Source organism: Euleptes europaea, chromosome 4 (genome assembly GCF_029931775.1).
Source record: "Euleptes europaea isolate rEulEur1 chromosome 4, rEulEur1.hap1, whole genome shotgun sequence".
NCBI lineage: Eukaryota > Metazoa > Chordata > Lepidosauria > Squamata > Sphaerodactylidae > Euleptes > Euleptes europaea.
In genome coordinates, this window is record NC_079315.1 from 114,161,549 (window position 1) to 114,233,251 (window position 71,703).

At 45.5% G+C, this 71,703-nt stretch overlaps 1 protein-coding gene across 2 annotated transcripts; it reads left to right on the plus strand.

Moving 5' to 3' along the window:
- Positions 1-17,578: 17,578 nt before the first annotated feature.
- On the plus strand, positions 17,579-51,640 carry SMAD2 (SMAD family member 2). 2 transcript variants are annotated; one of them, XM_056848237.1, is made up of 10 exons: positions 17,579-17,859; positions 33,832-33,921; positions 34,948-35,141; positions 36,413-36,547; positions 38,964-39,038; positions 43,106-43,159; positions 44,142-44,354; positions 44,963-45,100; positions 45,598-45,742; positions 51,500-51,640. In XM_056848237.1, exons 1-10 carry the CDS (start codon positions 17,624-17,626, stop codon positions 51,621-51,623), a joined length of 1,404 nt encoding a protein of 467 aa, XP_056704215.1. In that variant the 5' UTR covers positions 17,579-17,623; the 3' UTR covers positions 51,624-51,640. The 2 variants fall into 2 exon arrangements, with proteins under 2 accessions (XP_056704215.1, XP_056704216.1); XM_056848238.1 differs by lacking the exon at positions 33,832-33,921.
- The last annotated feature ends 20,063 nt before the right edge of the window (positions 51,641-71,703 follow it).

Sequence of the window (71,703 nt, forward strand, 5' to 3'; positions counted from 1 at the left end):
GGCTGACCTTTCAGAAGCGGCGAAAAAAATCCGTGGGATGGGTTTTTTTTGGGGGGGGGGTGGGGAGGGTTTGCTGCTGACTCAACGGCTGTAACACCGTACCTCGTGCAGCTAGGACCCCCCCCCCCAATACGTTTATTCTGCAGGTTTCTCCCCTTTCTAATAAACGTTTGCTCTGTTCAGTGTAGGAAAGTTAATGGGATTTACTCCTATGTAAGCATGCAAAGGACACCAATCTTAGTTGTTCAGTATCTCTTCCCCCCCCCCTCCCAAGTTATTGCTTTGGGTGTAGTGGAGTACAAAGCAAGTTATAGAATGCAAATAATATTATTAGAGTGTCACTATTTATCTAATGCAGCTCGATCCCCCCCTTAACACGTTTATTCTGGAGGTTTCTCCCCTTTCTAATAAACGTTTGCTCTGTCCCGTGTAGGAAAGTTAATGGGATTTACTCCCGTGTAAGAATGCATAGGACTCTAACCTTGTTTTTTCAGTGTAAGCCCCAGTTATTACTTTAGGTGTAGTGGAACAGGAAGCACTTTATAGAATGCTAATAATATTATTAGAATGTCACTCTTTGTCTCCCCCAATCGCTTTGAGCTAACAATAATACTGAACAAGTAACGATACTTTAAAAACATGCTAGTAGTAGAAAAGAGCAGGCGTCCAGTAGCACCTTAAAGACTAACAAAATTTCTGGCAGGGTCTGAGCTTTCCTGAGCCACAGCTCACTTCTTCAAATACCTCATACCCTGCCAGAAATTTTGTTAGACTTTTAAGTTGCAACTGGACTCCTGCTCTTTCCTACTGCTAGTGACAGACTAAGACTTCTATCCATCGTGATTTATCTTAAAGAAACACTGTAATTCTAGTAATGTTTATTACAGGGAGTAAGCCCAGTTGGATTTGATAGGACCTCTGAGGGAAAAAAATGTGGTTAGGGTTATTCTGCCTATGTGGAGCTCCTGTGTTGTGCCTATGTGGAGCTCCTGTGCTTAAGCTCCAGGGTCGGAGGAAGGATGTTATAGTTATCTTCCCTCCAGATACAACAGGGAGGGAACCAGATAAGGTTCTCCCTCACCACTGTCACCATAATAATGGGAAAGGAGGTTTTGGCTGAAACTTTTTTTAACCGTCCTCTTTTCTGCAGTGAAGCAGATAGAAGTAAAGAAGGGACTTCAGTAGGAAAACTGCCAAAAGCAGAAATTCTGGAGGATGGGAAAGGCCCAAACAAAATGCTTCTGGTCATTTCTTTCTTCTGTCTTTTCCTTCTCTCTTCTCCCTCCCCCCCCCAAAAAAAAACCCTTTCAAAAACAAGATGGTGAATGTATTTTTAGTTTTTTTATTTTTATTTTTTGCCTGAAGTGAAAAATAGATTTAAGGATTTACCGTATCTCTGTGGTCCCACCAAAGTTATGCTTAGAACAAAGTGGCTTTTAGTAAACCTGTTCTTCTAACAAGCCTGCTTCAGAGTAAAACATAATTCCAGGGTGGGTTTTTCTTTGTAAACAATACTCCAAGGAAAGATGGTTGATAGTTTTTTGTGTTCTTCTTGTATCCATTTTCCTGATCCTCAGAGTGAATTTTTTGTGTACCTTATGTGGGAAATCCATTACCCTCTCCCTGAAAGGTAGGTTTATGTATCAGCTGAAGAATTTGAATCTTTTGTTTTTGAGAGAGAAGATCTTTAAATGTATAGGTTGTATAAGTGCAATCGACAAGCTTTCTACCTACAGGAGTTGAGCACTTACGCAACTTTTCATAAGTACCAATTCTTGATGTATAACTGGGTGCCAAAGTTTTCTTACACAAGCCAGTGAAAAGCAGGCAATATGGTGTTGGACACAGATTCTTGTCACATCTCTTGATTCAATGTGTGCTAGATCATGTCCAGCAGTCGCTGCAGCTTAGTTCTTGATAGCAATGAATGGCGTCTTGAGAATTACTGGGTTTTTTATTTAGGATACATGGTCCTGCACATTTGCATTTCTTCAGGCTAACTTACAGTTGAGTGGGTAGAGTTGTTCTAGTGATCCAGGAGAGGTTTATTGTAAAAGGTTTCATACTCAGGAAGTGCTTTTCTGGTGAATTAGGCCTGCTCCAGATTAATGCATATTGGATGCTCTGTACAGTAGAAGGTCACGGTTGCTGTATCTGTGGGCATCACAGAATTCATTCATGAGCATCTTCTGTGATTAGGGCTGTGAACGTGTAACATAAGCTGGCAGATAAGTGCATCTGTGCTGGCAGACTGGACTCTGCAAATCATCAGTTGGCTTCTGGAGTGACTAATAACACCTTTACAATGGCAGTAGAAAAGAGCAAGAGTCCAGCAGCACCTTAAAGACTAACAAAATTTCTAACAGGGTATGAGCTTTCGTGAGCTACAGCTCACTTCTTCAGGTACAGCTAGAATTTGGGTCCCTCCTAAAGTAAGGAAGAGTGAATTTGACACACAATGGCAATGTAAATGTCAAAAGCAAGTAAACAACATTTGCAGGCACTGTTGGATTAGGTGTGATATGCAAAGGGGTAGTAGGCGTAGAGAAATTAGCATTGGTAATGAGACAGGAATCCCAGATCTCTGTTCAGTCCAGGAGAATGCATTGTCTTGAGTTTCATTATTAGTTATTAGCTAATTCTTTATTATCATATGTCTGTTAATGGACAATGACATTCAATGACACATAACATGCTTGTGAGGCAAACAGATGTTAGCGTGAAAGAACTGCCTCTGAACAGGCAGAAGAACTAGGGAGAGGTGTTCAGTGACCCTGCAGTAACTGAGTGGAAGGTATAAAAGTACTGGTGATTTCATGACAGTATCTGATCTAATGCTTTCTCCTGCAACTGCATTTCTACCAGGAGTGGGGCTGCGGCTCAGCGAAAGAGCATCTGGTTTGCATGCATAAGGTCTTGAGTTCAACCCCCAGCATCAGCAGTTAAAAATGATTACATATAAGAAGACTGTTGCCCGATACCCTGGAGAGCCACTCCAGTCTGGAATAGGTCTTGATAGCCCAATGGTTTGACTCAGAATAAGGCACCTGTGGGTGTGGATGCATGTTATCTGTATTGAGAGCAGAGAGCTACAGATGTGTTGTGGTTATAGAGAAGAATTCAGGTAGCCTTTTGTTAGCCTTGATACTTGTGGCAAGCAGAAATTTGCCCCCAGGCAGGAAAGCTTTACAAAAGTTAGCCTCCTCAGACATGCGTTAATGGCAATGAATTTCACTGAGTTCTCATACTTCTGAGAGCACATGTCCCCAGGATTGGGGTGGAAATGGGCAGCAAGGCTGGTAAACAAACACTTCTGTGAGTTTGTATCTCTTTTAGGCTTCTTTTTGAAGCAGGTCTGGGGTTCAATCCCTGGCATCTCCAGTTAAAAGGACCAGGTAAGTAGGTGATGTGAAAGACCTCTGCCTGAAACCCTGGAGAGCTGCTGCCCGTCTGAGTAGACAATTCTGACTTGGATGGACCAAGGGTCTCATTCAGTATAAGGCAGCTAATGTGTTCATGAAGGGGGCTACCTTGGGTGGGGCTGTGGCTCAGTGGCAGAGCACCTGCTTGGCAATCAGAAGGTCCCCAGTTGAATCCCCGGCATCTCCAGGTAAACGGACTAGGCAGGTAGGTGATGTGAAAGACCTCTGCCTGAGACCCTGGAGAGCAGCTGCCGGTCTGAGTAGACAATACTGACTTTGATTCAGTATAGGGCAGCTACATGTGATCATGTGAAGCTGCAGTGTCTGCAGATGAGGAAATCCCTGTTCCCTCCCAGTGCATGATGGTAGGTTTTGCAAGAGAACCTCTTGCATCCCTTCTTCTAGGTAAGAGCAAGCTGTCTAGCCATCAGGGGACAACTCTGTGTGTTAAATGTGACTGACAGTTTTTTTTTCTTGTTCTTGTAATCTGAAAGTGAATTGCTGCTGTTCCCTTTAAACTTACAGGGTTTGAAGCTTTAGTTGTTTTGCCCTAGGCCCTTTGGTGGTTCCATGGCTGATCTGGGTGTTGGGGGCCCCACCACACCTCCTCCCAAGCTGCAACAGCAGGGGACCTGTTAAGACTTTGTTCTTAATCAGGCTTTAATGTGCCAAAGATTTTAGTGACAAGCTACAGTGTGTCTACACCCACATGCACATTCGCCTACTGAGCAAGACCGACAGAGTTCTGGAAAGGGACTACTTTTGCACAGTTTTGTTTGACCTGCAAACGAGGATTTCTTCCTCAGATTTTGAATCTGGTGCAAGTAAGCCTACTACTTAGCTCAGTGTGATAATTGACTCACAATGCAATCCTAGGCAGAGTTGCACCATTTTAAGGCCATTGGCTTCGGGGGCTGTAAGTCTGTTGAGGATTGCAGTGTCAAAATCTCTTGCAAATGGCCAATCGTATTTGCCCAAATAGTGTGATGTGAAAGGAGGCGACTTTGAGATTGTACCACTTCTGTGACCTAGAGGGGAAAATTCATGTTGTGCTCGTACAAACAGTTTAGCTGGCTTGGTATAGTTTGACTAGACTTTGTCTTTGAGTTTTAAAATACGAATTCAAAGATACTGTGTTAACTGGAAATTTCTGGCCACATATATAATAGATTTATCATCTTAAGCATTAAAATACAAGTTCAAAGATACTGTATTAACTGGAAATTTCTGGCCATGCATATAATTTCTCCTTTTCAGCAATGATATCATCATACTCTTAAGTTGAGATTTTACTTGTGTCCCCCTCGATTGTTATTGAGAGCCAGCGTGGTGTAGTAGTTAAGAGAGGTGGTTTGGAGCGGTGGATTCTGATCTGGGTTTGATTCCCCACCCCTCCACATGAGCGGCGGAGGTTAATCTGGTGAACTGGATTTGTTTCCCCACTCCTACATACGAAGCCAGCTGGGTGACCTTGATCAACTCACATTCTCTCAGCCTCACCTACCTCACAGGGTGTCTGTTGTGGGGAAGGTGATTGTAAGCCAGTTTGGGGGTCTCGTAAATGGGAGAGAAAGCCAGCATATAAAAATCAACTCTTCTTCTTCTAATTCTTGGTGTTCAGTATAAAAACAAAAAACTGGCACTGCACATGCAGTTATTTGGGAACAATGAATGTGGTTAAATGTCTTTAAACGAGTTGCACCACGGGGTCATAAAATCGGGTAATTCAGGATTGGTGGCGATGTGTCCAGTGCTTCTAAGCCCCACACAGAACCACTTTTGATTATGGCGATTACGTTGGTTATTTGCTACTGAGCCTGGTATTTAGTTCTGCTAATGGTTCTATTAACGAAGTGATTCCTGAGAGAATGTAGGCATTTTTGTTATGTGTATTCTCAGTCAATGCAGCCAGATGCTACAGGCGGTGAGCAAGTGGTGAGAGAGCCAGCGTGGTATAGTGGTTAAGAGCAGTGGTTTGGAGCGGTGGATTCTGATCTGGAGAACCGGGTTCGATTCCCCACTCCTCCACATGAAGCTGGCTGGGTGACCTTGGGCTAGTCACAGTTCTCTCTGAACTCTCTCAGCCCCACCTGCCTCTCAGGTTTTGGGGAGAGGAAGGGAAGGTGACTGTAAGCCGGTTTGATTCTGCCTTAAGTGGTAGAGAAAGTTGACATATAAAAAACAACTCTTCTTGATGGAGGGTTTCCCCCCCTTATGGTTTTATATGCAGTTTCTGAGTAAATGGGGAAATATGACTGACATTCAGGCATAAGGCATTGGTTGGAGAGGTAACCTGGATGGGGAGGTGGAGAAGGGGAATTGAAGTTGGTGATGGCCAAAAAATTCCCCTGCAACGAGGTCGTTGTCACCTAGTCTTAGCAGCTGTAATGGAGATCCCTCTGGAGCCCCAGGCTGAAAAGCTTAAGTCCTTTCGGATAGGTGACCCTGCTGTTAATTAATTGCCCCAGAAGGTTCCACTGCATTGCTGAGCTGACCAGGCTAGTCTCTTCACAGGATACTTGGTAGCAGAGAGTAAAGCTGGGCTTCACATTCTGGGATTCAGCTCGCTAGTGCCGCTTTCTTGAGCTTGTGATGAGATTTTGTTTAAGAGGGAGATTTTGTTTCAGGAGGGGCTGTGGCTCAGTGGTAGAGCATCTGCTTGGCGTGCAGAAAGTCCCAGGTTCAATACCGGCATCTCCAGTTAAAGGGACCAGGCAAGTGGATGACGTGAAAGACCTTTGCCTGAGACCCTGGAGAGCCGCTGCCGGTCTGAGTAGACAATACTGACTTTGATGGACCAAGGGTCTGATTCAGTATAAGTCAGCATCATGTTTTCGAGACATTTATATGCTGCCTTTATATCCCTCTTAAGAGTCCCTAAATAGAGGCGTAAAATTTCCAGAAATTTTGAAGCTACATAATAATTATTAATATTTTACTTCAGGTCACAGTCGACTTATGGTGATTCGGTAGGGTTTTCAAGGCATGAGATGTTTGGGGTGATTTGCCTTTGCCTGCCTCTGTGTAGTGGCCCTGATATGTATGTCTCTCCCCCCCTCCCCCATCCAAATACTAACCAGAGCCCAACCTTGCTTAGCTTTCGAGATTGGGTTAGCCTGGGTTATCAAGGTCAGGTACAGGGAAAAATACCCCCTTCCCTTTTCCCCAGGAAGAAACAACCTTTTTGTGGGGGTGTGAAATGAAAGATATTCGATATTTACTTTCTTAGCAAAGCTGAACTGTTTTACTGATTTCACAGTGTAAAATCCATAATTTGTAACATAGGCTGTTACCGCACTAGGTATTCCCAGCGATGTATCAAGAGTTTGGAAATGTTATAAATAACATCGCTTTAAAAGGGGTTTTGGATAACACGGTTAAAAAATGGTTGGAAGGCATCTTCACAGCTAAAGGGGCCAAACAAAGTGCGAACAGTATTTTTTATAAGTTTAAAACTCTTAATACATCGGTGGGAATACATAGAAAGTGCGAACAGTATTTTTTATAACATTTCCAAACTCTTAATACATCGCTGGGAATACCTAGTGCGGTAACAGCCTTAGTTAACATATAAAGAGGTATTATTTGAAATGCTTATGGAATTTCAAAGCATAAATATCTTCATTTTCTTTGAGAAAATTGCAAGTGTATCAGTATGTGAGAAAGAGTTGCAAACTGCTGCACTCTGCTGCTGTAGCACATATCTTTAATTTTTGCCACCTGAGAAGTAGGAAAAATTAGTAGTTGATAGTAGGAAACAAAACCTGTAGTAAAGTATGAGAGGGTCTCTGCTCAAACAGTAGTCACAGTAGGTAGGATGTTGGATATTAAGCTAAAGTTAAAAATACATTGGAAGTACTGAAGTCTTTAATGCACTAACTTTAAACACCTTATAGCTTATTAATTGTTGCCAAAGTTACTTACATTTAAACCAAAAAAATCTCAAAAAAGAATTGTATATGTCAATAACTTCTCTCAAAAATGAATGAAGTCTCCAGATTCTTTCATGATATGGACTGAGTGTGAAAAAACCATGCCTTGAAGCATGTTACTTATTCTAATAGATAAACTTCCATGAAATATTTTATTTGTGTGCCCCAAATTTTCCAATTTTTCTGTCAGAAAAAAGCCTTGAGGGGGGGGAGCTGGGAAAAAGTGATGGTTGTCTCCAAAACATCACAAAAGGCTTCTTTCTCTTGATATTTTTCTCAACTGCCAGAGGCAGTTACCACAGGCTTCTTGTTGTGGTGTTCTGGTCCACTTCCTCCCCTGCTTCTACCCATGCTATTGGGAAAGCAACAGATTGCTCCAGAACACTTTTATTCTCATGTTGGCCTAGCCAGCAGCGTACTTTCAGCAAAATTGCTTGAGGAACCTCTCCAGTCTTGCAAAAACAGCGAGCAGAGAACCACTTTTGATAGGAATTGAAAGCTTATATTTTGTTTTCTGTTTGGAGGGGTGGCTGTCCAGTAAGGGGGCCCCTTGAAGTGTGATGTCCCTCAGAGATGGAAGCCAGGAGGGCAGCAGAAGATGTGGTGAGGCTGGACGAAGCTCACAGGTTGGCAGTTGCACCATAGGCGAGGGATGGCTAAAAATGGTTACATGAGTGGAAATTTTGAAGCCATGGAAAACTGTTTTTGAGAAAAATGGATATTTAGGGGAAATGAAATGTAATGCTTTCCGGTCACATGTAAACCATTCCGCTACTTTAATAACAGAAATGCATTATTTATAACTTTTTTTGTGTAAAGTGTTGTCAAGTCACAGGTGACTTGTGGCAACCCCATAGGGTTTTCACGTCAAGGGACATTCAGAGGTTGTTTGCCATTGCCTTCCTCCATGTGGGCTGAGAGCGATCTGAGAGAACTGTGAGTGGCCCAAGGTCACCCAGCAGGCTTCATGTGGAGGAGTGAGGAATCGAACCCGGTTGTCCGGAATAGAGTCCACCACACCATGCTGGCTGCCTCTTGATTTGTAACTTAGTTACACGCAAAATCGTATTTAATTGCACTCCCATGATCTTTAAAGGTATAAATGCCTTTGTTTTCTACAAGCAATATTGCAAATATACCCACCCAGTGCTAAAGGAGTGATACAGATTGTTGCACCCTATGCTATCTTAGCACATTCTACTCATTCCAAAAATAAAAAAATGTTACTTCACAGGAGTTTTTTCAGGCCTCCCCCCAAACTTGCCAGTTTTTCCATCAGAAAAGCGGAATGCTGTACATTTTGAATGAATATAACATGGTGTTTCGAAGTATTTCATTCTGAAAAGGGGAAAACATTATACAGGCATTTTTCAGTGCTCCGTTTAAAACTGGTCTCTTCCCACCCCCCAGGCCAATAGCTCTCTAGATCTGGCAAACATACAGCAATCATTTGTGTAACTGATCACATTTGTGCACTTGCAGTGATAGATGTTACCCTTTTTGCTTCTGGAACGGTTTGAAACTTCAGCAGTATATCCCAAGTATAACTTCCATTGAAAGTATATAAAATGCACTATACATAAACCAAAATTATGACATCAGTGGTATTCCATTAATGTTGTAACTCCTGCCTGGAATGTAGCCACAGTCCTGGCCTGACTGTTCAGGGACTTGATCTGCTGGAGGGTTCATACCCGAAAGAAGGGGAAGCTCTTACACAGGATCATACTGAATAAATTCTGTGTTCATGTACACTGGTGATTGATATGAATATTTTCCTCTTCTGTTTTTGTTAGGGTAGGGGGGGTCAAAGTATCATCGAAGTCCATGTACTACAAAACTAGGAGGGGGTGGTGGGTCATTTCTTTCTTGTGAAAGAAGCCTTTTCTTTTAACTGCAGTTACTGAAAAGATGTGTGTCTGTGAGTCCCAAGAATGGAAACCGCTTTGATCTGTATGGTTAACTCAATGCTGTCTGACTATCATTAGTGTATGCATGTCTCTTCAGATTTCGGAACCTAAGCAGGGTCGGCCATGGCTAGTGCTTAAATGGGAGACCTCTAAGGACTACCAGGGTTGTGACGCAGAAGCAGGCAATGGCAAACCACCTCTGAATGTCTCTTGGCTTGAAAACCCCACGGGGTCACCATGAGTCAGCTGTGACTTGACGGCACTTTCCACCACCAACAAATCTTGCATTAACTTCATCAGAGAGTAGCTTGGAAAGGCATCCCCCTCCCCTGTATTGTAACTTGGAGTTATCTGGGGAAACTGACTTGCAGTAGTAGAGAACAGACAAGGGAAGGGTTTCTTCATCCCGTGGACACTTAGCTTGTGGAATTCACTATTCCGAGATGCAGTGACGACTACTAGTCTAAATAGCTTTAACACAGGATTAAGATTCATGGACTGTCAGCAGCTATTAGACATGAAAGCTAAATGGTACCTCCATAGAGCAGGTTGGTTTACTTCTAAATGCCAGATGCTGGTAGCAGACAGTGCGGATGGTAATAACTTTCATGGTTACGCAGTGATGTGGGTTTTCCAGGAACATTAGAACCGGAAAGTTTTCTAGTAAATTATTATATGCCCTAAATAATGATCTCACTTACCATGTTAATTTAGATTTAATATGTAGACAAATTTTTGGAAGTACCTCACTGGTTTTTGCTCCAGTAGTAATAAAAATTTGAACTGGAATATGTAATTAGGGGAAAAAATCAAACCGAGCATGGTTTAAGTGTCGAAAAAAATAAAAGTTTTATGTGGAATTATTTTTTCATTTGGAATATTTGTGGATTTATCACCTCTACCCTCCACTTAAAGATCAATAAAATGCACTTGTGCAATTCTCAGGGATGATCACCTGAAAAAAAAATTAGATATCACTTTTAAACTGCCAAGCTTACCTATACAGTGTTGGCAATGTGTGTGTAAAGTGCCATCAAGTCGCAGCCGAAGTATGGTAAACCACAATCAATACTCCACCCAGGAGCAATCATAGACTCTCAATAGGGCAGACTATTCTTACCTCCGAAAAGGGCACAGAAAATAGTGAAGTCGATAAAAAGAATTCAGATGTTAAAAAAATCAGACTTCATGATGCTAATCCAGTTACAGGTTTCGAAGATTGCAGCAATTGATTCTGTGCCATGGACAAGGGCCCTCTCTTGAGAATTGGAGTAGCCAATATTACCATATCGGAGACAAATTGTTCTCAAACACCATGTCATTCTGAAAAGGACCTCACCTGTTGGATGATCAAGTACGGTACCTTCTCCAGAGGAAAAGCATTTTGCTGGTGAGCAGCCATACAGATTACTACAGTTGCGAGCCTGGTGGGTTGGGGAGCCCATTGCCCCCTGGGACATGCGGAGGGCACATGGATCAAAATGTAGTCCACACACAGCATAAACTTCATGGAGCTGAGAGCTGGCTGCCTAGCCCTACACATTCTCAAGAGAAAATGAACATGTATGTCTACATAAGAACAGACAACAATGCAGCCAAGTGCATATAAATTGCCAAGGAGGGACCAAATTGAGATCATTCTAGCAGGAAGCAGTACGCGTAATGGAATGGGCTGAAATCCACGTAGTGTCGATAAGAGCCAAACACATTCAAAGCTCACTAAACATCCAAGTGGGCTAGCTAAGCAGAAGCCAGTAGATCCAGGAGAATGGGCACTCAACGCAAACCTATTTCCACAGAGAGTGAATTTCTTTGGTTGTCCACAAGTAGATCTGTTTGCAACAGGAGACAATGCCAAGGTAGCAAGATTCTTCTGATTCCCGTGTCCTCAAGCAGAACAAGTAGGTGTCCTGATGCCGCCATGGCAGACTGGTCTCAATTATGCCTTCCCTGTGAGTCCAGTCATTCCGAAATGCTATGCAGAATCAAATGAGAAGGCAGAGGGTCATATGTGTCACTGGCCCAGGCAGCTGTGGTTCTCCAGTATAGTAGCCCTGTCCACTCAACCATTATGGGAACTACCAATAATGCTGAACATGCTAAGCAAGCCCTGTTCCCACACCCAGATCCCTCATGATTACATCTCACTGCCTGGAAATTGAGTGGCAAGACGTTTGCGCAAGTTTTTCCCCCCAAGCAGGTTGTTCACACAGTTTTATATGCACATAGGCCAGAGGCGTTGAACTCATTTGTTATGAGGGCCGGATATGACATGTGTCATTCGGCTAGGCCATGTGTGCCAGCCTGCAGTGGCCTTGCCAGCCCACATCGGGACTGGGGAGGTGGTTGCCTTGGTTGGCTGGTCCGTAGCAGGCTCTCCAGCCCAGATCAAGAGTGGGGGCTTCCTCGACTGGGGATCCCAGCACTTACATCACCCTCCCCAGCCACCCCCATCTTTGGGGACGGTGGGGAAGGGCGATCTGCACGATGGGTTGGAACCCCTGCCTTCTGATTCCCGATGCCTGTGTGCTCGGGCCTCCACGTGAAGGTCCCAGCCAGCAAGTGGCGTGGGTTGGTGGGCCCCTGCAGGCCGGAATCGAGAGCGGTGGTGGTGGCTGCCTCAGCTTGCGGGCCAGATAACAGCGCCTGAAAGGACTGGATCCAGCTCACAGGCCTTATCTTTGACATTGAAGGCATATGTGAGATGGTATAGGCAGAAGCCAACCACAGTCAGCAAGTCTTCCCCAGATACTTTGATTCTTATAAGATGGTTTGTTTCAAGGTCTTAGTTGATACACCATAATGTCGACAAGGAGCAGCCCTGGCTTCAGTCATTCCGAGTGTAGACAGTTTTCCCATTTCCAGGCACCCAGCAGTTGAGTGTTTCCTTAAAGTCGCATCATTATCCAATTCACTGGTGATTCTGGGGTGCTGCAGGTTCTGACAGTGCTCCCAATTTTGATTTCCTTCTTGCTTAGTAACTGCCACTAAGAACAGCTCTTTAAGTGTCAGAAACTTGAGACACACCTCTTGCAGTGGCTCAAATGGTTGTTTAGTCAGAACCTGCACAGTGCCTGAATTTTTGAGAAATAAGATTAATGTCTGCCGTGATGTACTCGAGTTTGCCATTGTGGCGAAGGTAACCCTTTAATCAGGTGCATGATGTTGACTTAGAAGATATTTTGATATGTAGGTATACAGTTAATTTGAGGCACGTTAATTTGAGGCTGGGCTGAAGAGGTGGAGAAGTAATGCTGTAGGAATACAGAAAGGTTGCTGGAGCACTAGGAACCCATTCGAGCATGCGTAGCTTCTCCTAACTTGATTACTCAACACCTGATGACTTGTGCTTGAATTTGGCTCCACTGCATGACTTTTGTGCTCATGGTGATGAATGTGATGGGTGTTCCAATCTAAGGAATTGGATATCTGGTGGTGCTTCCACATACGCAAGTCAATGCTTGACGCTGCCATTGGCTTGATTTAACAACAAACACAGTATGCGCCAGGGGGATGAGACGGGGTTAGCCCCCTGGTTAATCACTTCTGTATTGGCTTGGATTCCTTGAAAGGCAGAGAAGAAACAGTAGTTTGTAATTCAAGTGCAGTGACAGACTGTGGTTTGGCAAGGATGTGAGAGTTGTTAACTGATTGAGCATGAGAAGGAGAGGAAGGGGGAAGCAGAGTGAGCATAAGAGCCTACGGATAAACAGTGTTTGTTCCTGTGGTGACAAACTGGGAGTTGTCACTATGAGCCAGTGAGTTATGAAGAGCATGTGTGAATGTATGTGAGAGAGACTGTTCTGAAATCACATATCGAGAGTGGGGGAGAATAGAAGAGTGAACTGGTCTTTGTATTGAACAAAGCTTCTGTAATGCACAGGTCAAACCACAGGAAATGCCCTGGGGTAAGATCAGGGAGAGGCAGCCCCGTGGCGCAGAGTGGTAAGCTGCAGTACTGCAGTCAAAAGCTCTGCTCACAACCCGAGTTCGATCCCGACGGAAGTCGGTTTTAGGTAGCTGGCTCAAGGTTGACTCAGCCTTCCATCCTTCCGAGGTCGGTAAAATGAGTAGCCAGCTTGCTGGGGGTAAAATGTATATGACTGGGGAAGGCAATGGCAAACCACCCCATAAACATAGTCTGCTTAGTAATCGTTGGGATGTGACATCACCCCATGGGTCAGTAATGACCCTGAGCTTGCACAGGGGACTGCCATTGCCTTTAAGATCAGTGAGATGCCAGTATCAGCATGCTTCGATTGACCGTTTCCATCCAAATATGGCTGACATGGGGCATCATCAGCGTGCCACTGACCTGTGGGTGTAGTGGGCATAAGTGGGTGTAGTGGGCATGACTTTGGACTCCAGTGTAGTTGCCATCCACTCCGCTTTTCAAAGTTGAGTCTTTTTTGATACTTGTTTGTTTCTCCTTAATGTCTGTGGGCAGTTCAATTCTGTGCTCTTCCCACAGAGGGGAAAATATCAAAAAAGATCCAACTATAAAGAGCTGAGAAGACAGCAGTTGCACTAGAGTCCATAGTCATGCCCACTACACCCATCGCCCACCACAGCAAAGAATCTAGTGTTACTGAAGCAAAGCTGTGGCAATCATTTTGTTGCTGGCTCTGCCTCCTGCAGCAGCCATTTTGTGGCAGCTGTTTTGTTGCGCCCACTGTGCTGTGTCAGAATTCCAGATGTTCCCAGAGGCTCAAAAAGTTGGAGACCCCTGCCCTAGGTTGTGGCATACATTCGGGAAGTAGGCCGGTTTGGGCTGAGTTATCCTTGATCTTTTAGCTTTGATCAAAAGAACTGTAGAGTGTGGGTTTGGTGTCTTTTAAACATTATGCTGCATTATACTAGCTGATTTGATCCATGATAGTTAACAAATGTTTTCTGCAGCTACATAGAAGAGGAGTGTCTGCAGGGTGACTACATACATCTCCCCCTGCAGATCCAGGACTCATAAGCTACGGCTGGCCTTGGTTGGCCTAGGTTGCCAGCCAGTAGTCAGAATTGCTGCACTCCTGCCACTCCCCTGACACGTAGGGGTGTGTGTCTTGTGTCTCTTATGTTAAGTTTCAGAAGCATTCAGTGCCGCAGAAATGCAATGTGAGGTTGGATGGCAGAGGGAGCGTATGAATCCCTCCTACGGTTGGAAGGGGTAGACAGGTCATTTGGGGCTCAGATGAATCTCTGCTCTGTCATTTTTATGCATATGTGTACAAAACAATTTTGTTGCCACCTGAGTTCATATGCTGATGCATCTTGCAAATTATTTTGTGTTGTAAAAATGATAATCTGGATGCATGTGAATCTTTTAAGACTAGTTAAGTGTTTCTACCGCTTTCAAACCTAGTTACCGAAATATTGTCGAAGGCTTTCACGGTCAGAGTTCATTGGTTCTTGTAGGTTATCCGGGCTGTGTAACCGTGGTCTTGGAATTTTCTTTCCTGACGTTTCGCCAGCAACTTCTAGGATGGAGAAACTTTTGAAAAAACATAACCTACAAACAGTGTTTAAACCCACCAAGAAAATACAACAAATGCTACGATCAGCAAAAGACAAAAGAGACCCCCTCACCTCTGCAGGAGTATATCGTATACCTTGCAGCTGTGGAGAAGTTTACATCGGGACCACAAAACGCAGCATACAAACAAGGATAAAAGAACATGAAAGATACTGCAGACTTGGCCAACCTGAGAAATCAGCAGTGGCTGAACATGGACTGACACAAACAGGACACAGGGTCTTATTCCAAGACACTGAAAGACTGGACAATTCTACCAACTATTTTGTCAGATTGCACAGAGAAGCCATTGAAATTCACAAACATCAGCACAACTTTAACAGAAAAGAGGAGAGTTTAAGAATGAATAAGGCTTGGCTTCCTGCCCTGAAAAACCTCCAGACAAAGACAACATTCAACAATAGCCATACAGATTAGTTTTGGATTACACACATTAACAGATCACTTCAGGATACAATGGTTCCATATTAACATACCATACCCTCATTAGCACATTATCTTGATACTTACAGGACAATACTTTTGCAGGACAATACTCAGCTCAAACCCAACCCCTTTCTGACTATATATTACTCTTTCTACACCCTTGACACTGAGAGACACTGTCCTTCAGTGTTACTACTCTGAAGATGCCTGCCACAGTTGCTGGCGAAACGTCAGGAAAGAAAATTCCAAGACCACGGTTACACAGCCCGGATAACCTACAAGAACCTAGTTACCGAAGTTTGAAGGCAGTAGCAATGCTATATATTAATGAAAAGCCACATTATATTTGTAATGTATTTAATTTCACTAGTTTCTATGATCAAGAATACGCCTCTTCATACAGCGGTGAATTTCTGCTCATCTAACCCAAATATGCTCTTGTTAGTTGTGTACAAGAGCCAGAATTTCAGTTTAGCTTCTGTTGGATGTCCAATTCTATGCTTCCTTTGCTTGTACTTCTTTTCTTTGGGGTACGGTTCTTGTATTGAATGGCTTTACAATGTGCCAAATCAGGACTACTGGTTGGGGCCGTGGCTCAGTGGTAGAACATCCACTTGGCATGCTGAAGGTCCCAGGTTCAGTCCCTGGCATCTGTAGTTAGAAGGATCAGCTGGGAGGTGATGTGAAAAGTCCGAAACCGCCAAGAGATATTGCCAGTCTGAGGAGATAGTCATGATCTTGATGGGCCAAGTACAAGGCAGCTTCATGTGCTGGATCGAGACTAACTTTTGCAATGGCAGAATGGAACTTACCTGCCTCCCCTCTCCCACTGCTGCCACTGATCTCCATGAAATGCCGCTCCAGGGGTAGAAGACCGTGAGGAATATTAAGGGGTGGGGTCTTCCGCAGGAAGGGGGAGTTGGTGGAAATTGCCATTTAATCTGGGCCCAGCCCTACATATTCATTGCGGTCCGGATACTCCCATCGTTTGCATAGATACATGGTAGAAATGGCTGGATTTCTAGTGTTTCATGACATACTTCTATTTAGACCAATTCATACTTGGAAGGCAAAATGCTTTGAGAGAAGGCTATCTGTCTGCTCGATATGTCGTCAGGATCGACTACATGGGCATGGGCCTCTTTATTAACTCAAGGTCAAGACTACATAGCTTTATGTGAACTACTTTTCTGTCTCTAAATATGAGAAAGGTGAGAGTGGACTTTGATCTGGAGAACCGGGTTTGATTCCCCACTTCTCCACATGAGCGGCGGACACTAATCTGGTGAACTGGGTGGGTTTCCCCCACTCCTACACATGAAGCCAGTGGATGACCTTGGGATAGGCGCAATTCTCGCTGAACTCAGCCTCACCTACCTCACAGGGTGTCTGTTGTGGGAAGGGAAGGTGATTGTAAGCTGGTTTGATTCTTCCTTAAGTGGTAGAGAAAATTGGCGTATAAAAACCAACTATCCTCCTCCTTCTTCTCCTTCTTCAAAAGATTTTCCCTTGAAACGAGTGACATCCGGGAGCTTGTTTTTTTGTATAGCAATTGTAACCTTCAGATTCTTGTAATTCAAATACTTGTAATCAAGTTGTTTTCTTTGATATTGATATTCAGACATTGACACACCCTAATTTTGTATTTGTTTATTATAGCTGTATTATCATATTTATAGCGGTTATTTTTGTTAAGGTCTTGACTTGGTAGATTCCTTGTTGTTATACCTCTACAGCTTGCAGAGATACTGAAGATGGTTTAAATTGTTACAACTAAAATGCCTTAATACACTGAAACCTTCTGGAATGTCTTAAATAGTTGTTCCTGTGACCCATCTGTTAAATAAAGAGTTATTAATATATATATATATATATAAAATAAGTTATGCATGGGCAAGTAGGTACAGGAGTACACTCCTAGTATAAATTAGCATATTGATTGTTCATTGCTCAAAGACATAAATGACACATTGGAAGGGGGAAAAAACCCAACATTTTCACGAAGCCAGTTGTCGTCTTAGAACCTTCCTGAAAAATGGCTCGGCTATCTTTTGAGAGCATGAAGTATGGTTCTGAGAGAAGTGTGTATTGTTCACGATGGAACAGTAAACACGTCCCTGCTTGTGAGACCTTGATCACCGTTAATGTAATGAATTTAAAAGTATGCGATGAGAGCTCTTATAATAGGGAAAAAGAGGACAATCCGCCTTTTTAGAAATGGCAATTTAACAGCAGCCTTTTGTGCTGTCGTGTATATTTCAGGTTTCAAGGGCTTCTGGTAGGCTGTCTTTCTTCTGAAAGATTAAGTAAGGTGTGTTCTCACTGAGCTGTCTAACAGATTCCCCCCTCTTCCATAGATTGTGCGGGGCAGCTGAATTCTTGCGGCAACTGTACTACGCCTTGGCCATGTCATCAATATTGCCATTTACCCCACCTGTCGTGAAGAGGCTGCTGGGGTGGAAGAAGTCCGCTGGTGGCTCGGGAGGTGCTGGTGGGAGCGAGCAGAATGGTCAGGAGGAGAAATGGTGCGAGAAAGCTGTGAAGAGCTTAGTGAAGAAGCTGAAGAAGACCGGGCAGCTTGACGAGCTCGAGAAAGCAATCACCACTCAGAACTGCAATACAAAATGTGTCACGATACCAAGGTAAGAACCCTGCAGCACTCAAATGGAGTACGCCAGCTGTGATGTCTAATCTCGCTGTGGTTTTAAGTCTGCCATAAATGTATTGTGTTTCAGCAAGGTCTGTGAATAACATGTCTGCTTTTTTTCTTAACATTTATTTTCTTAATTGAAACTTTTGCCTCAGCAATTTTCGCCACACATTGAGCTCCATGTGTGGGCATTGCTAACTAGAATTCCTGTTAGGCATTTGTTAAAGTAGGGGTGTCCAACTTAATTGCTACGAGGGCCACATATGACATAAATGTCACATGGTCAGGCCGGGCCTCAGCATCCCAGATCAAGAGTTGGCGGGGGTGGCTGGATCGCGGGCCGGATAAGAACTCTCAAGGGGCTGGATCTGGCCTGTGGGTCTTATGTTTGGCACCCCTGTGTTAAAGTGTATGAAGTAGTTAGATGGTAGCATCTGGGAGTCCTTCCACTAATGTGTCCTCCTTGAAATGGATATGAACTGGGCTTTTCCTTGGTCAACACTTCAGTCAGCTAATATTTACTGAACAAAACTGCAAATGATAATTAAACTGGCTGGTTGTGTATAAACAATGTCTGCTGTTAGAATTGGTCCTGCCTGCTGTAAGAGCCCATATGGAGCCCTCAGGGCAGCTCAGAAGAGATATAAAAAACTTTAAAAAATCTTTAACTTCATCATAAAGCCACCTATTAGCACAATAAAACAATATCTCCTTACGCATTGGCACAATAAAACAATATCTCTTTACCCTTTGTTTGGTTTCTGGAACATCTTGATTGCTTCTCTGGTCCTCTGATGAGAAGAGTGAGAGTGTATATGAACTAGAGTAATTGGAACTTGAGCATTGGTGTTAAAGAACAGTGAAGACAAGGGGGCCGCTTCTATAGGGAGCTTCAGTTTTTAAAAAGATATATGCATTGAGCAAAGATGGTGTGGCCAAGAAGATGCCAGCATGGTCAAGGAAGCTATAAAAAGGCCATGGAGGCTTTTAGAAATGGAACATCTTCCCAAGTGTAGAAAATGAACACAAATAGGAAATATGGAAAATGTAAGTCTGCATGCAAGTAAAAAAAAAAGTTGACATGCAAATTATTGGAACTCAAGAATTTATCCATTCTTTGACTGGTTTTCTGCTACCCTTAGTCAAGCCCATTTGGTGAAACTTTCGTATACTAATTATGTTCTTCAGAAAGTCTTCTCCTAGCAGTGCTTTTTCTTGGCATCGTTTGTACGACAACTAGTAAGTCACAGATTCTCTGCCCTCTGGGGTGGACTACTGGAGTTGGTGCATATTGCATCTTCACTGGCTGCATTTAATAAGAAGACCTGCTAGGTGGTTCTATTTTAGAGGCATTTGGTGGAGGGTAAACCGTTTTGGCAGATTTCAGTGCATTTTTAATCTGTGCAATTGTGTGAATGTTGTTAATGGACTCATAGGCTTTTGTGTCTTTGCGACTTGTTGTTGCATTGTTTATAAGGTGGAATATAAATACTTGGAAGTTTAAAAGGAGTATCTAGGGAATGGTATTCATTTAGTCTTGTAAACCAAAGGTTATGGGTTGGGGGAGCATAGCTCAGTATGCAGAAGGTTCCTGGTTCAGTCACCTGGCATCTCCAGTTAACAGTTACAGGTGATGTGAAAGGCCTCTGCTTGAGGCCCTGGAGAGCTGCTGCCAGTCTGAGTAGACAATACTGACCTTGATGAACCAAGAATCTGATTCAGTATAAGGCAGTTTCATGTGTACAAGATGATGTAAGTCGTGAGGAAAGATTAAATGCATTGTTTGTCCCATCCTCACATCTCAAGATGCTGGTGATACACCATTTTTATCAGAGCATCATACAGTAAATGTCACAATTGCATCAAACTAAACAGTCATGAGCCATAGGTCTGTCACTTTCCAAAAGTGTAGGGCTGTATTAGACTATGTAATGGGTAGAGTCAGCCCCCATCCCAATTGAAAGGAAAGCAGTTGTCATGTTAACTTTGTAAAAAGAAGGTTCCCAGGGCTGGGTGTCTGCTAGAACATTTTGATGAAGGAATTAAATACATGGACAAATATGTGACATTGAAAAAGGCACAATGATTTCTGCAAAGCAAAGTCATTAAAATTCTTTTGTGTTGCCTCAAGTTTCAGCCGACTCATGGCGACCTGTAGAGCTATCAAGGCAAGAGATACAGAGGTGGTTTGCCATTGCCTCCCTCTTCCTTGGTGGTCTCCCATCCAAATACTGACTAGGGCCGACCCTGCTTAGTTTCTGAGATCTGATGAGATCGGACTAGCCTGGGCTATCCAGGTGGGGGTTAAAATGCTTTATGGATATCCAAAAAAGGGTGAGCTGATGTTATAATGCTATTGGACTTTCACTGATTTCTTTAAACAGAAGAAAGCTTGGGTGGCCTTTTTATAGAGGGTAAGAAACTGTAGAAAGAGTTCTGACATGGAAGAAGTGCATATGTAAGATTTGTATTGGAACTGATGTTTAACTTTCTTAGATGGTATGGACCGGAGAAGGATGGCAAATCTTAAGTACATGGTAACAAATACTGTTGATCTCTTAATCTGGATAGCCTGTCTTGCATTTGGCTGAGTGTGCTGAAATAAACTCTGGATGAGGCCGAGGAGGAGGGTGTGTTTCAGCAGCAGCTATAGTGCCAGCCCCTCAAGTCAGACTGGGGATTCACAGATGGCTCAGGGAGAGCGGATATTGAGAGGAAGGTTCTATAGAGTTGTTTATTCATGGGTACCTTCACTCACGTTTGCCCCCGGTCTGTCTTGGTTGTTTCTTGGAGTTATCTATGAGTTTTCTGTCCATTAGAGATGACCTCACTGTCAACCCTTGCAAATCCCGGGACTTCCCAGCCCTGATTCTTTCCTCTTCCCTGAGCTCAGCCCAGGTGAAATCCCTGTGCATAAGGCAAAGCGTGGGACACACAAGCTTGGTTTCTCTCACAGCCAATTACAATTGCTGATAGGAAGCAGCGTGTAAAGAGGCAGGGGTTCAAATGCTTCCTGCTTCCTCAGAGCTCTTTCTGAGCAGATGAAAGGCTTTTTGAAAATGAGGCTTGGATTCCTCCCTCCCCGTTTCAGATTGCTCCGTTTTTTGTTCTTAAAATGCTTTTTTATGCAGCAGTTGGGTTTGGGGGGGGGGGGAGGTTTTTTTTCTCATAGTAAGCTCTACAAAGTAGGCTAATTACAAAGCAGCATTTAAAGGGCAGGGACTTGATTTGAGCTTGGAGACTGCTGGTGCGTAAATTCCCAAAAGGAAAGTGGGTCCAGCGATCAACGATCCTCAGGTAAAACTCCCATGCATAAATGACCTAGAAGAGGTCTGGCGGCTAGGTTAGCCTGCATCTTAGATCATGGACTTTGTTATGATTTATTAAGTAGCAGGTGCCTTTTCTAATCATACAATACATGGTAGATACTGATTGGGTTAGCAGTTTCTCCACCACCGCAAAAAGTGTCTACAAAGCTGACAATATAATTTAAATCATCTTTGAGAAAGCTGCTTTATATTGCTTAAATGTCTTTTAAAAAACAGACTAGGGCTGGTAATGGGAGATGCTTTTTTGAAATTGCAGGTAGCTAAAAACATTTTCCCCCGGGTACAAGCTGTGGAAATTCAGTCCATGGAATATTGTGATGAATGATACTGTAAATGGCTTTTCAGAAGAAGATACTTGTGAAAAGATTTCCACTAGCCATGGTAGTTGTAAACATAGTCTCATTTAGAGAAAATATACCCCCCATGAGTACTCATCAGTTTGTTGGCTCTGCATACCTTCAGAGGTAAAGCAGCAACCACCAACGCTATTTTCAAAAGACGAATATCCCACAGGGTGTAACGCTCTGGGTTCTGTCATTTAGGTAGAAAGTGCCATCAAGTCACAGCTGACTTAGGGAAACACCATAGGGTTATCAAGACAAGGCACTCCTAAACATTAATTTACTTATTTAAATCGAGGATTCGCAGAATCTCAGAAGCTCATGTTAAAGAGTGAATGAGTTCAACGTTTGGATGATCTTTGACATCTCTGTGCTTGGAATTTTAGTTTAATACCTTTGCCAACAAGCACTTTAAGCATAAAGCTAGTGGCAGTTGCACACTAATTTACTTGCATTAATTCTCTCACCATTTCCCTTCCTATTTTGTCACTTATAGACATTAGTGAATCATATGGTAATAGAATAGTAATCTTAACTGGCCGTGTTTGCAGACAGAAAAGTAAAAAAACAAAGTGTAAACTTAAAAAAGAAACCAAGGGTATTTTTTTTTAATCCAGTACTGACAACTGATATCAGATTTGGCACAGAAAGACGTAACCTTGCTGTGACTCAATAAATAATACGCAAAACCTCACAAACGTTTTATCTCACAGAAATGACAGGTTTAAACTACCTATTCCTTAAAATTAAGGGGTTTTAAGAGCAGAAAACAATAATTCGTCACTAACCTAGAGTTCTGTACAAATCAACTAATTGCTTGAAGCTGTTGCCACAAATTAAAACATCTGTTGATTTCTTTTAGGAATCTAAATGAGTATTACCATGTTTTTAGCCATAAATTGGCTTAAAAGCCTACCTGCTATTCAGAATTTGAAAAAACCCTAACTTTTTGCTTTCCATTACTTGGGGCAACCCTAGAGTATAAGATTGTTGCACTGATTTCAGTTAATCAGTCTGTCCATTGCTAGATTGATATATAAACAGGGCTCCTGCACCCTCATCTTATTCTTGTAATCTTTGCAAATCTGATTCATTCGGCGTTTCTCGTAATTCCTTAATTCTATTATCAGAATCATTCCTCTTGTTACACATTTCTTTAGAGAAGGTTTTATATAAAGAATCTAGTTTAGATATCAGATGAGGACGATCAAGGGCCTGGAGACCAAGCCTTACGAGGAAAGGCTGAGGGACTTGGGAATGTTTAGTCTGGAGAAGAGGAGGTTGAGGGAAGACATGATTGCTCTCGTTAAGTAATTGAAGGTCTGTCACTTAGAGGAGGGCAGGGAGCTGTTCCTGCTGGCAGCAGAGGATAGGACTCGCAATAGTGGGTTTAAATTACAGACAGAACGGTTCCGGCTGGAGATTAGGATTTTTTTTTTTTTACAGTAAGAATCGTTCAATAGTGGAATCCGCTACCTAGGGAGGTAGTGAGCTCCCCTTCACTGGCAGTCTTCAAGTAGCAGCTGGACAAACACGTGTCAGGAATGCTCTAGTCTGATCTTTCACTGAGCAGGGGGTTGGACTAGCGGGCTTGTGTGGCCCCTTCCAACTCTATGATTCTATGATTATTGATTAAAAAAATCTGTATTCTGCTTATAGAAACTGACTGCATTTCACTTGTGGAAGACTTCATCACTACTGCTCTCCAGTTCATGAAAAGCTATTCCTCAATTTGTAGAGCTTCCTTTCTGGGATAGGGGGATAGGATTCCCTTTCCTTTCTGACCTTTTCTTAACCAATATATCAAATAATCCAAGTGATTTAGATGACATAAAATTCTAAATCTTTCGTTATTAAACGTGGTAAACCTAAATGTCAGTTTATGTTCCTTCACTTTCTTTGCAGCTTTCACTAGTTATTCGATTTCAGCTCATCATGTAACAGTTAACCAGTCCACAGGCATTCCAGTTGGTTTAAGAAGCCATTAAATTCCCCAGTTCAGTTCTCAGCGGGTCCTGCTTTTTTTTTTTTTTTTGTCCAACCTTTGTGTTCTTGGCAGTTAAAGTTTTTGTTTTGTTCCACATTTGGCTCATCACTGGGTCCTATTAATGGCATGTGTCTTAGACACCTGGAACCACATAATAGAACAGCAGATGATGATGTTTGCCAGCTTTTTGTCCAGCCAGCTTTTTGCTCAATCTTGACTGATTCACCTGCTTATTGCAGCCTCTCTCCTGCATGGCTTTTGTCCATGCAGGTCCTGTAATACCCAGCATAGCCTTTTTGGGAGGTCAGAGGAGACACTGTCCTTCAGTGTTACTCCTCTGAAGATGCCGGCCACAGCTGCTGGCGGAACGTCAGGAAAGAAAATACCAAGGCCACGGTTACACAGCCCGGATAACCTACGAGAACCAACAAAAAGAGATGGATTAACTCTAAAGGAAGCTACAGCCCTCAATTTGCAAGATTTGAGCAAGGTTTTTAAGGATAGGGCGTTTTGGAGGACATTATTTCATAGGGTCACCATGAGTCGAAAGCAACCTGATGACACTTAACACAACACACAATTTATGGTAAGCTCTCTTGAACAGTCACGAGACCAAGATTCCCTGTAACTGCCTGGGTGTAGGTGTGCCGTTGCTCATAGTGCTGTTATGACTTCTAAGTACCATATTGTCCGGCGTATAAGACGACTGGGCGTACAAGACGACCCCCAACTTTTCCTGTTAAAATATAGAGTTTGGAATATACTCCTCCGCAGCCGAGGCCCGCCCCTCGCTCGCTCCCCTGCCGCCCCCCTTCGCTCGCCTTTTGCACAAGGGCCGGGAGCCGAGTCGGGCCGGGGGGAGGCGGCGCCTGTTCCTGGAAGAGTCCCGCCTGGGGAGTTGGTCACATTCTTGGCCGCGCTGCAAGAGCGGAGCCAGACGCACCAACGCGCAGGGAGGGAGGGAGGCAGGGGGGGCCGAGGAGGAGGAGCGCGCAGACCGCCCGCCCGCATTCGCTCAGCCCCGAACCACCCTCAGTCTGGGCTGGAGCGCGGCTAGGCTGCAGTCGCGACGCTGGAGCTGGTGGGCAGGAGCCAGGAGGCGGAGAAGGACGCGGGGAGAGCGGCTGCCCCAGCCAGCCGCCTGCCTGCCTGGCGCTGTGGCTGGAGCGTGGCCGAGCGCTTCCCTCCGTGCGCCCCGGCGCGCCTGGCTCCGACTCCCAGCCGGGCAGCGAGCGCCCTCGCTGGGCTCGCCTCCCCTCCCTCCTCCGGCGGACATGGACAGAGCGGAGGCGGCTCCCCAGGCAGATTCTCCAGTCCGGCTCGGAAGTTTCAGCACCAGCCCTATAAGACGACACCCGGCGTATAAGACGACCCCCGACTTTTGAGAAGATTTTCCTGGGTTAAAAAGTCATCTTATACGCCGGACAATACGGTATCCCACCTGCTGCAAGTAACTTTCTAGCAAAGGTTGCTTGCTTCTAGCAGCAATAGAAGGACAGATGTGGGCTGCAAAAAGTGCTCAAATGAGCGACTACTATTACAGTATTTTTTTTAAATGAAAGGCGTAGTGAAACAGACCTTTAAACTTCAAAATCTATAAGTTGTCAGATGACTCAGATAGCCCTGCCTTTGTGAAATGTGCTCCTGTAACGGTGGTAGCTGAATTGATTGATGGGCTTTACTCGGTATGAATACATTAGTTTCCTCTTTGATAACAACTGTTAAAATAAACTAGTTTCCTGTTTGATGACAATACAACTATTAATGGCACGTGAACCTTCAAATTCCTGCCATCAATGGCTAAGGTTCCTTTTGTCCATAGGAATCAACCTGCCTCCAGTATAACGAGTACATGTTGTAGATGCAGAAGCCTGGCATTCTTCACCCTGATGGGTATGGGCTATCTCAGATTTCTTCTTTATAGCTGGAAGAGAGATTGGCATGACTTTAGCAACCCATTCTTGATAGTGAAATGAACGTGGTAGTGCCAAAGCAGGTTGTGCTGTGACTGAAAAGCAGAGTTGTCATCTTCTATACTTTGCAAAATAGATTCCCCTCCTTTCTGCAGGGTAGGTACACTTGATCCATGGGGGAGAGGGGGAGGGGAGCTCCCAAACGTTCTCACATCAGGGTTCTTTTGTTTCAGTTGTAAGTAGACTGTAAACGATGCCTCAACTCGGTGGAATCTCTGGTGCAAGGCCAAAGACGCGATTACTGTTCTTGTCTCGTTAATTTGACATTCCTTCCCACATTCCCTTGAATTGTAGTCGAGATCAGATTCTCACAGGCAGGCATCGGTAGAAGAAGAGTTGTTTTTTTTATGCCAGCTTTCTCTACCACCTAAGGGAGAATCAAGCTGACTTACAATCACCTCCCCTCCCCTTCCCCACAACAGACACCCTGTGAGGTAGGTGGGGCTGAGAGAGCTCTAAGAGAACTGTGACTCGCCCAAGGTCACCCAGCTGGCTTCGTGTGTAGGAGCGGGGAAACAAATCCAGTTCACCAGAGCAGCATCCGCCTCTCATGTGTAGGAGTGGGGGAAGCAAACCCGGTTCTCCCAATCAGAGTCCATCGCTCCAAACCACCGCTCTTGACCATTACACCACGCTGGCTGGATGTATCCTGTGCAAACTCACTGCTGAATATCTGAATGATTTTATTGTGAAATATTACTTGCAGTGATTTTTAAAACATAAGCCCACTCTTCTCCCCAGTGGACACCCAGAGCAGCTTACAATAATCTTTTTTTGCTCTTCCGCTTTATCTTCACTATAACCATGTGAGGAAGGTTAGGCTGAGAGTGACCGGCTCAAGGGGTCTCAGATCTTAGTCTGACACTCTAACCAGTAAACTGCTGTCTGACTTATTTTAGACACAGCTGGGAGGGGGGAGGAAAGGGAGGTTGAAAATTTAAAACTTTATCGAAGAGCAGATCCAACTTCCCATGTATTTTGGGTGGTCTCTTTCAAAGAAACACAAGTTACAAGAAGCAGATGTTAAAAGAGCCTGCGATGAGAAGAGTGTTCACTGCTTGGATGAGTTGACACAGCCACGAAGCGAGCCCTTCGTCAAAAACCGCTAGTGAACCGAGGTGCTAAGTCTGAACAGCCTCTAAAATATGGGCGAACGAGAGATGTTTTTAAGGAAAGTAACAAACAGTAATGATCAGGATCAGATGGTAATTATGCCAGATAGATTAAGTTTTCACATTTGCTGCCATCTGGAAGCACAGCACAGCTTTCCAAAAACCCACCTACCACCTTGGGCTAGGATTCAGGCAGTTTTTATTGACTGGCTAAAGCCACTGCTCCTCACAGACGACAGAAAATAATAGTTCCTATTCCCTGGAGCGACTGAGAGGCAGATTGCCTCGAACACATTAAGCTGCCTTTCGAATCAGGCCTTTAGTCTATCAAGGTCAGTCTTGTCCGCTCCAACCAGCAGCAGCTCTCCTGAGTCTCAAGCAGAGATTTTCACGTCGCCTATTACCTTTCATTGGAGATGCTGGGGATTGAACCTGGGACCTTCTGCGTGCCAAGCAAATGCTCTGCTGCTGAGCCACCCCTCCTCCCCACTGCCAATCATGTTTCCAAAAAAAGCATGAAAAACTGTAGCTTCACCGTAACCTAGCGTAGTCTTCTCCATATGGACAGAAGAGGTTGTACCCCATAAAAAAAATACTGAGAGCCACTGTGGTGGTTCTGGCCCTTCCTGAAGGGCAGGCTTCAGAAAAAAGGAAGTATTTCTTTACACATCGCATAGTTAAATTGTGGAACTCCATGCTCCAGGATGTGGTGATGGCTGCCAACTTGGAATGCTTTAAGAGGGGAGTGGGCAAGTTCATGGAGGAGAGGGCTATTCATGGCTACTAGTAAAAATGGCTACTAGTCATAATGCATACCTATTCTCTCCAGGATCAGAGGAGCATGCCTATTATATTAGGTGCTTTGGAAGGCAGGCAGGTGCTGCTGCAGTCTTATTTGTGGGCTTCCTAGAGGCACCTGGTTGGGCCACTGTATGAACAGACAGCTGGACTTGATGGACCTTGGTCTGATCCAACATGGCCTTTCTTATGCTCTTATTTGGTGCTGTGGCCTGTTGCTCAGCCCCTTGGCCTGTGGGGTCCCGCAAGGTTCCATATTGTCCCCTATGCTTTTTAACATCTGCATGAGACCGCTGGGTGAGCTCATCAGGAAATTTGGCCTGGGTTGGCACCGGTATGTGGATGACACTCAGCTCTTACCTTGTGCTTCCCAGGGAGGCTGTAGAATCCCTGGACCAGTGCCTGGAGGCAGTTTTTGAGTGGCTGTGACCTGATAAACCGAAGCTTAATCCCAACAAGGCAGAAGTGCTACTGGTTAGCAGAAGAGCTGACCCAGGAATTAAGGGTTCATGCCTTCTAGATGGAGTTGTGCTTGCCTTGAAGGAACCAGTCCATAATCTGCGGGTTGCTCTGGGGCCCGAGCTTGCCGCTGGATAAGCCTGTGGCCGCTGCAACCAGGAGCGCTTTTTACCAGCTTTGACTGGTTATCCAGCTGTGGCCTTTCCTAGGCTTGAAAGAACTGGCCGCTGTAGTACATGCCCTGGTTACATCAAGGTTAGATTGCTGCAGTGTGTGGTGCCGTGGTTTAGAGCAACGAAGACTAATCTGGTGAACCGGGTTGGTTTCCCCACTCCTACACATGAAGCCTGCTGGGTGACCTTGGGCCTGTCATAGCTCTCTTAGAGCTCTCTCAGCCCCACCTACCTCAAAAGTTGCTTGTTGTGGGGAGATGAAGGGAAGGTCACAGATACCTTTCCCCAACTTCTCAGTTAATTGCAGAGAACTCAGGTCAGGTTTTTTGTGCTGTGCTGAGGTTTGGAGTAGTCACCCTCTGCCCGCATCAGTCCTCCGTGTAGCATGAAGCAGTCTTCCCTCCCCTCCCTGTATAGCTGGTGGGAGGCTTCATTTGCTCGGTTAAACTCGAGAGCAAAGAGAAGTGGTATAAGCCTCATGCTGCTGCTTGCTCCAAGGCCAGGAGTGTGCAAGATGTCACCTCCAAGCCTGCTGGCACACACACAAACAGCGTGGAAGATTGGTGGTAAGCACAAATAGCACCTAGCTCCTGAACTGACTCGGGTAAAATGTATACTTTGTTGGTTCTGGCCAGTGAGCATGGATGTACTGGGATGATTGACAGGCACTTCAAGCATCCATACTGTTCAGGATTTCGCTGTGTGGAATGTCTGGCTTTAAGCCAGGACTATCTGTGTGCTGCATGTCATAATGCCCTCACTGCAAAGGGCTCAGGGCAGCATATACGGTTTCTGCTTCTCCCTTTTATCCTTACGACAGCCCCTTGAAATATTTTGCGCTAGGAGAGTGAGTAGCCCAATCTCCCCCCCCCCCCCGGCGGCCTTCATGGTTGATGGGGGATTTGAACCCGGGTCTTGCAATTCCTCATCTCCCCACACAGCCACTTCATACTGGAACGGGGCATCAGGGTCCCGTAGCAGCTTTGTATGTCTTTTAAGCTTTGGGGATACACTCAAGGGTGAAAACACCACCGGTGAACCTTGGCTGGTTACTTTTCCCTGGGGTTGTGCTGGCCTTGCGTTTCCTGACGTGCCAATTGAATCCAAGGTGTTGCTGAATGGTAACAGGAGGATGCATTTGGTCATGTGTGAAAAGTTAGCCTGTGTCACACTCTCCGTATCCCACGCTGTTAATTCTGGCTGTTTGTTCTGGCTTTGAGAGTTTCTTTTTTGCTTCTGGGGACTGCAAGCTGCTAGCTCAGCCTCCGCTACCTGTGAGATAGATTGCGATAAATCGTGAGCCTGTGGTTCATAGATTAGACACACACACACACAGTTCAAGACGCATTGCTTTCTTTCAGTAAATATAGAGGTTTAGTTTATCAAAAAGAGGATAAACTTGGAATATAAATTAATAACTCATATCTACAATTCGTTCCCTAAACTCTTGCCAGCACGTGGCTCACAGGCTCTAAGACTTAAAACTCAGTAAAGAATATAGTTAACACTATCTACTTAAGGAAGAAGAAGTGATAAGAAGTAAGTCTCTTCTTAACCAAAATGGCAGTTCAATTGACGCTTTTGGGATCGTGCCAGAACATCACATGACCCATAGCTCTTGATCTGACCAATCAGCACTTGCCAAGTGGCTGGCACCACCCCCCTGAGTCAATGTAAACGAAAAACATTTCACTCCTTTTGTAATCCTGGCAGAGACAAAACTCGTATACTAATTCCCAACAAGATAGCTGTACGTGTCGATCCAGAGATTTAACTTATTTTGGCTACTGCTGTCACCTGTCCTTTATTGGCTACTTGAGTATTTGCAGTACCTGAAATTCAGGGTTAAGATACAATGAACATGGTTTTCTCTCCCCACCTTGAACCCCCAGTGCTGTAATATTTGTTTAAGTTTTAATCTTTGGCGGTTTCGCAGAGCCAAATTCATGCTGTACTTTGAACCTGCTCAGAGACTCCAGCCTCCAGGCCCTAAATCCGTAGCTGCTGTAGTTGGCCTTAGGTAGCGCTTTTTGCTGGAAGCATCCTCTGACACTTTGACGAGGAAGGGCCGCTCCGAGAGATCAACGTAGTGTGTCGTGTGGCATTGGTGCCTCGTGGATCTCTAGTCAGTCTTCCCTCAGAGAGGGGGTGTACAGACTTTAAACTGGTTTGACCCAGTTGGACCTTAATCAGAACTTAATCAGAACTAAAGTTTTGAGTAGACAGAAGAGGCTTGTGTTGCACTGACCTGCCGCATGTAACTTGAAGAAGCGCTCTAGAATTCACACCCAAAAAGATGCCATGCACATGATCTCAGTGGATTCTGCTGAACATTTATCACAAAAGCTGTATACAAGGCATGTTTCTTTGAGTTTGCTGGGAGAATGGCCTTCTTCCTACTGCCCTCAGAAAAACCAAGTTTGGGTTTCTTCTTTTGAGGAATCATGGCAGAGGGAAGCTTTGCCCTTTGTCAGATTAGTTCTGCCTTCCCAAATGATGGAAGTGGGGAGATTCTAGAAGCCATTTGAATTGGGGAAGCTCAAGATGTTGAAGTCTTGATCTCCCAGCATGGTGTTAGTGGTTGAGAGTAGTGGACTCTAATCAGGTGAAGCAGGTTGGTTTCCCCACTCCTCCACATGAAGCCTGCTGGGCGACCTTGGGCTAGTCACAGTTCTCTTAGAGCTCTCTCAGCCCCACCTACCTCACAAGGTGTCTGTTGTGGAGAGAGGAAGGGGAAGCGATTGTAAGCCTGTTTGAGTCTCCTTTAAGGTACAGAAAATCAGGGTATAAAAACCAACTTTTCTTTTTCTTCCCTCCTCATCAAATCACACATTTGAGATCTGCCTTGACAGACCATATATACAGTGTGCATGTATGTGTGTGTATGTATGTATGTATGCATTTTAAATCCAGCCTGCTCTTGAAAATATCTTTTCACTGTTTTGAAGCAACTTTTCTAATTCAAAGGGCTCAGCATAAATAGTTTTTACAAGAGGTACTTGGTGAATGCTGGGAATACACGAACGTTTGGACTAAGTTGTGGTTTTGGCAATGAATTTGTATTACTTGAATTTTAAATTCTGAATTAATAGGAGAGCCCTGGAAGAGCAAAAACAGTCAGCAGTTCCGTCATCTGGAGCTACTGCTAGGTGGTTTTCATTTAAAAGCATTGGGGGGAGGGTGAATGGGCTTTTTGCAAACGATTTCTGACCCAATAGGAACCATTGGTCAGCCTTCACCGGTACTAATTTTCAAAACCTTTCCTCTGTGGAGATGGAGACTCACTCCAAACAAGAAGAAATGCTTTAAGAAAGAAAGCGTTTTCCAAAAGGGAGAACTGGCTTTTCCGGCTTAAGTGACTCAAGAGACTGTTTTCAGAAGTGTCCCTGTGGTCTTGGGTATATGAGAACTCCCCAGAAAGTAAACTTGTGAAATGCAGGACCGGAGTGCTGTGGCGTGTATTTGGTTTCCAGAGGCATAGCAGAGTTGTGCCATGGAGCTAAGAGACTGGTGGCTTGGAGCCTGAGCAAGATAACTTCCGCAAGCCCCCTCTTTAGGGCGCTCAGTGTCAGAACACAGTGAGTGCTAGATCTCCTCCCACCTGGTTTTTCTAGGGTAATGCTTATAGCTTAATTGCCTCCAAGGTCTCATGTGCTCCCCCAGCACATGACTTTTTCTCCTTACTCTGGCTCTAGATTAGAGCTTTGCCAACCTTGGTCAAGAGGTCATGTTAATGTGTAACCTAGAAGTGGTGGGGAGGGCTTCATGTAAACCTGCAGCCCACTCATGGGCAAATAGGTGTGTCTGTACAGTCAAGAGTGTGAAAATACTGAAGGGTCAAGAGTAGGAGTACCAACCTCCAGGTGGTGGCTGGAGATCTCTTGCTATTACAACTGATCTCTAGGCGACAGATCAGTTCACCTGGAGATTGCGACTTTGGACAGTGAACTCTATGGCATTATACCCCATCTCCCCAAACCCCGCCCTCCTCAGGCTCCAACCCCAAAATCTCCAGGAATTTCCCAACCCGGTCTTGGCAAGCCTAGCCAAGAACAAGGACCCAAGTCCATTATATGGCCTTAATTTATGATTGATAAATGCTAGTTTCAGTTTAACTGTTTTTTCACAATAGTGGAATATCTAAAGAATGTGTGGTTTGGGTGTGAATTTGTGATGCAGAATGCACATGGCTTTTGCGATCAAAATTACCTGTGATGCTTCATAGGTAATGAATGGTATTGGAAAGAAAAAGAAAAAATTATGAAAGAACTGGTTTGTTTTGAGATATTTGGTAATTTCAATACCTTAGCCGTTGAGATATCGTTTGAAATTTGCATTGGTGTTCTCAGAATCTGGAAATACTGATATTTGAGGGCAAATAACTTTTCCAGGTCACTTGTGAGAATGAACCATGCGTAGTTAGAATACGTAAAACAGCTGTACAAAAATTCTCTTTATCCCTTCTCCAGGCTATAAGTGATTAATGTATATGTCTGGGCAGGTGGACAACCATCACTTTCCTGTGAGACTTTGTGGGCTGATTCTGCAATACTGAGGATAATGCAAAACCACCATTAACAGATCCCCCTTTTAACAGCTGCTATATTAATGGAAACTCCCCAGGCAAACATTGCTCACTGTATCCCATTAAGCATGCAAGGTGGCTGGCCCTCTGGTTCTTCATCATGAGATGTGACCATTCAGAGCTAAGACATTGCTGCTGGCTGGTCCCAGAGGTTGCAGCATGCCTAACGGGCTTTGGGGTAACTCACATCGGGTTGCCTTATTCTGTTGGTAAGGGTTGGAAGGCTTGAAGGCTAATTGAGCTCTCCAGGAAAGAATAGTAAAAGTCTGCGGATCTCAGATGCTTCACCCGATACTTTACTTTAGAATAGTATCTCGTAGATACATAACACTATTTTCTGGTAGCTGGAAACCCAGCATACAGTTCCTAAAGAATGCAAAGCAGGTACATAGAAATATAGTGGATAGTCCTTCTGCTTCATTTGTGCAGTAGTATAAATGGTTATTTGTTGTGCTTTTGTCCTTTTCCTTGGATTGGCGGCCTTATGAAGTTGGGTTTCTGTAAAATGGCAGCTAACTTTGGTTTGCCATTTTAAGAAAAAGTGCTTTGGGTTAAAATACACCCCACGTGTTAACTCTGAGTTGCTGAATTTTTTTAAAAAATGTTTCTTTCAAATCGATAGTGGTGTACTTGGCCACAGCAGCATAAGCTTTCTCCCCCTCTGTGGCATAGAAAACTGGGGCAACTGGATGGTTTAGGGTGGTTTTTTGAACAAGGCCTGCACATTCACGCTAGTGATCATTCTATACCACACTAGCGGTTCTCGATTGCTGTTTTAAAACTTTGCAGAAATATTAACTTCCTATTGATGTGGCTTTCATTTCTGACTTTCAGTACGCTTGCAATGGTAATCCCTTTTTACAAAATAAAAAAAAAATGGATACTGTGTTCTGCCAGGTTGAGGTTTTGCCTGTTTTAAGGTATCTTACGAATATGCCAATTTGTTTAAATTCGGCTAACTTGGTCACCTTTTTAAGACATCATTTTACCTTGAGTCACATGTTCCATTTTGTTGGCCTCCTTCACATAGAAAATACAGCAACCAAGACCTGTGTTCTAAAAGCGGTATCTTCTACGTGAAAGGGAGCTTTCTGTACATTTCTCCCCTCCCCCCCCCCCATGTCTTTACATCACGGTAGTTTGAATAACCATGCTTCCATATTCACATCGACTTTTTTTGTTTTTGTTTTTTTCAATTTATGCACAGCACTTGCTCTGAAATTTGGGGACTGAGTACACCAAATACGATAGATCAGTGGGAAACATCAGGCCTTTACAGCTTCTCTGAACAAACCAGGTGAATATTCTGCCCTGTGTCTCATTCTAGAGATCTTGTGGGAGGGACTGGCTTTTGAGGGTCTTGTCTACTTGGAAATGCTTCCTAGTCAGCAAAGCATTTTAGAACAATAGTTTTTATTTTCCTTAAGTGTTCTCAGCTGATGTTTTGACCAATGAAATTCTAACTTTGGAAAATCCTCATTCCACATCAGTGCCGTTGAAAGGGGGGAAACCTAGGGGCCTGGGAAATGCAACCACGTGGTCTGGTGTTTGTTTAACAAGATCAGGGAGTTTTAAATCTCTTATCAAGTGTGTGTTTAAAAAACATTAGTTTGCACACTGTTTTTGACTTGTCGGTCAGGTATGTGCTTTCGGCGAGACTAAAAAACCCCCAATGTTGAGTGAGCAGTTTGTCTAGGCTTTTGATGGGTTTTTTTTCCATGTCACCCTTTACTTGCATTGTGCCCTGAAGTTCGTCTTTCTCATCCCATGAGTCATAAACCATCTGCATTTGTGTAGGCCTAGGCAGTCTCTGTCTTAAAACTAGCAAAACTTTTCAACCGGTAGCAGCAAGGGATGTGAGAACGCAAACAGCTCGCGGAAAAAACCCGCAAGCAAACACAGCTATGTCTAATGCAAGCTTCGAGTTGCAAGCCAACGTGAATCACTCGGATATCTGACTGCTTGTAATCTTATTGCGCAGTCTTGTATGGCAGATGTACTTAAAGAAATAACTGTTTTAGTGTAGTTGTGAGGAATTGGGGTGAGTGGGGGGTAGAGCATTAAAGTAACGTAGATGTGCAGTGGCCTCTATGGCCCCTCATGCACAAGGACAGCTGGATTCAGGTGCCAGTATAAGTCAGGGGCTGTTTTATAATGCTGTCTCCTTCTTTCGAGACTTCCCGGAAGAGTGCAAGATTTCTCTTGTAGCCCTTTCGGCGGATGGGTGGTGGGAATAAACTCCCGCAGTTCTGAACATCTCAACTTGAGAGTGCCCCCCTGTGAACACCTCTGAATATTTCTGGAACATTTTTCCTCCCCTTAGGTCTCTCGATGGCCGCCTGCAAGTGTCTCACCGTAAAGGATTGCCGCACGTCATTTACTGCCGGTTGTGGCGCTGGCCTGACCTTCACAGTCACCACGAACTTAAGGCAATTGAGAACTGTGATTATGCTTTTAACCTTAAAAAGGATGAAGTGTGCGTAAATCCATACCATTACCAGAGAGTGGAAACTCCAGGTAGGAAGACCGCAAGCCACTGTTGGTGTAAAGGCGTTGCCTCGGCGGGCTTGCTTGACTAAGTCTCTTACTAATTTTCACTGTGTGCAGAGTTTGAGAGGAAGGCTTCCCAGAGTTACCTTCCAGTAGTATCAGACTGACCTTGAGGCCAAAAAAGTGAGTTCTGCACTGGGCAGAACATTTGAAAACCAGAGAGCCAGCATGGTATAATGGTTAAGAGCGGCGGACTTTAATCTGGAGAACCGGGTTTGATTTCCTCCACATGAAGCCTGCTGGGTGATCTTGGGCCAGTCACAGTTCTCTCAGAACTCTCTCAGCCCTGCCTACCTTACAGGGTGCCTACTGTGGGGAGAGGAAGAGATGGTGACTGTAAGCCACCTTGAGACTCCTTAAGGTAGAGGAATAGCAGAGTATAAAAACCAACTCTTCTTAAAATCTCTGAGCTCTAAATCTTATTGGGTGGTCTGAGCCTAGCCATGGTCTCTCTGAAATGTTTTTCCTGGTGGCTGTGATCTTAAAAAAGGGAACCTCCTTGCTTTCACAATGTACTAACTATAGCTTTATTGTGGAGAATGGTGAGCCAGAGGAATATAGGGAAGCCAAAGCTGTATGTCTTTACGGGTTGAATATCCCTTATCTGGACTGATCCGAAAACTGGACCTCTTGAGCCGCAATTACTCGCCAGCCCTCAGCAGTGCCACTGATGGTTCAATGTACACAACATTATTAAGAATATTGTTTAAAATTACATTCACACGATTTATATAAAGTATATGCAAAATATATATAAAACCGAAATGAATTTTTTTTTTAGACTTGGGTCCCATCCCCAAGATGTGTATGCAAAAATTCCAAAATATTCCAAAATACTGAAAGATCTGAAATATGAACCGCTTCTGGTCTCAAGCAGTCCAGATAAGGGATATTCAACTTGTACTATGTTTTGCTTGATTTACTTGGGGCATCTTGTATTGTCCCCTCCACCCCCGGCCCCAGCATCCTGAAGGTTTCCCCTTGGTATTAGGAAGCTGCATCCTTTTCCTAAACCATCCCCCAGTTGCCATTTTTAACACGAAGGAAACATGGATCGAGTGTGTGTCAGGCCAGCTGACGTCACCATTGCCTGTTGTCCTTTGAAACAAGCTGCCTGGATGAGATTGGTGCAGTTTGGGCGGGGTGCAAAGTTGGTTCTTGATCCTGGCTTTATTAAGCTTTGCAGTTAGTATCTATCTACAGTGTCTTATCTAACACTTTGGGCTTTTCTCCCCCAGTTCTGCCTCCTGTCCTAGTGCCGCGACATACTGAGATTCTGACCGAGCTTCCGCCACTTGATGACTATACTCATTCCATTCCCGAAAACACTAACTTTCCAGCAGGCATCGAACCACAGAGCAATTATATACCAGGTACTCCGTGCAAAAACGAGTGGCGCAAAACATGCTTATTCTGCTGTGGGAGGGACTGAATCCATATCGTGTCCAGCATGGTCAAGAAAAGCAAAACCGAGTGGCGCAAAACATGCTTATTCTGCTGTGGGAGGGACTGAATCCATATAGTGTCCAGCATGCTCAAGAAAAGCACGTTTCCTGGTTTAGTGGTCCGTTGGGTTCATTTTCTTATTTACAGCATTTGCGAGCCTGCCTGAAAAGGCCCATTCCACCCTCAGCGGTGGTGTCCAACACCAGTGTCCTTGGTCCACTCAGCTCTAGCTGGACTCGGAATTAATGCAACGTTGGAGATGGAGTTAATTCTTGCCGGCTGGCCCGCTAATAGCCTGAGTCTAGGAACAGGAGACATAGTCCATTCAAGGATCTCATGGTGGGCTGAACGGCTTGGTACTAAGAGTGGTGGACTCTAATCTGGAGAACTGGGTTTGATTCCCCACTCCCCCAAATGAGGCGGTGGAGGCTAATCTGGTGAAGCGGGTTGGTTTCCCCACTCCTACACATGAAGCCAGCTAGGTGACCCTGGGCTAGTCACAGCTCTCTTAGAGCTCTCCCAGCCCCACCTGCCTCATAAGGTGAGTGTTGTGGGGAGCGGGAGGGACGGAGATTGTAAGCCAGTTTGATTCTCCTTAAAAAGTAGATAAAATTGGCATATAAAAACCAACTCTTCTTTTTCTTCTAAGTTTGTAAACTCTGCTGGTTATTTTTCAAGGTCTAGTTCAAGGAAGCCTTGTAGTTTGGACCTAAAAGTCCCATATATCCTTAGCATATTTTGAAATGCTTTCTTCTGTGAGCCGTCTTACCCTTCAGGATCTTTTGAGAGGGCCCTGCTTATCATTGTGAGAGCCAGGGCTCCCTTGGTTATTGCACTAGTGTTCCAGAGTTCATTCCTTATCTCTGTCAGTCCTTTTCTTTGTTCCAGAAGCCTACAAGAATGTTAGAATTGTAGAATCATAGAGTGGGGACCACCAGGGTCATCTAGTCCAACCCCTGCACAGTGCAGAAAATTCACAATTACCTCCCCCCCCACACACACACCCAGTGACCCACGCTCCATGCCCACAAGATGGTCAAGATGCCTTTCCTCTCATCTGCCTAAGGTCAGCATTGCTGACAGATGGCCATCTAGCCTCTGCTTAAAAACCTCCAGGGAAGGAGCGCTTACCACCTCCTGAGAAAGCCTGTTCCACTGAGGAACTGCTCTGTTATAAAAGTCTTCCTAATGTCTAGACGGAAACTCTTTTGATTTAATTTCAGTTAGCTGCATCCTTATCCAAGCTTTTACGCTACTTATTTTTAGATATTTTCTGTAGCCTCATTTAAATTCTATTTATTTTCCTGCTGACCTGTGTTTAATTTTATAGTATATTCTGCTTATATTTTATGTATAGAGACCACCTATGCTGTTCTCAGAGATGGCTGTATTTCATTCCATATGTCTGAGGTTGGCATACAGCATATTTTTTTCAACACTCTACACAGCTGTGTTTAGAGTTTATAGTGTACTTAATGTTCCACAAAGAGAATCTCAGGAACTCTTTACCTGTTCCACACTATGTGTATGCTTCAGCAACCAGGGGTGGAATGGGGGCGGGGGATTTGGATCCAGCAATCTTTCCCACTTCCATTCTGACCCCAAAAAGTTGGTTCCTCGGGCTGCAGGACCCACACAGTTAGAGCCATGCAAGTTGGAGAGTGAAATCATTCCCTTCTCTTATCAGCAATTTTGTGCAGGTATCACTCAGAAAGCCAACATTCCTGTGGTTGGAAGGGTCTACTGGGAGGAGGGAGAAAGTGAGTAAAATAGACTATAGTAAATGCAGCATCCTAGTGAGTGGCTGTCATTTAGGTCCATTTGGTTGTCATCCGGCTTGGCCATAATTTCATTAAACTCTGCCAGGTCTGCAGTGTAGAGAGTGGGAAGGGGGTTGACTTGACCAGTAGTAGGTGAAAGGAGAAGCAAATGGCACCCTCCTACCCCCCCCCCCATTTTACAGATTTGTAAAGGACTGTGGGGGTGGTAGAGCACTGAGCTGTGGCTCAGTGGTCGATCATCTACTTGGCATGCAGGAGGTCCCAGGTTCAATCCCTGGCGTCTCCAGTTAAAGGGACTAGGCAAGTAGGTGATGTGAAAGACCTCTGCCTGAGACCCTGGAGAGCCGCTGCCGGTGTGAGTAGACAATACTGATTTCGATGGACCAAGGGTCTGATTCAGTTTAAGGCAGCTTCATGTGACAGCAGCATGACACCTTGTTTTATCAGAGGGAATGTCCTGTGGAAAGTTTGACGTTTTAATTTTTGTTTTCCAAATTATGTATGGTGCTCAGAGACCTTCTTTATATTAATGGCTCATCAGTTGTTAACTTGCTCTTGGTAGAAACGCCACCCCCTGGTTATATCAGTGAAGATGGAGAAACGAGTGACCAGCAGTTGAACCAAAGCATGGATACAGGTAATGGTTTCCATTTTTTCCCCTGTGCTCAAATCAAAGGGAACTGTGTTTGGTAACTCAGGGGCCCTTCCCTGCTGGATCAGAGCGATGGTCCATCTGGTATAGTATCCTGGTTCACACAGCGGCTGGAGGGCCAACAGACGCGGCACTGAGTCCGAGGCCCTGCCTGGGTGCTGCGTCTGAGCACTGGGTTTCACCATGGCTGGTAGCCAGTGAGGGACCTCTCCTCCGTGAATCTGTCTAACCCCTTTTAAAGCTATCTATCTATACATTATTTGTTTGTTTGTTTTGCAACTTCTAGCCCGCCCTCCCCGGCCAAGGCCAGGCTCAGGGCGGGTAACATTATTTAAAATGCATCAGTAGTGATAAGCAATAAAATTAACAATAACTTTAAGTTAAAATAACAAAATCCTAATTAAAGTAATCCTCCACCCACAAACGCAAGATGGTGCCTAAATTACATCCGTATTCATGTTTGGCCGAAACAAACAACAGGTTGCCCCCTCAAGATAGCATACCACAAACATAAAAAGGGGGAGGGGGCGGAGAGGCCAGAAAGATTATATCCGCGGCTGTCCTCAACTGTAGGCCTGGTGGAATAACTCTGTCTTGCAGGCCCCGCAGAACTCTTTAAGGTCCCGCAGGGCCTTGATGTCACCAGACAGAGCATTGCACCAGGCCGGACTCTGTAAAACACCAGGTAGACTCTGTAAAAAGCCTTGGAGTGTGGTTGGATTCTGCGCTGTCGTTGGATAACAAGTGTCCATGGCAGTGGATTGGCATTTTTTTACCCACACCAGCAGTTTCATTGCAGTGCCTGGTATCTCCAGTGAGGATTTTATTATGACATCAGCAAGGGTTTAGGCCCTATCAGTGTATCTAATTCTCAACGTGGCCCCATATGTGGATACTTAAATCTGGAGACTGGAATTGTGAAGAAGAGTTAGGACAGATCTTTCTGCAAACCTGAGAAAAGCCCCAGGTTTGCAGAAAGCTCTGAAATTTAAAAATATTGGGGGTTTAAAACCCTCCAAAATCGTTAAAGATCATAAAGGAGGGAGAGAATTGGACTGCTGCATGCTCCTGGTAGGCAAATCTTCATTTTCCACAGGCAAAGCATCTGATTGAAAATCTGACCCAGATCCTCTTGCTCTGATTCTCCGCACTAATAGTATAGAAATAAATTAGCTGTGCACATTAAACTGTGCCCCTCCCTGGTGTGCATGGTACGGAGAGAGTGGACAGGGAGAAGCGTTTCTCCCTCTCTCATAATACCAGAACGCAGGGTCATCTGCTGAAGCAGGAGGGTGAGAGATTCAAAACTGATAAAAGGAAGTATTTCTTCACACAACGCATAGTTAAATTGTGGAACTCCCTGCCCCAGGATATGGTGATGGCTGCAACCTGGAAGGCTTTAAGAGGGGAGTGGACATGTTCACGGAGGAGAGGGCTATCCATAGCTACTAGTAAAAATGGATACTAGTCATGATTCGTACCTATTCTCTCCAGCAGGGGTGGGGAACCTTTTTCCTGCCAAGGGCCATTTGCACATTTATAACATCATTCGGGGGCCATACCAGGCGCACATCTCCCAGCCGGGGGGGGGAGGCTAGAGCAGCGCACGTCGACCCCGAGCGAACAGGCCCCAGCCTCCCCGCCTCCCCCGCCCCCACACACACTGCGGCACACGCAGCCCCACGCGACTGGGCCCCAGTGTCCATGCTCTCCCCCCCCCCGAGTCCACAAAAGGCCCCCCGAAGCCTGATCAGCTCCCGAGCGCCTACTCTACTGCCTGGAGCCGTGGGTCCCATCCCCCACCCCCCGCCGCTCAACAGCCAACAGGTGGCAAGAGGGGCTTACAGTGTGCCGTGGCGTTCCTGCATGCCGCGGCTGTAGGGGGCAGCCTTGGGGGAAGCATCCCTCCCCCTCCCCCTCCTCGCCGACCAACAGTCGGCGAGAGGAGGTCCAAAGGGTGCCGCAGCACCCCTGCAAGCCGTGGCCCCAGGAACACCCTCGAGGAGGGCAGTGCCTCTGCAGCAGGGCCCCGGAGCTACCGAGGGCCACAAAAAATGTCCTCGGGGTCCGCATACGGCCCCCGAGCTGGAGGTTCCTCATCCCTGCTCTCCAGGCTCAGAGGAGTATGCCTATTATATCAGGTGCTGTGGAACACAGGCAGGATAATGCTGCTGCAGTCGTCTTGTTTGGGGGCTCCCTAGAGGCACCTGGTTGGCCACTGTGTGAACAGACTGCTGGACTTGATGGACCTTGGTCTGATCCAGCATGGCCTTTCTTATGTTCTTATGTCAGTGGGCCGTTTTTGTGTTTGGTCTTTTGCACGAGCTACAAGAGTACACATGCATGAAATATCTGTTTAATGTAGGTTGTTCACAAACAGCAGTTTCTTCCTAGCTCTCAGGACACAAAGGCCCCTCATCCTCGGAGGAAGAGGCTACTTCAGTCACTCAGCACAGGAGAGTAATGTATCGAAAAAGGAAAGGAAGGAGAGGGAGGCTGAATTTGTATCTTTAAAATTTTGTAAGACTCTCTGATGCCTCAGTGATTGAAAAGTAGGGTATCGATCTGCAATTTTTATGATAATGATAGTTTGCACATACTATACTAACCTTCCATCCTACTCCAGTCTCAGATGCAGTAGCACACATTCCCCTGGGGGAAAAACACATGCTCCTTTAACACAGAGCCCGAAACTATCCTTGTCTAAATTGTTTCACTGTCCGTTGTGATCATCAGTGAGGAAGTTGTGCTATTATATGTCTATTAATTAAATTGCAACATATATCTTGCAAAGCAGTGAATGGCAAATGCATGCCTCCATATTTCACCTCCATTTCCTACAGTTCTGCTGTGTCCTCCTTCTGAAGAAGCATGTTTCCCACCAATTACTGTTCTAGAGTTTTTAGAATAACATGGGGTGGGGACCATAGAACTGTCTGTATCGGCTGAAACAGCTCTGTAATGTCCTTGAATACTTTCTGCACACACTCTAGGTTGTTCTGTGGACACGTGAAGCATGGTTCAGATGTAATTCCCAGATGACTGCAAAAGAGCCCTGAAGGAGCTTTTGGGCTTTGACTCTCACGCCACGAGCTGACCAGTGACTTCCTGGCTTGTGGCCAACCACAGCTTGCATTTGAACCGACAAACTGTGGTTTGTGTTTGGCCTCCTGATCCTGACTTGCAAAGCATAGTTTGCTGGTTCAGGTGTGACAGCAAAGTGTGGCTTGCTGACGGTTATTAAGAGAGTGATTGGCTTGTCATGTGCGGTGAGCATGACCCCAAGGCACATTGTGGCTTTATATTGCCTCTGGTTGGCCACTGTGTGAACCGACTGCTGGACTTGATGGGCCTTGGTCTGATCCAGCAGTGCCTTTCTTATGTTCTCTGAACCATGCCACTGCATTCAGAAATTTTGTATTGTATGCAGATCAAAGATCAGTGCTCGGTCATGGAAATGAATTCACTATCCCCCCCTTTTTTTGGAGGGCTAAAGTTATGTTAGATGTGAAAGATTCAGTTAAAATATCCCAATAGGGCTTATAACTAAATATTTTGGTGCCCCCTGCCTTGATTTCATAACTTTGACCTTGGTTCTCCTAGGTGGCAGTACAATTGAGTTGTAAGCCCAACCACGTTACTTGAAGAAACGTTTCCCATCAGTGATAAGAAAAGCGTAGCTTGTTTTCGCCCACTCTCTCCTTTCTGGCCCATAAACCCCAGGGACTTCTAAATTTTCATAAAAAGAAATCTGCATGTGGTTTGAGGTTTCCGCCAGTTGTTTAATTGTTGACATCTTTAAATCGAATGACAAAGCTTGGGTCAGCTTCCAAAGAGTATTTACACAGTAGGGACATTAGCTCTGCGGGGATATCTTCAGGATAAATCTTCCACATGCCCGTGTTAGTAAAAACTAACCTCAAGCTCTTCGAATTACGGCTGCACAGCATCCAAGAGAAACGTTTAGAATGTGGCAAAGCATGATTTTTTTCAGTCGGAGGCCCTGAAGTGAATTTTGCTCTAAAGTAACACAGTTCTCTTTAACTCCACAGGATCTCCAGCAGAACTGTCTCCCAGTACTCTTTCTCCAGTCAATCACAGCCTGGGTAAGCGGTAAAAAAAACTTTCCTGGTAACAAGTTAATGCAGTACTTTGGGAACAAGCTGCAGCTTAGGATAGGGGTGTCGAAGTCAATTGTTATGAGGGCCGGATATGACATAAATGTCACTTGGTTGGGCCGGGCCTCGCTGGCTTGTGGGCTGGATAAGAGCTCTCAAGGGGCCTGATACGGCCCCTGGGCCTTATGTTTGACACCCCTGGCTTAGGATCTAGAAAGCTGTATTCAGAAAAGACGGATCTGGGAGAGGAACTGCGATAAAGCAGGTGGAATCGGTTGTCTTTATCCAAGATGATTATAGAAATTCCAGGAGACCTCTTTGTGCTGTAGGTGACCTACAATTTCTAAAGTCAGCTTGGACAAAGACAGCTTGGACAAAGACAACTGCTTCCAACAAAAACACCCACAATGTTCAGGTGACCTCTTTTTAAGAGGGTTGGGGAAGGGGCTGTGGCTCAGCGGAAGAGCATCTGCTTGGTGTGCAGAAGGTCCCAGGTTCGATCTTTGCGAGGTTTAACGTTTTTAAATTGTACTATTTGGGAGGTTTCAGAAAATCCCACATTCTAAAAGACTCTTGTCCGTGTAGTATGAACAGGGTAGAATCACTGCAACGTGGTTTTTTTTTTTTTTTTTTTTTTTTTTGTATCGTCCTTTCTATGTTGATAATCTGAGCTAAATTTCTTAAGTCACTCTTAGATGAATGGAACGACGTTTCGGACAATTGTAAAGTTCGGGGTTTTTTTCTCTCTGAACAAAACTCCGATATAATGGACAGGGTAGCAAAATTTCTACAACTAGCTATGAGCCTCCCAGAATCTAAATTCTGACCCTTTCTGGTCCTAGCTTTAGCTCTCCTTGTTTTTTAGCTCCTGTATTAATTGCATATATGCCAGTAAAGGTGCTGCAGTTTTTGTTGATTTCAACATGTGCAAAGTGCATTAACATGCAAATTCTCCCGACTCTTCCTTTAGACCTGCAGCCTGTCACCTATTCAGAGCCTGCGTTTTGGTGCTCGATAGCATATTACGAATTGAACCAGAGAGTGGGAGAGACCTTCCACGCCTCGCAGCCTTCACTTACTGTAGATGGCTTTACAGATCCGTCGAACTCTGAAAGATTCTGCCTAGGTTTGCTTTCCAACGTCAATAGAAACGCCACCGTGGAAATGACAAGGCGGCACATAGGTAGCGACTTCCTGCCTTTTCAGACTTGTTTTCTTCTTTTTTAATTTTTAAATATTTATTAAGAGAAAATAAGAATATAACAATTTAAAAAACGGAAATATAATATTACTAAAATACACATACTACAAATTCTTGAAAATAAACTAAAACTGTGCTGCTAATATAACTAAATAACCATACCAGTGAACTAAGCAATACATTATCTATTTATCTAAAATCCGATAATTATTACATCACTCCCTCTCTGCGATTTAAACATTTTCTATCCTTGAGATTGTTAAATTTCAGGGAGCGTCCAGTTCTTCCGTATTTTTGTCATTATTATGATATGTCAACTCAATTAAAGCATAGGTTTCTTTAACCTTATGAAGCCAATTATTTAAATCAGGGAATTTCATGCTTTTCCAATATCTTGCAAGATTTGTTCTAGCAACTCTCAGACTTGTTTTCATGTGTTCGAAAACGTCTCCTCCTTTTGCATAGATGGTGGAAAATTAATTTTGGAGCTGGCTTTATTTTGAGTTGCAGAGGGAGCCAGTGCAGTGAATCACTAATACTCGATTAAGGTCTGTGTGTTAAATTTAACTCTTGGCCTGTCCTTTTTCTAGGAAGGGGAGTACGTTTATATTACATCGGCGGGGAGGTTTTCGCCGAGTGCCTAAGCGACAGCGCAATCTTTGTCCAGAGCCCCAATTGTAATCAGAGATACGGGTGGCACCCTGCGACTGTGTGCAAAATCCCACCAGGTAAGGCACATAACACACAAAAATAAAATGTCACCTGTGTGTTCTAAGCAGCATTTGCTGTGCTGTAATGCTTAGGCTTGTTTCACTTTTATAAAAGGTAAAGATAGTCCCCTGTGCAAGCACCGGGTCACTACTAACCCATGGGGTGACGTCACATCCCGACGTCTACTAGACAGACTATGTTTACGGGGTGGTTTTGCCATTGCCTTCCCCAGTCGTCTACCCCCAGCAAGCTGGGTACTCCTTTTACAGACCTAGGAAGGATGGAAGGCCTTGAGCTGGCTACTTGAAACCAACCTCCGTCAGGATCGAACTCAGGTCGTGAGCGGAGCTTTTGCCTGCAGTACTGCAGCTTACTACTCTGCGCCACGGGGCTCATCTTCACTTTGATAAGGCCTCCCCAATTGAGAATTCAATCAAGAAATCATTAACACATTAATAGCTTGAAGTAGCAGTTATCACTTATCACGCCCTTATTTATTTATTTATTTTTGCAGGCTGCAACTTGAAGATCTTTAACAACCAGGAATTTGCTGCCCTTCTGGCTCAGTCTGTGAATCAGGGCTTTGAAGCGGTGTATCAGCTCACTCGGATGTGCACCATAAGGATGAGCTTCGTTAAAGGGTGGGGGGCCGAATACAGGTGCGAAAGTGTGTTTGGCTGCTGCTTCTTGCCCAGCGAGTCATGTACCAATAACAAAACCTTTAATGGCATTTTAAAGAAAAACCCACTTAAATTATACAATAAAATATTACATGTAGCTCAAATAGTGTTACAGTTGTAAACAGTATTCATCCCTGAGTTTTGTCATGTTGTACTTTTACAACACTCTGAAGGAATTTGGCCACTTTCTCAGTTATGACGGGGGAGCGATTTATTCAGGAGAAAAGACACCTTTACAGGTGCAGTTAATCCAGTCTTGTTTACCAAGGTAAGGTGTTAAAATGTTTTGATCGAATTTCATCATAATGGGAGCAATGGAAGAGCATATGTAAAATTGTTTCGATATGGCTCTTCCCACAAGGGCAGTTCCTTGCTGAGCAGGGTAGATATTGAAATCTCCCATACAAAATTGAAGATGGAACGACATTAAATCTTGCAAGGGAGAAGGCCACTGGGCTTTTCTGGGTGGACAGAAACAGCCCATGATGCGAGTGACTGCTCTAGAGTACTATTCCAGCTGTGTGTGGGAGCAGCCCTTCTCTTTTACAGGTTGAGTATCCCTTATCCAGACTGCTTGGGACCAGAAGTGGTCCGTATTTTGGATCTTTCCGTATTTTTTGGAATTTTTGCATATACGTAATGAGATGCTGGGGATGGGACCCCAGTCTAAAGATGAAATTCATTTATGTTTTATATATATGTTATACACATAGCCTGAATGTAATTTTAAACAATATTTTAAATACTTTTGTGTACACTGAACTATCAGTGGCCCTGCTGAGGGCCTGTGAGTAATGCCTGCACACCGGCTCAAAAGGTCTGGTTTTCGGAACAGTCTGCATATCGGATGACCAGATAAGGGATACTCAATCTGTATTCCGCAGCTTCGCTTCAATTTCCTGTGCAATTCTGGAGCAGTTCTAGAAGAAGAAGAGTTGGTTTTTATATGCTGACTTTCTCTACCACTTAAGGAAGAATCAGACTGGCTTACAATCACCTTCCCTTCCTCTCCCCACAACAGGTACCCTGTAAGTTAGGTGGGGCTGAGAGAGCTCTAAGAGAGCTGTGACTAGCCCAAGGTCACCCAGCTGGCTTCATGTGGAGGAGTGGGAAACCATCCCGGTTCACCAGATTAGCGTTTGCCGCTCATGTGGGGAATCGAACCCCGTTCTCCAGATTAGAGTCCACTCTTCTCCTTGGCCAGTCTTTAAACTATAGGGGTCAGGCTGTGTTTGTCACACTTTCATTTTGGTACTTTAAAAGCCATAATGATTTTTAACGAGTGGGCCTCGGTGTGGAACACTTTGGATTCTGTGCTTAGCTTTTCTTGTGTAGCAGCAAAACACTTGTCTGGAAACTAGAATGCATGTTTATATTTTCAGGCACTCGTGGTTGCTAAGCCAAGACTCCCACGCCCAAGGGGGTATTCCTTGCATGTCCGGAGTTATATATAAGCAAATCTTAGAAAGCGTAACGGCTCTTTAGCTGCCCAAAGAGAGCAGGCCTGGAGTTTTGATGCAGACTCTAATCTCTCCCTCTCTTTTTGCCATTCTTTTTTTTAAAAAAACGCCCTAATCAGTGTTGGCTCAGACAAGTTGCTTGCTCGTACCTATATTAAAAAGTTACTTACCAATTAATAAGCGGCCTGTGCAAATGCTGTCAAGGCCAGAGTCAGATGGCTGAAAGAACGGAGTGACTTTGCCTCTTTGTTTATTTACAACTTTTATGCCACCTTTCCGCCCAGTTCAGCGTCCTCAAGACAGCAGACAGTCAAAACAGTCGAATAAATCTTAAAACACACTTGTGCTGATATATACCCATGCACACAATAAAAAAAGTTCAACAAAATTAGCAAGTTTGTGTTGAAAAAGCAGTCTGCTTTAACATTAAACCTAAAGATCTGGTGGGACTAAACAGAATAAGTACCTTTTTGATAACTTCTGTTCAAATGAACAAGTTTTGAGTGAGTCATCACATAAAAACTATCGTAAGCTCTTGTGAAACACTGTAATATAGGCTCTAAGTTACAGGGGCTGTGGCCAATCTTTCTTGCCTCCCTGCCATGAAGAACCATTGTCTCTCAGTCGTTCTATACACCATGTCAGTCTTTCCTTTGCTGACTCAGTCTGACATGTTCCCGGGAAATGCAGATTGTGTTGCACCTGCAAACCATCCTCTTTTCTCCTTAAAGACTAACACAATTTCTGGCAGGGTATGAGAATTACACAACTTTAAGGTTGACAGTGAGGAAATTGAAATTGTTGAAAACTTTCTATTCCTTGGCTCCATCATCAACCAAAAGGGAGACTGCAGCCAAGAAATCAGAAGGAGATGGAGACTGGGAAGGGCAGCCATGAAAGAGCTAGAAAAGATTCTGAAGTGTAAGGATGTGTCACTGGCCACCAAGATCAAGTTAATTCATGCCATTGTATTCCCTATTACTATGTATGGGTGTGAAAGCTGGACATTGAAGAAAGTAGATTCTTTTGAAATGTGGTGTCGGAGGAGAGTGTTACGGATACAGTGGACGGCCAAAAAAAAAATCAGTGGGTTTTAGATCAAATCAAGCCTGAACTGACCCTAGAAGCTAAAATGACTAAACAGGCTGTCGTACTTTGATCCCATTATGAGAAGACAAGAGTCACTGGAAAAGACAATCATGCTAGGAAAAGTTGAAGGCAGCAGGAAAAGAGGAAGACCGCACAAGAGATGGATTGACTCAGTCAAGGAAGCCACAGCCCTCCGTTTGCAAGATCAGAGCAAGGCTGTCAAAGATAGGACATTTTGGAGGACTGATTCATAGGGTCGCCATGAGTTGGAAGCGACTTGATGGCACTTAACCCACACACATGAGCTTTCGTGGCTCATGAAAGCTCAGACCCTGCCAGAAATTGCGTTAATCTTTAAGGTGCTGTTGGACTCCTGCACTTTTCTACTGCTAGTGACAGACTAACACAGCTACCCATCGTGATCTGTCTTTTTTTTCCTGATCGATTCCCTCTGCTTCTGTAGGACATGTGGAAGATTTGGAAGTTAGGCTTGATCTGCCGCCGTTGGTCAGCAGTGAGCTTGAAGTGACCCAGCGGTCAGCTTTTGCTTCATGTGTAACGGCTACCTTTGGAGTTTGAAGTGAATTCTTCCCTCCCCTCCTCCCGCCCCCCCCCCCCCCCCGGTTCTGATGCAGATGGTTTACGGTTTGAATAATGGGTTAATCTTTCTACAGGTAGAATATCCGGACTGAGCCAAAAAACAGACCTTCGGCCGGCATGCAGGCAGATCCGTGCTGCCTACTTTCAGTGTTTCCTCTCACCTAAAAAAAACGAAACACTGCATTGTAGGCGGAAACTAAAAGGCTGCCGTTTTTAGTTTGTAGTTGATGCTCTTGTTTAACAGCTGCTACAGGTATTCTGGTGAGACAGTTACACCTTTGTGTTCTGATGGTTCAGTGTATACAAAATTATTTAAAATATTGTTTAAAATTACATTCAGGCTAGGTGTATAAAGTGCACATAAAGCATAAAGGAATTTGGGCCCCATCCCCAAGATATAGTTCATTATGCATATGCAAAATTTCCAAACTATTCCAATATGCGGAAAGATCCGAAATACAGACCACTTCTGGTCTCAAGCAGTCCGGATAAGGATACTCAACCTGCATTTGCTTCATTTTGTAAGAAGTTTGAAAATATTTAATAGAATTCCAGATCTATCCACTACAGTCCTGGGTTTTCTAATACAATTTCTAATCAGTAAAGCAGTGTTTGGCTTGGGAGGATTTTGCCTCTGGGTCATAGAACTATATGGCAACTAACCCTTGCAGCTATAATAGGTTTATGGACTGCCAGCGCAGGAGTTGTATGTATTAAGTCATGCAACATAGGTTTGGGGAAAGTAACTTGAACAGATGAAGCTGCCTTATACTGAATCAGACCCTTAGTCCTTCAGGGTTAGTACTGTCTACTTGGGCTGGCAGCTGCTTTTCAGGGTCTCAGAGGCCTTTCACGTCACTTACTACCTGATCCTTTTACCTGGAGGTGCCGGGGATTGAACCCTGAACCTTCTGCTTGCCAAGCAGATGCTGTACCACTAAATAGGAAACCTGAGAGGTTATGGGTTGACAGTGTAAAAAACAAAAAAAGAATAGAACAAAGTATATCTTTAATCTGGGGGTGCACTAAAAATTATATCAAAAACAAAACAGACTTCTAGGCCATATAAGTCACAAATTGTGCTGTACACTTTGCACCTATTGCAGTTCCTGTAAGTAACACAGATAATTCCAGTGACATAATATTCATGGACCAAATGTGTTTCAGCTAAGAAGACCTTCCTCAGTGGTTGCAGTCTACTAGTACATACACACAAGATGAAGGGTTAAAGGATGTAAGCCATGGGAGGTTGTGTGTTTGCATTCCCAAATATGTACTAAACATAACTTCCAGGATTTTACATCAGGCTTGTGTTCTTAACAGCCCACCTCAAAGGTGTGTAAAGGTGTGCTCTTTCTAGACACAGCAAGTCCTTCACTCCCGTGTGTGTGTACTCCAGTAGCAGTTAGGTAAAGAAGGCCATGGCCCGTCCCAAATCGATGTTTCTAGATGACATTTCCAGAACTAGGAGCCCCTGGGCCAAATTTAGACCTCAGTAAAATAGGACACCGTTTCACCTGAGGCACCAGCCACCTGGTGAAGGAGGACAGGAACCCTCTTGTAAGAACATCAGAAGAGCCCTGCTGGATCGGACCAGTGGACCATTACTCCAATATCCTGGCTCACGCAGTGGCCAACTAGTTGATCTGGAGGTCCAGCTACAGGGCATAGAGGCCGAGGCCTTCCCCTGATGTTGCCTCTCTTGGGGACTTTACCCCTAGCCCACCAGTGGAGCCCAGTTACATCCAAACAGCCTCTTCTTCCAGGAATTTCGTGAAGACTGCAGGGCCAAGATGTGGCACCAAAACAAAGGGAGGGCCATGGTTCAGTGGTAGAGTATCTGCCTGGCATGCAGATAGTCCCAGGTTCAGTCCCCTGGCATCTCCAGTTAAAAGGACCAAGTAGGAGGGGATAAGACCTATGCCTGAGACACTGGAGAGCTGCTGCCAGTCTGAGTAGATAACACTGGCCTGGATGGACCAAGGGTGTAATTCATTATAAGGCAGGGGTGTCGAATATAAGACCCGCGGGCCAGATCCGGCCCCTTGAGAGCTCTTATCCAACCCGCAGGGCAGCCAACGCAGCCACCCCTTCCAGTCTCGATCTGGGCTGGCGAGGCATGGCCGTTTTAAATGCCGCTTCGACAACAGCTACAGCATTGTGTAGTAGTTAAGAGTGGTGGTTTGGAGTGGTGGAGTCTGATCAGGAGAACCAGGTTTGATTCCCCACTCCTCCACATGAGCGGTGGAGGCTGATCCGGTGAACTGGATTTGCTTCCCCACTCCTAAACATGAAACCAGCTGGATGACCTTGGGCTAGTCACTGCTCTCTACAAGCTTTCTCAGCCGCACCTACCTCCCAGGGTGTCTTTTGGGGGAGGGGAAGGAAAGGTGATTGTAAGCCGCTCTGCCTCTTGGGGCAGCTGTTTTGTGGCTGCGCCCATTGCGCCGTGTCAGAATTCCAAAGGTGCCTGCAGGCTCAAAAAGGTTAGGGGCCCCCGGCCTAGGGTGCTGGCAGGGGCCATACATGTAACTGGCAGCTATGGCTTTACAGCGTGTTTCCTTTTTTCCCTCCCCCTCTCCTCCAGGCGGCAAACGGTAACAAGCACTCCTTGCTGGATCGAGCTTCACCTGAACGGGCCTCTCCAGTGGCTGGATAAAGTATTGACTCAGATGGGCTCCCCTTCAGTACGCTGTTCCAGCATGTCGTAAATCACCTCCTCTTTATCGGGGCGAGCTGAAGATGCTGAGCCCCTTCAACAGACTTAAGCCAACAGCTCGTCTGTCATAGTAACTGTGTGTGGTCTCCATGAACTGTTTTCCTATCCAAAAAGAGAGAGAGGGGATGAAAAGCACTTGAGGGTCTGATCAGTTTTAAAGCACCTTGTGAATTCTGTTTTCCTATACTCTGATACTAGATTAAAAAAACATTAGTATATAGAAACGCCTTCTTCTGAAGGAGGGAGGGACATTTTAAAAGACTTTAATGGTGTTTTTATTGGGTATATATAAATGTGAGTGTCCTCTAGGTTTACCAATAACATGGACGGTTTTGCTGAACGCGTCCTGGACCCACCCCCAGTAGGGCAGCGTCCCGCTGTCTTGTTTTTGATCCCCTTCGATAGACGTTTAGAGCTTGCCTCTCTAATTTAAGCAGACATCTCGTCAAAGCCCAGGTCTTTCTCCATATTTTTTTTTATATTTTTATATATAAATATATATATATATATATGCAGGCTTTCCGCTGCCCTATAATAGGCTTTTATCGCAGAAAAGCTTCCTTCCCCTCCTCCTCCTTCCCTACCGTAGTAGCCACCGCCTTAAGCCCCTCTTTGGAGAGGACACGATACTTGGGTTTGGTCGTCTTGAAAGATAGTTGATGCCGCACGTGCTTCATGGGCCCGAAACGTATACCTTCACCACTTTAATCCTGTGCGGCATCATGCGTAGTAAACCGTTCCTTCCTCTGCCCATCGAGGGTGATTCATCTTGCCGGCGATGGGTGCTCAGCACTGCTGGTCCCACAGAGTGTGTGTGTGGGGGGGCACTCTTAAGAGACTCCCTCATGAGCTGTTTTGTTTAATCTCTAACCATGGCTAGGAGAATAGATAAGACTATGGAATCATGTGCTTCATACACTCTTATTTAATTACCTGCCTACAGTTAACCACGGTTAAGGTCAGCACTAAGGGGTTGTTGATGGCTAACCACGGTTCCTCCTCGGTCCCGATTTTGGAATTACCTTCAGACCTTGGTTTGCAGAAGCCAGGCTAGCCTTGGTCATAGGGAGGCGCCAGGGTAATGTAGTTAACTTTGGCGGGAGCGCTCAGTCCCATGACCTGCTTGCGAGATTGACCGACATGGCGTTGGTCCTCTGACGTGCCACCCAAGCACTGGGTTCGCAGCGTGCGCCCCGAGAGAAGTCTAGCTGAGCAGTGCCCCGAAGCAGCTCCAGATTCTTGCACTTCTGCTCAGAGAAGAATCATGCGCATGGCGGATCCATGGATCCCTTTTCACAGACGAGCATACTTTCTGAGAAGCGCCTGTCCAAAAGAAGAGCCCTGCGTGTGCTGTTTCTGTCTTTCATGATGTAAATCTTCAGTGGTCAGTTTAGTATGGACTGGAATATGGCATTTTGGAAGTAGAGTGGGCTCCATTCCATCACAGTACACCCCCCTTTAAGATTGGCAGGTTGCTTTCCCTTTAAATCTGCCAGCTGTTTGGCAAGCTGCAGTTTTTCCTCCCTAAACTGGTCTTAGCTATGGTAGCAGGATTCCAAGGTTGCTGTGGAATAGCAGATGGCGCTGAATGAAAAAGAGAACCAGGAACGGGCGAGAACATCTGTGTCATCTTGGACTCCCGCTGGTGGGCTTAAAGGTGAAACAAGGGTCTTGCCCTTGAGACCCGGACCACCCCTCTGTCCCTCCTGTGCCATGGAGTTCAGCTTCCCCAGGGGTGTAAAGAAATAACTTGAGGTTCGGGGAAGGCTTTACGGGGCCGGCGAGATCCAAAGGATGCGGTTTTTTGCAAGTGTCCATCGCTACGGGGCTGGATCTTGCAGGAGCAGTCGGCTGGTTGTGCCTGGCGGCAAGGAAGACTTCCATAGTACATGTTATTGTGAACTCTAGGACACTACATCTGAACCTTACTTTAAAAAAAATATTTTGAATTATATTCTACAGATAAGACTGGGTTGGGGTGAGGGTTGGGAAACTTGTATAGGAGGGTTTTTTCTGACTTGAAAAAAAAGTATACATCTTACTAACAATCTTGTGATTCTAGCTGTCTGTCATTCTCGTCGTCGTGGCAGTAGCGGGATTGCCTTTTGTCTGTTTTTCTTTCCCTCTCCTCCCCCCTTCCCCCCAAACTGTTCATTTGCACTAGGGCTGTGCTTCCGGAGTACACCTAGTGCCGACTTCAGCTTCAAGAACAAAAATGTGGCCAGTGTTAAGCTTTGTAATCGACTGACTGAACTGAGGGTGGCAACGACGAATCTTTTTTTTTTTATGCCATTAATTAATAGGGTATAGGAGTAATACCAAAAATCGAGCGTGGAGGTGTCGTCGGGTGGGTGGGGAGGTGGTCGGAGCGGGGGTCAGGCAAGTAAAAGGATCGGCAAAGCAGTTACCAATTTTTTGTGCTAGTTTTACCAGTAGCCTCTTGTATTGGTAGAACTCGTGAGCCTAAGAAATAAGCTTTTCATGCGTGTTGCAATTGCCTAATATGTGAATACACTAATAAAAAAAAGTTTTAATTCTCTCTGTGGTTTGTTTGAACGGCGAAGTGGCAGGCCACCCCTGCTCATTTATTCCAAGACTGAGCGAGGGTGCCAGATTTCAAACTGCCACTGATAAATATAGAGCTTGTTAATTTAAAATTCACACAAGCATGATGACACATGTGTCCAAAGGAGGATGCCTGAAGGCATGTGTGTGTGTGTTAAGTGCCGTCAAGTCGGTTCTGACTCATGGCGACCCTCTGAATCAGTGTCCTCCAAAACGTCCTATCCTTAACAGCCTTGCTCAGATCTTGCAAATTGAGGGGTGTGGCTTCCTTTATAGAGTCAATCCCTCTCGTTGGGTCTTCCTCTTTTCCTGCTGCCTTCAACTTTTCCTAGCATGATTGTCTTTTCTGGTGACTCTTGTCTTCTCATAATGTGACCAAAATATGATAGCTTCAGTTTAGTCATTTTAGCTTCTAGGGTCAGTTCAGGCTTGATTTGATCTAAAACCCACTGATTTGGGTTTTTTTTTTTTTTTTTTTTTTTTGGTGGTCCAGGGTATCTGTAACACTCTCTTCCAACACCACATTTCAAAAGAATCAGCTTTCTTCATTGTCCAGCTCTTGCACCCATACATAGTAATAGGGAATACGATGGCATGAATTAACCTGATCTTGGTTGCCAGTGACACATCCTTACACTTAAGAATCTTTCCTAGCTCCTTCATGGCTGCCCTTCCTAGTCTCAACCTCCTTCTGATTTCTTGGCTACAGTCTCCCTTTTGGTTGATGATGGAACCAAGGAATAGAAAGTCTTCAACAATTTCTATTTCCTCATTGTCAACCTTAAAGCTGTAGTTCTGTAGTCATTACTATTGTCTTGATGTTCAGCTGTAGTCCTGCTTTGGCACTTACTCTTAACTTTCAGCAGTAGTCGTTTCAAGTCTTTGCTATTTTCTGCCAGTAATGTAGTATCATCGGCATATCTCAAATTGAAGGCATGCGTCAATACAAAACTGAAAACACTCCCCCCCCCTTTCATGTTCACCTCTTTCCCACTCTTTGCTTTCCGTTGCAATTGTTAAAAGCATAGCTGCATTTGCTTGACAGGGGTCTCTTTAAAAACCGAGTGGCGGGATGCGATTCTTGTGAACTCAGTACAGGTACCCGGGGAGTTTCTTGCAGTGATGAACCCTTTATGAATTCTGCAAAAATATTAGTTGTTGATAGCTGATACTAAAAGGCACAGGCTGTTTGAGTGTACTGCCCTCCTACAGGACTGCCGAAGTTTGTGTTCGCTGTATAGGCATGACGTAGAAGAGTTGTTTTTTATATTCCAGTTTCCTCTGCCTTTAAGGAGTCTCAAACCAGCTTACAATCACCTTCACTTCTACCCACAAAAAGACACCTTGTGAGGTAGGTGGGGCTGAGAGAGTTCGGAGAGAGCTGTGAATAGCCCAGCAGGCTTCATTTGTAGGAGTGGGGAAACCAACCCGGTTCACGGGATTAGAGTCCTCTGCTCATGTGGAGGAGTGGGGAATCAACTGTGGTTCAGATTAGAGTCACATGAACACATGAAGCTGATGTATACTGATTCAGACCCTTGATCCATAAAAATTAGTATTGTCTGCTCAGACCAGCAGCTGCTCTGCAGGGTCTCAAACCGAGGTCACCTCCTTGCCTAGTCCCTTTAACTGGAAATGCCGGAAATTGAACCTGGGACCTCCTGCATGCCAAGCAGATGCTCTACCACTGAGCCACGGCCCCTCCTGGCTGCTCTTAACCACTGCTTAGTCTACTTAGTCCGCTGCTCTACTTAGTCCAGTACACCACGTTGGCAGCGCATCTCTAATTTTCAACTGTTTAGAAAACAAGTTTCCAGACCTTACGTATACGGGCAGTTGCTCAAATCTCAAAACAGTGTGTGTGTTCCTGAATTAAGATTTTTCTGTGTACAAAATGCAGGGCAAGAATATTTTATGAAGGTTTTCTATGAGGACATGGAGATTAGGACAGAGGGCTATGTAGTTCCTCACCTTTCCCCTGGCTAGCTTGATCTTGTCAGATCAAGCTAAGCAGGGTCAGCCCTGGTTAGTACTTGGATGGGAGACACCCCCCCCTCCAAGGAAGTCCAGGGTCGCTACACAGAAGAAGGTGCAACGGCAATCCATCTCTGAAAGTCACTACAGGGTTGCCATAAATCAGTATCCTTCCAGTTTAGATTATTGCACCCCCACACACACACACACAGTGATATGAGAATTTTGGTTAGGCTTAGAGCCAGCGTGGCGTAGTGATTCAGAGCGGTGGACTCTAATCTGGAGAACTGGGTTTGATTCCCCGCTCCTTCCTATGAAGCCTGCTGGGTGATCTTGGGCCAGTCGCAGCTTTCTCCAAACTCTGTCCGCACAGAGGCAGGCAATGGCAAATTACCTCCGAACTGTTCTCTTACCTTGAAAACCCTGCGGGGTTGCCATAAGTCGGCTGTGACTTGATGACACTTTATACACTGAGACACACATATCTTAGGAGAGGGACTGTGGCTTAGTGGTAAGAGCATCTGCTTGGCATGCAGAAGGTCCCAGGTTCAATCCCCGGCATCTCCAGTTAAAGGGACTAGGCTGGTAGGTGATGGGAAAGACCCCTGCCTGAGACCCTGGAGAGCCGCTTCCAGTCTGAGTAGACAATACTGACTGATGGACCAAGGGTCTGATTCAGTATAGCTTCCTGTGTTCCCCAGAATATCTTACTATTAAACCCCCACCTTTCTTTCCGGTGGAGACCCACATAATGCACATCCATTCTGCTTGGGGGGCACTTATGCCTTCTCCTGAGGAAACAGCTCTTACCCTGAGGCTAGGGTTGCCAGGTCCCTCTTTGCCAGCAGCAGGAGGTTTTTGGGGTGGAGCCTGAGGAGGGCAGAGTTTGGAGAGGGGAGGGACTTCAATGCCATCAAGTCCAATGGCCAAAGCGGCCGTTTTCTCCAGGGATACTGATCTCTATTGTCTGGAGATCAGCTGTAATAGTAGGAGATCTCCGGCTACTACCTGGAAGTTGGCAACCCTACCCGAGGCTGGGAGAGGCTCCTTGGGCCAAAGGAAAGTGGCACAGCTAGCAGAACACATCCATGGGATCCAACCCTATCAAGAATTGGAAATCTGTTGCTGAAATCTTGCTAGATCTTAAACTCTCAAATGAACGGTTTTAACATCTTTTCGCCTTCCAGACACTTCTGTCCTTGGACTCCTTACAATGCTCTCCTGGTGAGCGCCCCATCTCTCTCCTCCCCAAATCTGTGCCCCACATACCCCTTCCTCTCCTTTGACCTTGTACAGGGTGTGTTTTCTCCAAGCCTCTGCTTCCGACTTGCCAGACATAAATGTAGCACAGAATTTACATTACGTTTGTACATCTGAGGAATTTTACCCCCCCCCCCCGCTAGATCCAATCCAATCACTGAGTAAAAGAGATGGGGTACATCTATGCAGTATGAATAACTGCCTCTTTCTCACAGTCACATAGAATTGACTTCCCTGCTCTAATTCTCGGCACGTTTTGAGATCTTAAGCGGCCCGAGTCTCTCACAGGCTGCTTTGTGCGTGTGTGTTTTTGTTGTTGTTTGAGTTGGCGCCTTGAACAGTTTATTTTTAACGTGCTTTCTCCAAGTTGGCAGTGGCGCTTGAATTAATATACATGAATTCTCCACATGGCCCTGGTAGCATTTCTGATCCTTATTTGCAGCTATGAGAAAACTCAGAATTCCCTTTCAGATTAACTCCAAGCTGAGTCCCCTCTCGCAGGCAGAAGTCCGTGCTTACAGTCACATCATAAACATTGGGGAAAGCCTCGGCCTTCGTACCCTGTTGCTGGACCTCCAGAAGAACTGGTTGGCCACTGTGCGAAACTGGATGCTGGACTAGATGGACGACTGGTCTGATCCAGCAGGGCTCTTCTGATGTTCTTACGAAGGCCTCGGCCTCTGTGCCCTATTGTTGGACCTCCAGAGCCAGCGTAGTGTAGTGGTTAAGAAGAGCGGTGGTTTGGAGCTGTGGGCTCTGATCTGGAGAACCCGGTTTGATTCCCCGCTCCTCCACATGAGCGGCGGAGGCTAATCTGGTGAACTGGATGTGTTTCCCTGCTCCTACACCCGAAGCCAGCTGGGTGACCTTGGGCTAGTCACAGTTCTATTAAGAGCTCTCTCAGTCCCACCTACCTCCCAGGGTGTCTGTTGTGGGGAGGGAAAGGGAAGGTGATTGTAAGCTGGTTTGAGTCTCCCTTAACTGGTAGAGAAAATCGGCATATAAAAACCAACTCTTCTTCTTCAGAGGAACTGGTTGTTCACTATGTGAGACAGGAGACTGGACTAGATGGACCACTGGTCTGATCCAGCAGGGCACTTCTGATGTTCTTATGAAGGCCTCGGCTCTATGCCGTGTTGTTGGACCTCCAGAGGAACTGCTTGGCACCGTGAGACAGGAGACTGGATGAGATGGACCTTCACTGGTCTGATCCAGCAGGGCTGCTCTTAGGTCTGAAGATAGTATTGCTAAATAGATTTCAGAATAAGGGGTTGAAGTATCATACTCTGAAGCAGAGGCATGGCTGTTTGTTCTGTGATGGTATTTTGAGAAGCAGTGGTACTTAGTAGTTAAAGAGCTGTTGGCTTTGGAAGGGGCTGAGGCTGAATTTCTGCTCAGGGCCAGGGAGCTCCCTAGGTGATCCTGAGGCAGTTTTACTCAGCCCCACACCTCACAGGGTGGTTGTGAGATAGAAAAAGAACCTCACCCAAACAGATGTAAATCTATAGGTTTTATGAAAGGGGGTGTAGCTGGGCAAACGTTAATTTTGAGAATGAATGGTGAATGCACCCCTTCCCCACAAATCCACCAATCATACTTCTCGTACCAATCATACGATCAACATAAGAAAAGCCATGCTGGATCAGACCCAGGCCCAAGTCCAGCAGTCTGTTCACACAGTGGTCAACCAGGTGCCTTTAGGAAGCCCACAAGCAAGACAACTGCAGCAGCATTATCCTGCCTGTGTTCCACAGCACCTCATATAATAGGCATGCTCCTCTGATCCTGGAGAGAATGGGTATGCATCATGAGTCATGACTAGTATCCATTTTGTCTAATAGCCATGAATAGCCCTATCCTCCACGAACATGTCCACTCCCCTCTTCAAGCCTTCCAGGTTGCCAGCCATCATCACATCCTGGGGCAAGGAGTTCCACGATTTAACTATGTGTTGTGTGAAGAAATACTTCCTTTTATCAGTTTTGAATCTCTCACCCTCCAGCTTCAGCAGATGACCCCGCATTCTGGTATTATGAGAGAGGGAGGAAAGTTTCTCCCTGTCCACTCTCTCCCTACCATGCATAATTTTATAGACCTCTTATCATGTCTCCAAGATGTTGATGTGTAAGGATGTGTCACTGGCCACCAAGACTAGATTAATTCATGCCATCGTATTCCCTATTACTATGTATGGGTGTGAAAGCTGGACAGTGAAGAAAGCTGATAGAAAGAAAATAGATTCCTTTGAAATGTGGTGTTGGAGAAGGGTGTTACGGATCCCCTAGACTGCCAAAAAAACAACAACAAATTAGTGGGTTATAGATCAAATCAAGCCTGAACTGACCCTAGAAGCTAAAATGACTAAACTGAGGCTATCGTATTTTGGTCACATCATGAGAAGACAAGAGTCACTGGAAAAGACAGTCATGCTAGGAAAAGTTGAGGGCAGCAGGAAAAGAGGAAGACGCAACAAGAGATGGACTGACTCAATAAAGGAGGCCACAGCCCTCAGTTTGCAAGATCAGAGCAAGGCTGTCAAAGATAGGACATTTTGGAGGACTTTTATTCATAGGGTCGCCATGAGTCAGAAGCAACTTGACAGCACTTAACAACAACGAATCATCTCCCCTTAACCGCCTTCTTTCCAAGCTCAACAGCCCTAAGCGTTTTAACCGCTCCTCATAGGGCAGCAGTTGCTCTAGTCCCTGATCATTTTGGTTGCCCTTTTCTGCACCTTCTCAAGCTCTGCAATATCCCTTTTTAGATGTGGTGTCTAGAACTGTACATAGTAGTCCAAATGTGGTCTCACGCACAAACCAGTGCTCGCACATCTTTCCCCAGTGGTTCCAGGCAGCGTGCACAGGTGGAAGTGCTTTTGCTGTGCACCAGTCAGCTGCACTTTTCCAGACTCTGTGTGCGGCCGATAGTGTGAGAGGCAGGAGGGCTTACAAGCAAACAGGAAGCAGACGGGCACTAAGGTGGTGGCAGCAGCAAGCCCTCACTGAAAGCCCTGGGGTCTAGCAGCTGCTCCACCTCATGGTATACTGATACTGGCCCTTCCTATAGAAGGAGAAGAGGAAGAGGAGGAAGGGTTGGCTTTTAGATGCAACTTTCTCTACCACTTAAGGAAGAATCAAACCGTCTTACAATCCCCTTCCCTCCCCCTTCCACAACAGACACCCTGTGGGGTAGTTGGGGCTGAGAGAGCTGTGAGTAGCCCCAGGTCACCTAGCTGGCTTCATGTGTAGGAGTGGGGAAACCAACCCAGTTCGCCAGATTAGCATCCGCCACACATGTGGAGGAGTGGGGAATCAAACCCAGTTCTCCAGATTAGATTCCACCACACCAAACCACTGCCCTTAACCACTACACCACGCTGGCTATACTGTGCCAGACCACCCTTCTTTCTAGCTTAGTGTGGTTTCTCAGAATTTATGGCTGCCAGCTCGGGGCTGTTGATTCTGCCCCTCCTGCCCCCAACAACATCCTTAGTGGGTCCTGGCTAGGGATGCCAGCCTACAGTTGGGATTTAGGGATCCCCCGGAATTACATCTCATCTCCAGATGGCAGAGATTGGTTCCCCTGGAGAAACTGGACTTTGAAAGGTGGATTCTATGGCATTGTACCCCACTGAGGACCCTGTCATCCTCAGGCTACATCCCCAAATATCCAGGAATTTCTCAACCTGGATCTGGCAACCCTACCCCCCATCCCTTGCCAGTGTTCAGGGGGTCCTGGCAACACTGTCCTGGCATACCTTGGCTTTGGTATGTGAGGGAGGAGGAGGTATGGACAGGGAAAAGATCAGGCAACATCCTCAGGGGCTGTGGGGGGGGAGGTATTTCTTGCATTGTGCAGGGGGTTGGACTAGGGTAGGGCCGTAGCTCAGTGGTAGAGCATCTGCTTGGCATGCAGAAGGTCCCAGGTTCAATCCACGGCATTTCCAGTTAAAGGGACTAGGCAAGTAGGTGATGTGAAAGATCTCTCTGCCTGAGACCCTGGAGAGCCACTGCCGGTCTGAGTTGACAGTTCTAATTTTGATGGACCAAGGGTCTGAATCAGTATACTGCAGCTTCATGTGTTTATGTGACTCTAATCTGAACCACGTTTGATTCAGATTACCTCCGAACTGTTCTCTAGCCTTGAAAATCCTGCGGGGTTGCCATAAGTCAGCTGTGACTTGATGCCACTTTATACACTGAGACACACACACATATCTTAGGAGAGGGGCTGTGGCTTAGTGGTAGAGCATCTGCTTGGCATGCAGAAGGTCCCAGGTTCAATCCCCAGCATCTCCAGTTAAAGGGACTAGGCAGGTAGGTGATGGGAAAGACCCCTGCCTGAGACCCTGGAGAGCTGCTTCCAGTCTGAGTAGACAATACTGACTGATGGACCAAGGGTCTGATTCAGTATAAGGCAGCTTCATGTGTTCATGTGTGTTCATGTGACTCTGGTGGTCCCTTCCAACTGTATGATTCCAAGACCTGGTAATTGTCTCTTCTAACAGGCAAACAGTTCTCCGGGTTCTTAGGCAGAGAAATGTCTTGGACTAGCAATGGCAAAGGGCTGAGCTTGTGACCTTCTGTCAGCCAAGGAAGCGCCCGACCACTGGGGCAAGGGCAGTTCTGGAAGGGTGACCCATCTCTGCTATGGGAATAACCAAATGAATCCATTGCACCATTTGCAGACTTATGGTACATAAGAACATAAGACAGGCCATGCTGGATCAGACCCAGGACCATCAAGTCCAGCAGTCTGTTCACACAGTGGCCAACCACGTGCCTCTAGGCAGATGACGGCAGCAGCATTCTCCTTCCTGTATTCCACAGCACCTAATATAATGGGCATGCTCCTCTGATCCTGGAGAGAATGGGTATGCATCATGAGTCATGACTAGTATCCATTTTGTCTAATAGCCATGAATAGCCCTATCCTCCACGAACATGTCCACTCCCCTCTTCAAGCCTTCCAGGTTGCCAGCCATCATCACATCCTGGGGCAGGGAGTTCCACAATTTAACTATGCGTTGTGTGAAGAAAGGTCCACACTTGGTAGAGCCTTCAAAAGAAAATGGCTGGTCACATTGGAGCAGTAAATCATGCAGAGATCCACCAGGCCTCCTAGGTTTGCAAAATTTCTCAGGGCACGCCGTTCAGCTCTGTCTCCCAGTTTTGCTATTACTGCCCTACCTCATTTGTGTATTCTGCTAAAGAGAAGCAGGAAGAGCATTAAATGTTTCTGAAGTAGGCGGAGTTTTAGGTATGCAAGAAGGCATACTTACGCAGTGATCAAAACCAGCATCTTTTAATTTCTACTGTTCACAAAAAGTATGGGTCCGCTGAACTTGAAAGGAAGGAAGTAGACAGGAAATCGTTGAATTATATTTTGAAGGTACTTAAAAACTACTGGGCCCCCCTGAGGTTTCTGGCCTGAGTAGAAGGTTTCCATACATCAGATCTCCCCCACCCTCATTTTTCCCCTTTGACCATGAATTATTAGTTCTGGTATACTTGGCAACCCTGTTCTCTTGGCATTCAAATAGAATTGCAGAAAATAAAAACAGTGGTAGCCTGTGGTTATGGAAATTCAGAATTGGGATTTATTTTTTAAAACAAAAACACATTGCAGGCTAAATGGGAGTTGGGGGTAAGCAAATGAAATCCATATTTTCATGGAAGGCCCACATTGAAATGTAGTACATATGGAAGACATATAAAACAGCTTTAATGTACTACAGAAGAATTCTTTCCTACAGTCGCAAGGGCTGTGAAATGCAAAGATATCTTAAACTGTAGCTGAGATAACAAGTTTAATGTGCACCGCTGAGCAGTATATAGACTTTTATGCATGGCTGTTTCCCTCGTGGTCACCCCTCCGATGACTTTGGATCTTTGTTTGGATTATGCATGCCATTTCCACTGCTCTCTCCCTAGGGTTGCCAGGTGCCTGCTGGTGGGAGGAAAACCTCCGGTAAAGTTCCCCTCTGCCCGCCGACCAGCTGAGAGTCGGCGGGCAATCGAGCATGCGCAGGCCCACGCGCACCAGTGAGAAACGCCCTTCGCCCTCCCTGGGGCGAGCGGGCCGCCTGTTTGCAGCTGCGCGCGCCAGCAGGAACCCTCCCCTTGCCCTTCCAGGGGCGAGCGGGCTACCCGCTGCAGCTGCGTGCGGCAGGCAGCACTTCCTGTTTACACTCCCCCCCCGCCCACAACAGAAACCTCCCGCCAAAGGTAAGTGGGGACCTGGCAACCCTATCTCTACCTGCATTTCAGCATATTTTGCCCACGTTTTCAAATCTATGATAAAACAGGTCCTTGACAATGCGGGCAAAATGCAGGGAAATGCTAGGGGAGAGCGAGGCTACTAGTTAACTACTAGTTAAAATGGCTACTAGTCATGATGCATACCTTTTCTTTCCAGGATCAGAGGAACATGCCTATTATCTTAGGTGCTGTGGAACACAGGCAAGACAATGGTGCTGCTGCAGTCGTCATGTTTGTGGGCTTCCTAGAGGCCCCTGGTTGGCCACTGTGTGAACAGACTGCTGGACTTGATGGACCTTGGTCTGATCCAGCATGGCCTTTCTTATGCTCTTATGTCAGCAGTTTGGTCTATATGGACCAGTGTGAAATGACGAAAACCTAATGTGCTGTGCTTTCTGAGATTTTTATTCAGCTGTTAGTAAGGGTCACTGTCTGTCTTAGCACGGCAAAAGGTAAATATTCCCAAGATCTTCTTGAAGTTTACTATACAGCAATGTGATAAGGCTGGTAACAGACAAACATCGCTGTGAGCCAAAAATGTGGAGATAGAGGACATCAAACGGGGTTTACGCATGAGTCCTGAGAAACCGTTTTTGCAAAATATCCTTGTCAGCCGAGGCAAAGTTATGTCTAGACTTCTTGCGGCCTTGATGCTCAAGTACAGGCCCTAGAGAAAATACACACATGATAAATGAGCCAGCCATGGAAGTAAATTTTAAAGAATTGGTTTGATAATAAACCACGGGAGAACGGGCATATTGAAATGGTTTGGATAATTAGCAGAAATTGCATCATCACCAGTGCAAAGAAGCTTATAGGATATTGGTTAATGGGTGGAAACTGTAATTTGGCTGGGGGCGGGGGGACAGGGCTCATAAATGGCTAATGGAGAGATCCAGGGAGCTATGCAGTGTTATGAATTGGTTTATCAAGACTGTCGAAAGAGAGGGCCCTGAAGGCAGTGAATGGGCAGAATTGCTGTTTTCTTAACCTTGCTTTCCTCTAGGCCATGGGCTGGTCTTCATCAAGCTGGTGGAATTTAGTCTAAGGATGCTCCAGCCTCCCATCTCAATACCTGTTAACCCTCATCGCTCCCTTTTATGTAGAAAATACCCTACTACCACTTTTCCACCAAAGAAATAGTGCTAAAGGTGAAGTAGGTGGTGTAGTGGTTAAGGGTGGTGTACTCTAATCGGGAGAATCGGGTTTGATTCCCCACTCCTCCACCTGAACGGCGGTCTCTAATCTGGTGAACTGGGCTGGTTTCCCCCCTCCTACACAAGAAGCCAGCTGGGTGACCTTGGGCTGGCCACAGCTCTCTTAGAGCTCTCTCAGCCCCACCTACCTCACAGGGTGTCTGTTGGGAGAGGAAGGGAAGGGGGTTGCAAGCCAGTTTGATTCTTCCGTAAGTGGTAGAGAAAGTTGGCATATAAAAACCAACTCTTCTTCTTCTTGGTGGTGGTGGAAAGTGCCGTCAAGCCGCAGCTGATTTGTGGCGATCCCGTAGGGTTTTCAAGGCAAGAGATGTTCAGAGGTGGTCGGCCATTGCCTGCCTTCGGGTGGGCTGAGAGAGTTCTGAGAGAACTGTGACTGGCCCGAGGTCACCCAGCAGGCTTCATGTGAAGGAGCGGGGAATCGAACCCGGTTCTCCAGATTAGAGTTTGCCGCTCTTAACCACTACACCACGCTGGCTCTAAAGGTGTCTTACAAAGATTATAAATCAACAAGTGTTGAGGGGGAAGGAAAAATGGTAGGGTGCGGATGATAAAGAGCAGTACCGGAACATATTTCAACAAGACTGTTCTCCAAATGCTCTTTTGAAATAAAAATGGCTTAACCAGAGAGATGCAGGAATGGAATTCAAAGTGAAGTCAGGCAGGCCTGGCCTACCTGGTGGTTATTGTCTGGTGGGTCTTACTTAATCTTGTGTGAGATTCTCAATATTTCACCTCTTAAACTGCTTAACAGAATTTATTTATTTGTGTTATTTATAGGTCGTTTATGCATGGGTACTTTCACTTACATTTATGGATGGGTACTTTCACCCCGCATAAGAACACAAGAAAGGCCCTGCTGGATCAGGCCAAGGCCCATCAAGTCCACCAGTCAAGTCCACCAGTCTGTTCACACAGTGGCCAACCAGGTGCCTCTAGGAAGCCCACAAACAAGACGACTGCAGCAGCATTGTCCTGCCTGGGTTCCACAGCGCCCACATCTGTCTCGGTAGTTCCTTGGAGTTATGCATGAGTTTTCCTTCCATTAGAGATGACCTCGCTGCCAGTCCTCACAAATCCCAGGACCTTCCCATTCCTCTATTAACCCAGTTCTTTCCTCTGCCCTGAGCTCAGCCCGGGTGAAATACTTGTGCAGAAGGCAAAGCACAGGACACACAAGCTTAGTTTCGATCACAGCCAATTACAAAGCAGGGTGTAAAGAGGTGGGGATTCAAATGCTTCCTGCATCCTGGGAGCTCTTTCTGAGTAGAAGAAATCCTTTTTAGATTGCTCTGGAGTATTGTGTGCAGTTCTGGAGGCCTCACTTCAAAAAGGATGTGGGCAGAATCGAGCGGGTGCAGAGGAGAGCGACGAGGATGATCAGGGGCCTGGAGACCAAGCCCTACGAGGAAAGGCTGAGGGAGTTGGGAATGTTCAGCCTGGAGAAGAGGAGGTTGAGCGGGGACAGGATTGCTCTCTTGAAGTATCTGAAGGGCTGTCACTTAGAGGAGGGCAGGGAGCTGTTCCTGTTGGCAGCAGAGGACAGGACTCGCAATAATGGGTTTAGATTGCGGGCGGAAAGGTACTGGCTGGAAGTTACGAATTTCAAAAATATATTAAGAGTAGTTCAGCAGTGGAATCGGCTGCCTATGGAGGCAGTGAGCTCCCCTTAGAATCATAGAGTTGGAAGGGACCACCAGGGTCATTGGTGAGGGACTTCAGTGGGGTATAATGCAATAGAGTCCTCCGTCCAAAGCGGCCCTTTTCTCCAAGTGAACCGATCTCTATCACCTGGAAATCAGTTGTAAACCTAGGGGATTTCTAGCAACCCCTTCTGGTACCATGCAGTCCGGATAAGGGATACTCAACCTGTACCTGAAAATTTTGGGGTGGAGCCTGAGGAGGGCAGGGTTTGGGGAGGGGGAGGACCTCAGCAGGGTACAATGCCATAGAGTCTATTATGTACCCGTAGGTTACACACAAGGCGGGAGGCAGAGTTCCAACAGCAACCGCTTTATTCAGTTAACAGGGAAGAGAGAACTAAGCTAACTGCAAAACACCCCAACTTATATACAGTTCCCAACCACCCAGAGCCAACAGCCCCCCAGTCCATGGTTGGACGGCCAAAGTCCACTGTCTAATAGGAAGAACAGACGATGGAGCCTGGAGCAAAGCCTCAGGCTCAACACAGTTCAGCACAGCTGAGTTCAACAGTTCAATAGCTGAATAGTTCAGCATAGTCCTTGCACCAACTAAATACATTACAGAGTCCATCATCTAAGGTTAGGGTTGCCAACCTCCAGGTACTCCACACAAATATTAAGGCTCAGTGCTGTAAGGATAATTGGAGCAACCCAAAACAGCACTATGAAAATTTTCTTATGCAAAGAAAGTGAATTTTATAGTAAACAAGATACAAATATGCAGAATGCAATCCGAAAAGTATGACCATAGACAGGATATCATGGATCCTAAATATCAGAACCCTAATAGGTAACGCCTAATAAATATCAGAACCCTAATAAGTAACGCTTCATAAGGACCGCAAACAGTTGTATGTAGGTCTCAAAAGGACAGAATGAATCATTCTGTCCTTTTGAGACCTACATACAACTGATATTTGTATTACTGATACAGGTAGCTGATGAAGCCATAAGCGAAACGTGGTCCCGATCTAGACGACACGTCCTGGCATCGTGCCCTCCGTGGCTTTCTTCCAGTCGTTTGCATGCAGTTGCTTGAAACCTAAAATCAAATTTTGCATTTACCAGAGACTTTACGCCAAAAGACACCTTAATGGGTCGTATATTTTGACTTACCTGTTCAATTTAGGATCCGTGATATCCTATCTATGGTCATAGTTTTCGGATTGCATTCTGCATATTTGTATCTTGTTGTATCCTCATTTTGTATATATTTGTATATATTTTGCACTTGTTCACGATAAAATTCACTTTCTTTGCATAAGAAAATTTTCATAGTGCTGTTTTGGGTTGCTCCAACCCCCAGGTACTAGCTGGCCATCTCCTGCTATTACAACTGATCTCCAGCCGATAGTGATCAGTTCACCTGGAGAAAATGGCCGCTTTGGCAATTGGACTCTATGGCAATTGAAGTCCCTCCCCTCCCCAAACCCCGCCCTCCCCAAGCTCCGCCCCAAAAACCCCCCACCGGTGGCAAAGAGGGACCTGGCAACCCTATCTAAGGCGGCCATTCTCTCCAGGGGAACTGATCTCTGTCGCCTGGAGATCCGTTGTAATCCCAGGAGATCTCCAGCCACCACCTGGAGGCTGGCAACCCAACTTAGAAAGCAGGGTGAAATAACAAAAGCTGGATCAGGACAGATTTTGGGGGTGGGGGTGGGGGATAGGAAGTTTACCACTCTTGGCACTTTCCAATACTAATGATCGACCGTGTGTATGCCTGTCACTGCCTTCAGCTGCATGGCATGTAACAGCCACTGGATGACAGCAGAGAATAAGGAATGGCGAACAGGCAGGCGGCTTCAGTGACCTGCAGAGAGCAGAGGAGTTATGAGAAGGGTAAACCTAGTCACTTAACTATAAACCATGCTGGATCCTTTCAGGTTTTATAGGCAATATGATTTGTGTTTTCTTAAAAGCGGCATGATGGAAATTCTTCCCTCTAGGGCAGGCCTCCTGCTGCTGGAGAAGGTCGCCTTCAAACCGCCACTGGAGGCTGCCGGTTCAATGCAGGTCTCTTTGGTGCTTATGATGAGGGTTGCCCCCGTTTTCCATATTTGAAAATTGATCTGTAAGTAATCCATATACTTGTATTAACTATTACAAAAGTTGCTAATATTGAATTGAGACCAACTAGCCATTATCTTTTATCTTCTCAGACACCCCTACACGCATACCTGGGCTTTTATTATTCTGTTTATATATTGTGATGCATTTGTGTATTGTTTGTGTGTGCATTGTGTGTGTGTGTAAAGTGCCGTCAAGTCGCAGCCGACTTATGGCGACCCCTTATGGGGTTTTCTTGGCAAGAGACTAACAGAGGTGGTTTGCCAGTGCCTTCCTCTGCACAGCAACCCTGGACTTCCTTGGTGGTCTCCCATCCAAATACCAACCAGGGCTGACCCTGCTTAGCTTCCAAGATCTGACGAGATCGGGCTGTACCATGCTGCCTTCCCATTACATGGGATTATATCTGACCACTGATGAAGGCCAGTTGGCCGAAACGCGTATGGTGTGTGGTTTAAATTGATCAACCTTAATAGTTGCTATTGTGCCTTGTTTTATCAATTTTAATGTTTTTAACATAAGAACATAAGAAAAGCCATGCTGGATCAGACCAAGGCCCACCAAGTCCAGCAGTCTGGGGCATCAAACCCAGTTCTCCAGATCAGAGTCCACTGCTCCAAACCACTGCTCTTAACCACTACACCACACTGCATTATATATATATAACCGGCAGCGGCTCTCCAGGATCACAGGCAGAGGTCTTTCCCATCACCTACTTGCCTAGTCCCTTTAACTGGAGATGCCGGGGATTGAACCTTCTGCATGCCAAGAAGATGCTCTACCACTGAGCCACACCCCCTCCCCTATTCTGTTTCTATTTGTTTATGTTCAGGCTTCCTCGGGAGGTGGTAAGCTCTCCTTCCCTGGAGGTTTTTAAGCAGAGAATGGATGGCCATCTGTCAGCAATGCTGATTCTACGACCTTAGGCAGTTTGTGAGAGGGAGGGCATCTTGGCCATCTTCTGCTCATGGGGTAGGGATCACTGTGTGTAAATGTGTGGGGAGAGGTAGTTGTGATTTTCCTGCATTGTGCAGGGGGCTGGACTAGATGACCCTGGTGGTCCCTTCCAACTCTATGATTCTATGATTCTATACCACTCCCCTCTTTATATATTAGTAGCCTTGGTGAACAAGGAGGCATTGCTCTCTGATCACCTAGGAGAGGGGGCACCACCTCTAATGGTGGTATGGGTTCCAAGGAAGGAGGCAGGGGCAGGCTGAATTCTTCCAGCAGCACCCCCCCCCCCCGTCCCACTTGCACCTCCCAGAGAAAGAAGGCTACGATTGCTCATTGCTGTGCAGCCTTCAGCCCTCCCACTGTATGGCCACTGGTGGGGGATGGGGAGTAAGGTTGCCAGATCCAGGTTTGGAAACTCCTGGAGATTTTGGGGGTGGAGCCTGGAGAGGGCGGGGTTTGGGGAGGGGAGAGACCTCGATGGGGTACGATGCCACAGAGTCCACCCTCCACAGCAGCCGTTTTCTCCAGAGGATCTGATGAGCTATAATTCCAGAGGATCCCCTGGTCCCACCTGCAGGCGGGCATCCATTGAATGGGATCTTGACAGCCCCCCCTGCGGAAGGAAAAGGTCCCCTGTGCAAGCACCGGGTCATTCCTGACCCATGGGGTGGCGTCACATCCTGACGTTTCCTAGGCAGACTTTTGCTTGCGGGATGGTTTGCCAGGGCCTTCCCCAGTCATCCTCCCTTTACCCCCAGCAAGCTGGGTACTCATTTGGGTATATGCTTTAAAAGGCCCGTGCCTCAAATTATGCGATGGTCCCGTCAGCTGTAACACTGGGGGGGTGCTGCATTCTCACAAATGCCGTGTTTTCCGCTGTGCTTGCCGCATCACCTTGCTCACAGGAGCCTAAAAATACTTTTAAGCTAGGTTATTCTAACTACAGTGCCGTTGACCAGGGATCATTAATACCACAATGCTCTTTATTGCATGGAAGTGCATCCTCACAGACGGAGGAGCTGGTGAGGGAAAAAACATCGAGGGGAGGGTCCGTTTCAAGGTTATAACTCTTTAATATGTATATCCGAAGCTATATTTAGACAGAGGCAGGAAGGAGAGGGCTGAAAGTTCAGCAGTCGTAGGGGAAAAGATCAGGTGGTCTGTTGGAGGCCCAGCCTCACCTTCCATCCTTGCAGTGGATAATACAAATGAAGCTAGTTCTCGATGTGAGGCACCAAACCTCTTTTTATCTCCATCTGATGGGATGGCAGGCAGGTGAAGAGGAGAAAATGGGGCCTCGTGTCTTCAAGGCCTTGGAAGGTTGGACCCTCCCGTATGAGCAACGTTGGGGGAAACCTGAAGAAGCAAGATTTCCGGTGACTCGGACTTCAGCAACTTGGTTTACCAGTTTGTTTGTTCTTTCCCATGATTACCAGATGGAAAATACATTGTTCATAATTACTTTGGTCATGTCATGAGACGACAAGAGTCACTGGAAAAGACAGTCATGCTAGGAAAAGTTGAGGGCAGCAGGAAAAGAGGAAGACCCAACAAGAGATGGATGGACTCAATAAAGGAAGCCACAGCCTTCCATTTGCAAGATCTGAACAAGGCTGTCAAAGATAGGACATTTTGGAGGACTTTCATTCATAGGGTCACCATGAGTCGGAAGCGACTTGACGGCACTTAACACACAATTACTTTCTTAAAAACAGAGTTTAAAAAAAACATACCCAGTAATGTATTGTGTTCAGGGAAGTGGGGGGGGGGGTTTGAAGGACGTGAGGCTAGGGTTGCCAACCTCCAGGTACTAGCTGGAGATATCCTGCTATTGCAACAGATCTCCATCCGATAGAGATCATTTCACCTGGAGAAAATGGCCACTTTGGCAACTGGACTCTATGGCATTGAAGTCCCTCCCCTCCCCAAACCCCGCCCTCCTTAGGCCCCGCCCCAAAAACCTCCCGCTGGTGGTAAAGAGGGACCTGGCAACCCTACGTTAGGCCTTGATGTAGGTTGTGTGGCATAGTATGGAAGGTAGCAGGTTAAACAGGGAAATTGCGTTGAAGCAG

Excerpts from the sequence above, each read along its gene's own strand:
- SMAD2 (XM_056848237.1), top strand. The coding sequence starts at position 17,624 with ATGTCATCAATATTGCCATTTACCCCACCTGTCGTGAAGAGGCTGCTG. Across the intron at positions 45,101-45,597 it reads TGTGTGCAAAATCCCACCAG|GCTGCAACTTGAAGATCTTT; the intron begins GTAAGGCACATA and ends TTATTTTTGCAG. Across the intron at positions 45,743-51,499 it reads GGGTGGGGGGCCGAATACAG|GCGGCAAACGGTAACAAGCA; the intron begins GTGCGAAAGTGT and ends CCTCTCCTCCAG.